This window comes from Lynx canadensis, chromosome C2 (genome assembly GCF_007474595.2).
Source record: "Lynx canadensis isolate LIC74 chromosome C2, mLynCan4.pri.v2, whole genome shotgun sequence".
Taxonomy (NCBI): domain Eukaryota; kingdom Metazoa; phylum Chordata; class Mammalia; order Carnivora; family Felidae; genus Lynx; species Lynx canadensis.
The window spans coordinates 81,801,768-81,873,856 of record NC_044311.2 but is presented as its reverse complement, the minus strand read 5'-3'; the positions used below and the strand labels follow the sequence as shown (position 1 = coordinate 81,873,856).

General features: G+C 36.6%; 1 protein-coding gene across 1 annotated transcript; it reads left to right on the top strand.

Moving 5' to 3' along the window:
• Window positions 1-29,943: 29,943 nt before the first annotated feature.
• On the top strand, window positions 29,944-38,096 carry GMNC (geminin coiled-coil domain containing). The gene is made up of 5 exons (XM_030329976.1): window positions 29,944-30,004; window positions 31,749-31,923; window positions 34,061-34,149; window positions 35,534-35,650; window positions 37,291-38,096. Exons 1-5 carry the CDS (start codon window positions 30,002-30,004, stop codon window positions 37,909-37,911), a joined length of 1,005 nt encoding a protein of 334 aa, XP_030185836.1. The 5' UTR covers window positions 29,944-30,001; the 3' UTR covers window positions 37,912-38,096.
• The last annotated feature ends 33,993 nt before the right edge of the window (window positions 38,097-72,089 follow it).

The following is a 72,089-nucleotide window of genomic DNA, read 5'->3' as shown; positions in this document are numbered from 1 at the left end:
CACAGCCCTGTTGCATTAAGAAATAATGAACCATGGAAGAACAGAAAATGGTGATTTAATGATGAGTGGGTGTTTTAACAAAAAACTGGCAGTGGTGAGCAGTGCAGATTGGAAGAAAACAAGAGGCTTGTTGAAGATGCTGTGCTCTATATTCGTGACAGGCCTTTGGGCAAGGACAGTGGAAATGGGTTTAGATGGAAAGAGACTGATATGAGATATATTATTAAAGACTAAATCAGATGGCTGCAACTAACAAAAGGAAAAATTCAAGATAATAATGTGAAATTGGCAAACGTGGGTAACAAAAACATGACAGTGGAAAAAAGTAAGGTGAAGACAAGGATAGTGGAAGTCAGTTTTTTGATGGAGGAAATACTGAGTTTAATTTTAGTCAAATTAAACTTGGGGAGTGATATGCACAATGGGAATACGTATCTGACATTCTGGGTTCTGATAAGTGGAAGGGGACCATTTCAGTCTGAGAGTTACTAATATGGTGAGGATTGCTAGACACCTGCAAATAGTGTGACCTTCAACGGAGTATGGAGTCAGTGGTACACAGAGAGGCAAGACTTTACAATGTATTATTTAGTAATTTATAACCATGCTTATTAGGTGAATGGGTCAATAATTCTCCTTTCTTATGCTGTTCTTATTCAGGTTTGGATATGAAGGTTATACTAGCTTGATAAAATGAATTGGGGTATGTTTTCTCTTTTTCTCTTCTCTGTAACTATTTGCAATAAATTAAGATCATCAGTTCTTTGAAAGTTGGATTAAAAATCCATTCTATAGGGACACCTTGGTGGCTCAGTGTTCGACTTTGGCTCAGGTCATGATCACGTGGTTCTTGTGTTCAAGACCCAAGGTTGGCTCTGTGCTGACAGCTCAGGGCCTGGAGCCTGCTTCAGATTCTGTGTGTGTGTGTCTCTCTCTCTGCCTCTACCCCGCTCATGCTCTGTTTCTCTCTCTCAAAAATAAACATTAAAAAAATTTAAAAGCCCACATATAAAACCATCTGAGTCCAGTGTATATGTTAGAAGAGGATTTTCAACTATGCATTTAGTTTCTTTAAAAGTTATTACAGTATTTAGAGGTTTTTATCTCTCTTGAGTCATTTTAATTCATATTTCTACAAGAGTGATCATTCCTTCCAAGTTTCCAAACATATGTGCATTAATAAATTCATAGTATGTTATAATTTTTTAAGACTCAATTATATCTAAAGTTATAGCTCCCTTATTTCTAATATTTAAATTTCTCTCTTCATAATCAGGGACCTATCATGTCTATTGGATTAGTTTCTTTCAAAAATTACTATTGAATTTGTTGATTAACTTGATATTTTTTCAGTTCTTTCTGTCATTAATCCTTTCTTTATAATTTTTCTTCTACTTTTTAAAATTCTACTTTATCTTACCTTTTTCAGATTAAAAAGTTACTTAGTACTTGATTTTTCTTGTTTCCTAGCATTTTCGTTTAAGCTTGTGAATCACCTTCTAAATCATTTCACACAAATATTTATGCAAAATTATTTTATTTTATGTAGTTCTTTTTTTTTAATGTTTATTTATATTTGAGAGAGAGAGAGACAGGGAGTGAGCAGGGAAGGGGCAGAGAGAGAGGGAGACAGAATCCAAAGCAGGCTCCAGGCTCTGAGCAGTCAGCACAGAGTCCGACGTGGGGCTCGAACTCACAGACCACAAGATCATGACCTGAGTTGAAGTCAGATGCTTAACCAAGTAGGCCACCCAGGTGCCCCTTATTTTATGTAGTTCTAAACATTTTATGATACTTGTGATTTTTTCTTTAGCTTATTTATTATTTAGACATGTAGACATGGGCTTTACTTGTTTCAGGTGTATTGGCTTCAGTTTACATTCTGATCTCTAATTTTATTGAAGGGCCATTCAATTACTATAGATTACTCACTAATATCTGAGTTCAGCAAGGCTAAAGAGTGATATTTATCATCTGAATTGTCCAAGACAAAAAAAAAAAAAAATGACAGAAGCTTGGACCATGGTGGTGGGGTGAGAATAGAAATAACTGGAGTATTAGGAAAGTCATTTAGGATTGAAACTTTTTTTTAATTTATTTTTTTAAATTTACATCCAAGTTAGCATATAATGCAACAATGATTTCAGGAGTAGATTCCTTGACTGACTGTAGAAAGTGAGGGTGAAGGAAGAGTTAAGTATGACTTCCTTGATAGATTCCGGCTTGAGCGACAGAATGGACGGTGTTACCATTTACTGAGATGGAGAAGGTTGAGAATGATAGCAAAGGTTGCATTCAGTTTTGGACAAATTGTGCCAGTGTTTCCAGTAAGATATCAAGTAGGAGATAGCAAGAATGTAATAAATATGTAGACCTTGAGATCAAAATAATAGTTCAGGCTAAATATATAAATTTTAAGTCATCAAGGTAAAGAAAATCATTGAAACTTTGGCTGTGGATCAGTTTGCTGAAAAAAGTTTGTATAAGAAGAAAAGGGACAAGACTGAAAGCTTGAGAAATTCCAGTGGTCTACTAGAAGAGGAGTTGGCAATGGAGACTCTGAAGTCACAGATAGATTGAAGAGGAGAACTTGTGATATCATGGTAGGCAAGAGAAGGAAGTATTTTTAGGAAAAGGAAATCATGAGCAAAGAGACGTAACTAACAATAAAATTAAGATGACTAAATTAAAACTATATTGATACTTAATATACATTATAGAAAATTGAATTGTAAACCTATGATTTTCAAAGTGAATACCCATTAGTATTATGACTAATAATACTAATAAGGATTTTAATAGTTCAGAAAGTCATATGAATTATACATATTTTATTGGCAGGATTAAGTGGCTCTGTCAGATCATTAACTCAAGTAGAAATTCTAATGCGGTAAGTGCATACCATGCTTCAACAAGAGTGAAAATCACTTTCTACAAAGCAACTTTGAAAAATTTGTAGTTTCTGCAGCACAAAATGATTTTAAACAAACAAATGCCTCCTTTAATAAAGGTAGTAAATCTCTCAATTTTGTTTTGTGATTTCTAGTTTGCCAAGAACTTTTCATATTATTTCATTTAATTGTCAATGTTGTTGAAGGGAAAAAAAAGAATCTCTCTTTTCTTCTCTTCGTATATCTGCTTTAACCCTATAGAAGGACACTTCTGTCAACAATTCTAACTTTTTTCTTCGGCCCCTTTCTGGTTTCTGCCCATAAAAAAGGGGTTGGTCATTGACTGCACTAAACATGGGTCAGTTCATGTTTTGCTGGTAGGCAAAGTTCCTTTTCTGTAATAAGTAGGCAAGTGCCTTGATTTTTCTTTTACTTCTTGAACTCAGGTGCCAAAATCTTTATGTTTCCTATTGCCATTTGAAAAACATACCTAGTCACATGCTGTTGGGGTCTAACTTCACATTTCAGTGACTCCTTTCACTCTTTCTCTTCTGTGCTACAAGGTGAAGTAGAGCAACTGTAAATAATCATGTGATTTGTTGAGTAAATTGAATTTGTTCCACAAATAGCCATTCTAGATTTAAAGAAATCTCACTTAGACATCCAAGCCTAAGTGCATTCTTCCATCATATTTTACCGGAAGAACCCTGTATTGGGGATTATCAAGTGAATACCCAAATTAACACACACACACACACACACACACACACACACAGTCTTTTTCTCATTGGAGGATTATTTTGGTATGTGCATATACTCCCTTGGCAAGTAAGTTCAGGAGAAGAAATAAATTGCTATTCATGTAATTACAAATTTAAAACTGAGGTCCCAAGGTCTTGCAATTTAACTAAGGTTAAGCAGTTAATAAAACCAGAACTAAGATTTAAATCCACATCTTTTCAGTTAGCTTTTAGTCTTATTATACCTAATTTATATTTTTTTGCACAGACGTTATGTAATTAGTTGAATTTGATTAATCAAAATATACATAGCATTGTTTGTATTCTTCTGTAAGATATTTGTCATGTGTATTCATCAATAACTCAAATATATCATTTATTTTACTAACACCCAGTAATATATGGACTTTGTGGGTTTCATCTAAAAAGTGCTCCAAGCTAGATGAACAACCTTTTGAAAATGGGAGCCAGAGTAAGAGAGAGGGGAGAACAAACATTAAATGTTGATATAATTTCCATACCTGAATAGGAAATGAAATATTATCTAATAACTCACTGTTTTGTCATCTTTACACAAGCATTAGCAAAACGTGAGGCTCTGGCTGAAGTTCGCACATCAAAACTTTTACAGATCAGAAAAAACAGAGAAAGAGAACAAATGCAGAGTCACACTTAATAAATGCAACAAAACTATAACTATCTCAACCTTGAAATATTATAGTCAGAAATGGCAGCTGATAGTCTCATGTGAATGATAATGAGTTCACAGTAAAAATCCATGCACCTTCTGCAGAGTAAAAACATTCTGGGAGATTAAAAAAATGGGATATCTGATTCTAGAGAATATAAAGCTAATAAAACAGAAAAAAATCACGAATATTTAAAACCTGGATATAAATATTCTTAGAATTATAAAGGAGGAGGTTGGAAAATAAGAAGCAAGAATCAGAGATACTGGTTGTCAAAAATATAATAGCTAAGGTAAAAAATGAAAGAATTAGGTAAGAGAATTATACAACCTAATAGAGATATGATATTAGAGACCTGCCAATACTTTCATAGTAAGAATACAGCAAATAAATGAAAATAATGTAAAGAAAGCAATAAATTAAAAGAATAACTGAGAATTACTCATATTGAAGCCATAAAATCTTAGACTGAAATGATTGGTAGAGTTTCAAGCCTTAAAGAGAAGAAAATCTCAACACCTTAAAGATACACTGATATATAAGAATATCAAAGATAAAATCTAACAGAATCCAAGAGAATAAGGAATTACTCTAAAAAAGCAGCAAATAACCAGATTACTGTTAGCTCTTCTTGATCTACAGATATGTTGGACTATTTCTTATTAAAAAATAATACAAATGCAATTAAGTTCTCATCTTAACCTATATTAACCATAGAAGGATGGATAGGTCTTTTCTTGTTGTTTACAAACTCCCCTAATCTGCTTTCTTTGGAAGTTAAAATTGAGCTCATAATATTTTAGTTTCAAATGAATCTTTATCAAATAGACTTTATTTTTTTTATAGCATGTTCTTCAAAAAATACACAGGGACAGGACATCATAACCTTCCTTTTACAATATCATCAAAAAAAGTATCTTAGTTGTGAATAATGGTTTTCAGAATCCTACTCTTATGATTGTACTTCTCTTCCATTGACTTCTAAAAGTGCTTCCTCATATGTTCATAAATTTAAAGATGAAGGATAGACAATTCTAGACCTGGTTGGTATTTAAAGAAAATTAAATAGTCTCATGCTAGCAAGTCATATTAATACAAAATGTTATATTTGCTGCAACAGTTTTTTTACATTTACATTAAAACAAAAAGTGGAATCACATTTCTCAATCAGCACGTGGACTGTCATTGAAAGACACAGAGCCCTTGCTTAAATCTGGTTGTATTACAAAAGTCTTCAGTAAGCCCCCTCTAGTGTCTGAAGGATGCAACAGCTTATTGTCAGAGGATTTGAGAGACCCAAAGACGTGAGAATTGTAGATCGTCGCCTCTAACTTGGCTCCAAGGAACCATGGAGATCATCAACCCCAGTACTCATTCTGTTTACAAATAGGAAAACTAAATGTCCAGGGAGAAAGTGCCTTGTCCAAGGTCACACTGAAAGTCAACAGTATTTATGAAGTAGTAGAACTCATGTCTCATGGCTCCCAGTTCACAGAAAATCTATTCTAGCCTGAGGACTTGAATTCAGGCCCAGCAGGCCCACAGTAGAATAAAAGTAAGGAATTTTAAGGATGTGAGTTGTTTTGTTTTGTTTTGTTTTGTTTTTTTAATGGAAAGGGAACAGAAATAAGGGAAGGGTCATTGGGGTAAAGGAGAAAAAGAGAAAGTTAGCAAAAAGGGTGAGGGAACTGTAGTTACTTTAAAGAATTCAGGGATAAGGGGGGGAAGGATAACAGGTTAAGATTTAACACACTTCAGAGTTTATTGATAGGTGATTGGAAATATTCTTAAAAGTGAGCATATGCAAAAATATGGATTTTATTTGTGGTTCTGAAAATAAGATCACTAATGAAATTTAGCTACCAATTTCCCACTTACTTAAAGTTGTCACCTGGGGACACCTGAGTGGCTCAGTCAGTTAAGTGCCTTACTCTTGGTTTGGGCTCAGGTCATGATCTCATGGTTTGTGAGTTCAAGCCCTGCATCTGGCCCCCTGCTGATAGTACAGAGTCTGCTTGGGGTTCTCTCTTTCCCTCTCTCTCTGCTCCTCCACGGCTTTCTCTCTCTCTCTCTCTCTCTCTCTCTCTCTCCCTCTCTCTCTCTACCTCTCTCAAAATAAAAATAAACATTTTTTAAAAAAAGTTGTCACCTAGTTGTCTCTTTTTCTTGTCACCTGTCTTAAAAGAGTTTATTGATAATGCAGAACATGAAAATGTCACAAGAAGGCAAGAAACCTTGATTTTCCACCCACTCCAATTCATGATAATGGACTGTCAGTGATGGTGCAAGCTAAACTAAAAACAGTCCTCTATCCTTGAAACAATGTGCAACTTTTGGTCTCCCCATTCTTCCCTCAAAATGTATGATGGGCAAGGCTTCTTTGGAAAATACTTCCAGAATTACCGCTAAAAATGTCAGTTTGAAACAGCCTAGATACTTTATCTTTGAGTGCGTGACTTTAGTATGCATACTATTGCTAGGGTTAGTCTGTGAAAAATATTCAACTGTTTCTTTTTAATGAGCATTAATGTGATAGTGTTCTGTAAGGGTAGAGATGTGCATCAGGGAGCTCATTGTCTCCTGGGGGAAAACACAAAAGTACAGAAGAGAAGATTGGGGACATATCGTGTCTAGTACCTTTTAATTCCCAGCCTTTTCTATGTCTTAGAAATTATGGAATGTTATGCTGGAGCATTCTGGACAAATATTCCCAAAGTAATATTGCCTGGCAATAAGGATACCTAACACATGAGTTCCTCTTCACCTATTATACTAGTGTAGAAGGTGAGTGAACAAAGAAGATACAGTTTGAATAGGGACCTAACAGTTAAAAATGCTTTACAGAAGAAGCTGCCACATGGAATAGACAGTATGGGCATTGAATTAAGAAAGTACCAGGTATGCCTGGGGCATAGCATGTAAGTGGATGAGAATTCCTCAGTCTCTATGATCTATTCCATGGGATGTAATTACAAAACTCCTTAAGTCTTACTTGTTTACTCATTAATTGAGCTTATCTGTGCCAGGCAAGAATGGTAGACTTGGAGATAAATGAACTCTATTGAATCTATTTACACCACTCTTAACATGTGGGTCAAACTGCTGAGAAGTCCCTTTTAAAAATAAAAGGACTTCATAGGAATTTCATTCTCTCCCTCATCTTCAATTTTCATCATCATTATCATAAATAAATTTGAATGTCAAGTAAGTCAAATATTGAGAACCAAACTTGTGCCATGCACTGGTCTGAGTACTTTTACATGCATTGTTTCATTTTACATTTATAGCAACTCACATCAGTGGACAGTCCTATTGGCCCACCAGTGTAAGACAGTCAAAGCATCACAGCATTCCCAGCAAAGCTGGACCATCATATCGTTCAGCAAGTTGCTATATTTAAGATAGTATATATTGTAGGATTCCTATATTTTTAAAGTGTGAAACATTTAAGTGAATCTCATAGATAGAGCTATATCTATGAAAAATTTATAAATCTAATGGAAATGCCATTAAAACTAAAATGGTATAAACATTTTCCAACCAGTGAATGACTCTACCCTGCTTCAAGAGAGGATACCTACTTGCACAGGACAAGGAAAGTATGATGGTGGAAGATGAGTTACACAGGAGATCTAAGGTCAAATTGTAATTTCACCCCTATGGCAAATAATATTTCCTTCAAGATTCCATTTTCCCACTTTTTAAAACACATCAGCTCTTCTCTAATTCACATTATAAAAGCTCTAATTACATCAAATATAGTTTATTGTTTTCACCCCCTGCCACAACTTCCCTTTCTTCCCCACATTTACCATCCTACCCGGGAGCACTCATTTAGTTATGAGAGGGACCCAAGTGCAGAAAATTACTCTACAAATGAGTATTCTGACGGGATGGCTAAAGTAAGTCCTATAGCTGTATTCAGGAGGAAGAGATCAAAATACATTTAAGTTGCTTTGGAACATCTTTCATACCTTCACTTTATCCCATTACCTGACAATAATCCACATCTTTCCAGTATTTTGCTCACTTATTCTTACCATGCTTGATCTCCTTCCATAAGGCATCTAGTTTCTTGACTGTTCTCCCCAGTTCTTTCAGTCGTCTTGAGAAATTTTTCCTTTATGGTCTAACATTTCTACTACTCCTTTACCCAAATCTCCAAATCTGTCACTGTATTGAAGTTCCTGTAAAACTTTTCAGCAAACCTTGAAATACAGATCAATCCAAACATCCTTTTTATCTGTCTCTATCCCTATGTTGCTGATCACATAATTTAGTTACTACACATCCATCATCTTTCTCTTTATCTGAACCCTTAGAGCTGAGTATTAGTTCTGTTTCTCTCACTTCTGTGGGAATTTTTAAATTTCATAGCTTTCCACAAGCCTGTATCTCTGTCTCTCAATGAATTTATTGTCTTCTTTGTAGAGAACATAGAGAGTATCAAGTAGATACTTTCTCAATCTTCTATCAAAGATTGTGTCACATCAATCTTCCACACCTTTTTTTTTAATCACTAATTAGTTCCTTTTCTTTTTGAAGTTCTAAACCCTATCCTTTTTCTAGATCTTGAATCCTATATGTTTCCTGTATCAAAAGATATTTATCTTATTAAAATTTTGCGTTTGGACACACTATTAGAACAATGTTATTAAGATAATAATTTTTCTAAAAATAATAAATAGGTTCAATATTATCCCAACCAAAACCCAACAGTCTTTGTTAGAAATTGACAAGCTGACATTGAAATGCAAATGGCCAAGAATAGCCCAGATATCTTTTGAGAAGAACAAAAGATAATATTTCAAGACAGTATAGAATTATAGTGATTAAGACAGTGCATTACTAGAGCAAAAAACAAACAAAAACCAAGATGAATTGAACAGAGTAGGAAATACAAGTTAAACTCAAATCTATGATCACTTGATTTATGATTTGTGAAAATGGTAACACAGAAGTGCAGTGGAGAAAAAGAACAATGTGTTAATAAATATACTGAATCAAGTGGATATCATTTTGGAGAAAGATGAATCTTGACCTCTACCTAACACAATAAAACATTATATCAGATAGACTTCAGACATAAATGTGCAAGGTAAGACAAAAAAAAAACTTTCAGAATAAAAGATAAGGGTGGCCAAATGTTTGGTGTTAGCCAAAGGTTTAAAAAATAGGACACAAAAAAATTAGCATAAAGGAAATATTGATCAATTAAACAATTTTAAAATTCAGAATTTCAGGACATCAAAAGATATCAATTGGAGTGCAAAGATAACACACAGAGTAGATGAAGACTTTGTTTTGTTTATAATGAAGCAAATACTCAACTAATCTTTGATGGGATTAATGTATGATAGATGGATTTTTGGGTTCTCATTAAATACTTGATTACTTTGGAAACTGTGCACTAAGTGCCTACTAAATTCCAGGAATGGTGTGCTGGAAACTTTACATACATTATCTCATTTATTCCTCATCACAACCATGCAAACTATGTGGTGATATATTTATAAAGAAAATAAGACTCGGAAGGATTTAGTTATTTGCTTGCAATCTCACTTGTAGTAGGAGATGAAGCGATGGTTTAAGCCACAGTCTGAATTCAAAGTCCAAATTCTCTATAATGTGTCTTGGTTGATTTAATTTGATCTAGATGTGTGCATATTTTCTGTGACCTATTCCACAGATATAGTATATCTTAAATTTTGAATAGAAAGTGATTTGGGTATCATTTTTATGCCATAAACCTCAGTGGATTCTTGAATTTGAATAATCTCATAGCTAAGTGGGTTTGAGACAATGCTGAAGTGAAAGCAGAAGAGGAAAGGGAAACTTCAGTGAAAGAAAAGAAAAGGGGATCCAGAAGAACCTTGATGTAAAAAGACATAGAAAAAAACAGGAAGACGTTATATAGCTTAGAAACAGAAAAGTAGTATTTTTGTATAGTGGAAAGACTGTACTAGACTAGAAATATGGAGACATGTAAACAAGAAAGAGCTGTGCTAAGGTCTCAAGTGTGAACCTGGCAAAGTCCTTTAATCTCTGTGCTACTTCCTTTGTTTACTAAATGAGAGAAATGGACCAAAGGTTTCTAAATGTTCTATGCATCTTTCGTATTAAATGAATTTCTGCTTGTCTACCAAATGCTACATGGAGGGCAAAGGTCATACAGAGCCATTGCAAAATGGCCCAAATTTGTCTACAAATGATGCTTTTCTCTCCCATTTATTTTCAAAATGATTGATTAGTCATATTTAAGTCAATGCTTTAAAGAATTGAATTTATTTAAATCACAATGCTTTTTTTTTTTTTGTCGCCATAACCCTCTACCAGGCATATGTTTTATATTAAATTGTAGTGAGTTCAGTACCAGGAGGACAATGGTGCTGATTTAGTACCCCCATGTGACTATGTTGGCTATTTTAATATATATGTCTTTCATATGTACACCTTATATATAAGTTTCTTTTATGTAAATAAATACCATTGTGCACCTCTCTGGGCCACATAAATACACACACACATGCATATATAAAACAGTGTGAATCAGCCAAAATCCCATAGAGGGCAGTATGGTTTTAGCTGACACAGTATTAATCCTATTTAATTGTAAAGAATGTAATAACTCTTTCTTTAAAGAAATAAAAGGGTGAGAGGCGGAGGACTTCTAATTATTAAGTTGCATATATTCATTGTAAAATCTTTGGAATATACCAAAATAAATATAATTTTTAAATAACCAGTAATTGATGTTTTATATATATATAGGATTTCAGCAATCCTAACAGATGAGCAAAGAAAGGTATTTATGCTTCATGGGTGAAAAAAATAGTTAACTTTACAGAGCAAGTAGATTTAAAAAATGTAAAAATAAAGACTAATTCTTCTGATTTCTTGGATCTTGGAAGATCGTTTATCAATATGAAAACCAAATAAACATCCCACAAAACATCGCAAAAATAGCAAATCACATACATAAATGCATAAAAAATGAAACAGACAAAATGTGTTAACAATTATTATTTAAATTTGAAATGCACTACAGTCTCCCATAAAAATACTTGTTTTTAAACTGGATTTTTAAAAAATCCAGCTTTATGCTATTTATAAGAATCAGCACTAAAAGTAATGAAAATCTTAAAGCAAGTGCAGCTGAGACAGAGAGAAGGAATAACAATGTCAGAAAATGGACTTTAGGCGCCACTTGGGTGGCTCAGTCTGTTAAGCGTCCAACTCTTGGTTTTGGCTCAGGTCATGATCTCACGGTTCATGAGTTCGAGCCCCACATCAGGCTCTGCACTGACATTGTGGAGCCTTCTTGGGATTCTCTCTCTCTGCCCCTGTCATGTCTCTCTCTCTCAAAATAATTAAATAAACTAAAAAAAAAAAAAAGGAAGTAGACTTTATGGTGAAAACCCTAACGAAGATATAAAGTGGACTGACATGTATTATTGACAAAAGACACATTTTGCGAGGAAGATATGCAGTCATTGACCTTTGTAGGACACACAGTACAATAGCTAAATATATGAAGAACTATATATTAGAATATGAGCAACTTGCAAATACAGTAAAAACCTTCGACATGTTTCTTTTGAAATTTGGGTAAATCTAAGTTCTTTTGGAACATTCACCCATTTAACCATCATCAAAATAACCTTGCAAAGTGGACACAATCAGAAACTCTATTTGCATTTGAGAAAAAAGACAAAAGATAAATCAAACTTTTATTTTTGTGAAGTCCAATAAAAAATGATAAATCCTTCATAAGCCTGATTAAGGACAAAAGAAAGGGAGTAAAATATGCAAAGTGAGAGATAAGACTTAACTGCAGAGGATGTTAAAAGAATAATAAAATATTATAATAGGTAATTCTATGGCAACATAATTGAGAACCTAAAGAAATGAATGACCCTCTGGCAAAGTGTGTAATTACCACAATTGAATAAAAAAATAAGTGGACATTTTTAAATGATTTTTTTTATTTTTTTTAATGTTTATTCATCTTTGAGAGACAGAGAGAGACAGAGCATGAGTGGGGAAGGGGTAGAGAGAGGGGGAGACACAGAATCTGAAGCAGGCTCCAGGCTCTGAGCTGTCAGGACAGAGCCTGATGCGGGGCTTGAACTCATGAACTGCGAGATCATGACCTGAGCCAAAGTTGGACGCTCAACCAATTGAGCCATCCAGGCGCCTCTTTAAATGATTATTAATAACTGAAAAAAATGGAAGGAGTGGATAGGTTTACAAGTGATTTGTATCAAACATTTAAATCACAGGTATTTCATATATATATTAAAGAAACACAGAAAACATCACAAAATCTATAGAGACATTGAAAATGAATTTGATAAAATTAAATGGTTATTCTAATAATAATAACAAAATCGGAATGAAAAGAAACTACTAGATTTAACACTTGACTATGCAAGTAAAATAGTACATATCATTATAAATAGCAAAGCTTTATATCATTTTATGTAAGGTCATAGGCTGGATAGGGAGGCCTGCTTTTGACATGACTGGAGGTATACTGAAAGCAATAGGGTAAGGAAACAAATTAGTATTAATATCGAAAAAGAGAGAGTTATACTTCTCTCTTATATGATTGTATTCATCCCAGGAGATTGTAGAAAATGTATCAAGATTAATATGAGAGTTTGTAAACACTCTGGATACAAGACATGCATTAAAAAAAAGTGATTTTCTCTTTAGCTCTGAAGCATGAGAAAAAAAAAACACGCATAGTTATAATGGCACAAATGCACACACAATTGAAAATACTTCACAATTAGTGGAGTATAGAATATATGTATTTGAAATATATCTGTATATAAAAACATATATGACATATAGCCATATATATACAAATTGTGAAGTACATAAATTATTCTGAACAAATGAAAGAAGGTGTATACCACTAATTGAAATGTAAAGTGTTATAGCCAATTCAAAATAAGCCATCTAGCAACATCTATTAAGATTATAAACCCTTTGACCCAGCCAATACTCCCCTTGCAATCTATCCCTAAGAAATAAATCACTACTGCATAAGGATATGCATATGGAAAAAGTTTGTCATGTAATTTTTATGGGAAAAATATGGAAGTAATCTGAATATCCATTGAGAGAAATTATTGAATATATCAAGTAAAATTATATAGCCAGTATAATATTTTAGCTATTATATTATTTTATAGCCAATAAAATAAATTAAAAATTTTTCTAGGTTATTCTATTTCTACAAGGTGTTAGTGAGTGAGAAAAGAAATATTATGTGGAAAAATCTATATAATATCTTTCTTTTGTTAAATGATGTTAACATGTAAATTATGTTAAAAATAGCCATACATAATATGTGTGCATGTATTATGTATAGATGTCTGTATACATTTAATTATGTGGGCATGGGTTAATTACTTAAGTGGAGGGGGTGTTGGTGGGGGACACTGTTTAGGACAGGGAGAGACAAGTGATCACTATAGCTGCATAACAAATAACCTTAAAGCATAGTGGCTTAAAGCATTGGTTCTCAACTGGGGGTGATTTTGCTCCCCCATCTGACACTTTTTTATTGTCATGACTTACAAGGGGGTTGGCTACAGGCAAGAGGCCAGGGATGCTGATGAACATCCTACAATGCACAGAACAGCCCTCCACAACAAAGAATTGTTCTGTCCAAAATATCAGTAGGACAAATTGAGAAATCCTCGCTTAAAGAAATGACAATATTTATTTTGCTCAGGAATCTGCAATTTGGGTGGGGCAGAGCTCAGGAGAATGGCCCACTTCTGCTCTACCTAGGGTCAGGCTAGAAGACTGGGCTGGGATCATGTGAAGGCTCTCTCACTCTGTGGTTTGGTTTTGATACTGACCATAGGTTGGGACCTGAGGCTGTCAATTGGAATGCCTGTCTCCTGTATCCTGGTCTTTCTCATAGCAGTGTGGCTGAGTTCCAAGGTTGAGTATTGAGAGGAAGAGAGAGATGGAGAAAGAAGTCATATCATCTTGTGATATTTATTTTGTTGAGGAAATCCCAAAGTCCCATGAAATTTCAAGATGGAGGGAAACATACTTCTTGAAGGAGAGGCAAGTTTCTTTTTTTTTATTATTATTTTATTTTATTTTTTTTAAAAATGAAATTTATTGTCAAATTGGTTTCCATACAACACCCAGTGCTCATCCCAAAAGGTGCCCTCCTCAATACCCATCACCCACCCTCCCCTCCCTCCCACCCCCCATCAACCCTCAGTTTGTTCTCAGTTTTTAACAGTCTCCTATGCTTTGGCTCTCTCCCACTCTAACCTCTTTTTTTTTTTTCCTTCCCCTCCCCCATGGGTTTCTGTTAAGTTTCTCAGGATCCACATAAGAGTGAAACCATATGGTATCTGTCTTTCTCTGTATGGCTTATTTCACTTAGCATCACACTCTCCAGTTCCATCCACGTTGTTACAAAAGGCCATATTTCATTTTTTCTCATTGCCACGTAGTATTCCATTGTGTATATAAACCACAATTTCTTTATCCATTCATCAATTGATGGCCATTTAGGCTCTTTCCATAATTTGGCTATTGTTGAGAGTGCTGCTATAAACATTGGGGTACAAGTGCCCCTATGCATCAGTGCTCCTGTATCCCTTGGACAAATTCCTAGCAGTGCTATTGCTGGGTCATAGGGTAGGTCTATTTTTAATTTTCTGAGGAACCTCCACACTGCTTTCCAGAGCGGCTGCACCAATTTGCATTCCCACCAACAGTGCAAGAGGGTTCCCGTTTCTCCACATCCTCTCCAGCATCTATAGTCTCCTGATTTGTTCATTTTGGCCACTCTGACTGGCGTGAGGTGATACCTGAGTGTGGTTTTGATTTGCATTTCCCTGATAAGGAGCGACGCTGAACATCTTTTCATGTGCCTGTTGGCCATCCGGATGTCTTCTTTAGACAAGTGTCTATTCATGATTTCTGCCCATTTCTTCACTGGGTTATTTGTTTTTCGGGTGTGGAGTTTGGTGAGCTCTTTATAGATTTTGGATACTAGCCCTTTGTCCGATATGTCATTTGCAAATATCTTTTCCCATTCCGTTGGTTGCCTTTTCGTTTTGTTGGTTGTTTCCTTTGCTGTGCAGAAGCTTTTTATCTTCATAAGGTCCCAGTAATTCACTTTTGCTTTTAATTCCCTTGCCTTTGGGGATGTGTCGAGTAAGAAATTGCTATGGCTGAGGTCAGAGAGGTCTTTTCCTGCTTTATCCTCTAGGGTTTTGATGGTTTCCTGTCTCACATTCAGGTCCTCTATCCATTTTGAGTTTATTTTTGTGAATGGTGTGAGAAAGTGGTCTAGTTTCAACCTTCTGCATGTTGCTGTCCAGTTGGGAGAGGCAAGTTTCTAAAAGCACATGTGGGAATGGAAATATTGCTGTGTCCATGTTTGGAAAATATAATCTGTCACACAAGCAACAAAGAAAGATAGCTATTTTTAAAATTACTTCTGTAAAATTCTCTATAAATGTGTGTGTGGACATTTTAGAATTCCTGGTAAGGCTAACGATTTTACACGTCAGTAACCATGTGTTATTTTCTTCCATTAATATTCATATCTTCTGCATATTTTTTCTATTGTAATTTTAGAGTTTCCTTGTTTATTTTCACATATACTTTTATTGTGAATTTTCTTCCATCTCTTCCAGAAAATATTTAAACTTCTTAAAGGGATAGAAAAATATAAGAAGTTAGAATAGGAAAAAATAGGAGAGACAGAAGAGATTAAAGAAACGCACAGGCATCAAACGAGACCAGAATGAGGATAAAATTTAGTGCCATAAAAACTTTTACCTTCCTATAGGCTCTATACTTACACAGCCAATGGAAGGAGAAAAACCTGGACCAAATTCTCAATGTACATATTTATTTTGATATAAAGAACAGAATTGTCCAGGGGGTGGTTAGGGGACCATGAGAAAAGAATACAATATTTAATGAAATACAATAATTTCAATGAAATTACAAGCTTCACAAGTGCTCTTAATATAGAATAAGAAACCAAACCTTTGCAATATCGCATGCCTTTCTCTTTGTTCATGATATTATTTATGGAATACTACTCAGCCATAAAAAGGAGGAAATCTTGCCATGAATGGACCTTGAGGGCACTATGCTAAGTGAAATAAGTCAGAAAGAGAAAGTGAAATACTGTATGATTTCACTTATATGAGAAATCTAAAAAGAAACAAAAAAACCCAAACTCATAGGTACAGAGAACAGATCGGTGGTTGCCAGAGGTGGGGGTTGAAGGGTTTGAGGGACGTGGACAAATGTTTAAAGATGATCAAAAGGTACAAACTTATGCTTAAGATAAGTTTATGTTTACTTATGTTATAAGATAAGTAAGTCATGGAGATATAATGTTTATCATGGTGACTATAGTTAATAATACTGTATTGTATGTTCAAAAGTTGATAAGAGAGTAGATCTAAAAAAGGGAAAAAATGTATTTATGCTTAGAAAGTCCTCCTTCAGCCAGAGTTCAGATAAATATGAAGAATACTGGAGCACCTGGGTGGCTCAGTAAGTTAAGCATCTGACTTTGGCTCTCAGGTCATGATCTCATGGCTCATGAGTTTAAGCCCTCCCATCAGGCTCTGCAGTGACAGTGAGCTTGCTTGGGATTCTCTCTCTCTCTCTCTCTCTCTCTCTCTCTCTCTCCCCCTCTCTCTCAGCCCCTCCCCCACTTGTGCTTTCTCTCTCTCTCAAAATAAATAAATAAACTTAAAAATTAGAATATAGTGCTTTTTGTATTACACATATCTTAGCCTGAATAATGAAGCTTAAATGAGCGGCACAATATGGCTAATATAACTGCAATTTAATTTTAAGATGTTATGTAAGTTTTTCTCATGTTATTTAGAATATTCATTAGAATAAATTTTTGACAGTTCAAAATTATTAAAAAATAAAAACACAATAGCCCAATACTTTGTATTTAAAATATGATTACCCAGGGGCTCATGGGTGGCTCAGTCAGTTAAGCCTCTGACTTCGGCTCAGGTCATGATCTCACGGGTTTTGATTGAGCCCTGTATCGGGCTCTGTGCTGACAGCTCAGAGCCTGGAGCCTACTTCAGGTTCTGTGTCTTCCTCTCTCTCTCTGCCCCTTCCTTGCTTGCACTCTGTCTTCCTATCTTTCTAAAAATAAATAAATATTTAAAAAAATAAAAAAAATAAAACGTGATTGCCTAATAAGCACTGCAGAATTATTACAATCGCTGATCATTCATAAAATAATAACATTGATTAATAGCAAGATTGGGTGGGCGTTTGGAGATCCAGGTTCTGGTTCTAGCTTTGCATTTCACCATAGGTATACTACTTTGGGCAACTGGTAAAACTCTTGGGTGTGTCTTAGGTGATGGGAGATCAGACGAGGAGATGTCTAAAGCTCCTTTCTTTCCTAAAAATTATGAAATCTACATATCTCAAACCTTGGGAATAACACAGGAAAAATGAAAAAGGATATTTCTGTTTTGTTTTTAAATGAGAGCTAGTTCTGCACAAGAGTATGGGGGCCTGTGTTGTCTAAGGTATAACCGGTTGGAGGAGGCACCTCAATTTTGCAGACTCTCAAATTTGCAGTCAAATGCTCTTCCCCTGTGTAGACTCTCAAATTTGGAAGGCCATTCTTTCATCCAGTATTTGGAGATTTGGAAACAGTTCTGACACTGCACTCCTTCGTTAAAACTCCTCAATAATTTCCCACTGCTGTTAGGATAGAGCACGATGCCTACGTGACCCAGTCTCAACCTCCCTCTCCAGTTCCCTTCCCCAGCATTTCTGTTTCTGGTATGTGTTTCAGGACTTTGCAGGTGCTGTTTAGGCTTCCTGGTTGCATATTTGCCTCTCCTCCACCTGTTCAACTCCTACTCTTCCCTCAAGTTTTTACTAAAATATCATTTCTTCAGGAAAATGTACCTAGACACCTCAGTCTACTGCCAGCTTTTCTCCCTCAGGACAAATGGGTTAGGAACACAATCCAACACTCCCATGGCACTTTATAATTCCTCCTTTATCATACTTATCACAGTTTCAGTTTATGTAAATATGCGTGCAATATTTCCTCCTAAGGTATAAACATCATTAAGACAGAGACTATGTTCTGTTTAGTACTTTCTCCCCAGTACTTGTATCATATAGCATAAAATGGAAGAGGAGCTCACTTTCTTGAGTGAACTCTTTCTTGCATTCACTAAATAAGCTCCCTGCTTTCTGACCTTTGAAGGAATAATCGCTTCAGGGATGGAGAACCCACCACTGCCTAAAACAAAACAAAACAAAACAAAACAAAACAAATGAACAAACAAAAACCTGTTTCTTTTTAGAAAACTCTATTAGAAGGAGTTTTAAGTGTTGAACATAAGGCTGTATCCCTATAAATTCTCCTTCATGTTTCTGTTTTTACCCCTGTGTTTACATATAAAAAGTGCTTCTTGAGAGTCACCAAATATGTAGGACTTTCTCTGTTCCTTACATACGTTTTCAGCTGGAAGGTAGTCGTCTTTCCAATGCAAAAGAAATAGTGTGAGCTGATGCCTCCAGGGAAATGGCTAATTAAAGAAGAGCAAAAGATGAGACAAAACATTGTTCAGCAAAGAGCAAAAGCAAAACACTTGGCTTATAGTTTATTAGCCTCGATAAGACAAAAGATTCAGTGAACCAGTGTTCACATTCTCCTTCTCTTCTGACTGGCTACATTTTGGCCATTTTCTCCTTAAATTCTTTTTATTTATTTATCTTGCAAGATTTGTCATCTACTTTAATTGTCCATTTAAAAAAATTTTCTGGAAATCCTAGTCTTCTTACAATTCAAAGTTCCCACAGGCATCAATGTAGGAGGAAGCTCAATTTGGTGACCATAAACTGTCACTCACTTGAACCCTAATAAGTTATGAGTTAGTGTAACATGATGCATGAATGTTCTGCACTAGAAATTCTCTCTCTCTCTCTCTCTCTCTCTCTCTCTCTCTCTCTCTCTTTTTCCCCCTAAGGGCTTAAGCCCTTAAGGCCTGGGCTGAAATCAGTATATCCATCCTTCCACTAAGTTTTCTCCTCAAACTTACCAGGACTAGTTCTAAGGACCTAAGTGACCCTGAGAATGGAGAAAAAAGATGCTCTAGGAATGAGGGTTAACAGTGATCCTGCTTTACTGCCAACATTTGCACTCCCTGCTGCCCCTTCCTGCCTTCCAAATCACCCCTCATCCTCATGAAATTCCTACTAAATCTCAGCAAAACTGTCCCTATATAAGAAAGGGCAAGGGATTCTTTGTCCCTTTAAAGATATGTGTGGAAAATCAATTACAAAGATAGACTTCTAATCTCAAAATCGTGTTGGATTTTGAATGCTTATTATTGGAAATAATTTGAAGGAGCACATCCTCTTGCTATCACCGGCCTGTGAATGAAATGGGAAACATCAGAGATTACTGGTAATCCAGCCTCCTTGTGAGTTTTGCTAGTGAACGAGAGCTCACTGCTCACAGAGTATCAAGTTCTATCTTTAGAGAGTACTCAGTGTTCAAAATCCCTTTCTTTTTCAAACTAGTAACTGCCAATTTGTTGATTCTACCTATTGGCACTAGTTCTATTTAATCTCTTTACTACTTTTGTTTTCCTTTGAAGATTATGATCAGACCTATTTAAATTTTCTCCTCTATATGTTAAAAAAAAAGGACCCAATTCTTCTTGTATTTTATTGTATTTTAATCTTGGTGTCAAAGCCCCACTACATCTTTGTAGTTTCATGTGCTTTGGAACAATGCAGTATTTAAATGAAGTGGCCATTTTGGGGGCGCCTGGGTGGTTCAGTCGGTTAAGCCTCAGACTTTGGCTCAGGTCAGGATCTCCTGGTTGTGAGTTCATGATCTCGAGGTTTATGAGTTCAAGCCCTGCATTAGGCTCTGTGCTGACAGCGCAGAGCCTGGAACCTGCTTTGGATTCTGTGTCTCCCTCTCTCTCTGCCCCTCCCCCCGCTCATGCTCTGTCTCTTTCTGTCTCAAAAATAAATACTAAAAATAAATAAATAAATAATAAATAAATAAATAAATAAATAAAGCGGCTATTTTGTGGTAATTTTTCTCCTTTCTGTAGAATTGTACAATTTTTTAAATGGTTTTGAGTTTGTAGGGAGGAAATAAAGTATTTTTCTACAACCACTTCACCTCTCACTGCAAATATGGGTAAAGGTAGAAACATGGAATATTTGTTTTAATTAATATACGTACAGACATTATCTATCACTATTCTTCAGGTTGCTTTAGTTTTAAATGTGATATTATCCACAAAAACACATCACTAATGATCATCTGTATGATTTCACATACATTTGGATAACTTTTTTCTGATTATGACAGCAAAACATATTTCTTGTAAAATTATAGAAATATGTAGGAAGGTAAAAATAGAATCATCATTACACTTTCCTTAACAAAACAAGTATCATTAACATGTTAGTATATTCTCATTTTTTCATTCATATAAATGCGCTGTATGCATTTTAATATAGTTCATATAATATTGTTTGCCCATGTCTAACTTTTTCCAAAAACATTTCCTATAGGTACACACCCCATGCTATGGACATACTATAATTTTTGTTTTAATGTTTTTATTCATTTTTGAGAGAGAGAGAGACAGAGCATGAGTGGGGTAGGGACAGAGAGGGGGAGACACAGAATCTGAAGCAGGCTCCAGGCTCTGAGCTGTCAGCACAGAGCCTGACTCAGGGCTCGAACTCACGAACCACGAGATCATGACCTGAGCCCAAGTCAAACACTTAACTGATTGAGCCCTCAAATGCCCTGAACATACTATAATTTAATGAAAGAGTTTCTTGTTATTGGACATTTAGAAAGTTTTTACAAATGTTATACTGATATGATGAACAAATTTGTACATGATTTTTGTTCAAATTTATTACTTTTATAATTTTTTGTGCTTGCTGATAAAGAAATAAGGACATTTTAAAGTTCTCAAAATATATTTGCATATGGCTGAATTTCATATATATTTTTCTCCTAACTACTTATATTTTATTATAAAGGATACAATTATTTCTTCATATATTTCTTCACATACAAGAATACTCCTTTCTATCCCTTCTATGTTAAGAAACAAATAAGCAACAGACAGAAAAGATAGGTACATGGAAATAAAAGTTACCTTTATGACTTAAAAAAATAAAAGAAGTTTGAGGGGTGGCTCAGTTGGTTAAGTATCTGACTTCGGCTTAGGTCATGATGTCACACTTCATGAGTTCGGGCCCCGTGTTGGGCTCTGTGCTGACAGCTCAGAGCCTGGAGCCTGCTTTGGATTCTCTGTCTCCCTGTCTCTCTGCCCTCTCCTGTTCATGCTCTGTTTCTCTCTGTCTCTCAAAAAGAAATAAACGTTAAAAAATTAAAAAAAAAAAGAAGTTTGCTTGTCAAACATGACTTACATTTGTAGTTGTTTTTTTTAAATTTTTTTTAACGTTTATTTATTTTTGAGACAGAGAGACACAGCGCATGAACCGGGGAGGGTCAGAGAGAGAGGGAGACACAGAATCTGAAACAGGCTCCAGGCTCTGAGCCATCAGCACAGAGCCTGACGTGGGGCTTGAACTCACGAACCGCGAGATCATGACTTGAGCCGAAGTCAGACACTTAACCGACTGAGCCACCCAGGCACCCCTACATTTGTAGTTCTAATAGCTTTCCTAATAAGCATTTCTGAATAATATAGATTTAATTGCCAGCCACAATGGCCAGCCACACACAGGTGACACTGTCTAACTAGAACAGAGCCTTCCCTGAAAGGTTTCTTCAAGGGAATCAGAGAAAGTACGTGTCATACAGATGCTGACATTAATGTGGGAAACACATTTCCTTTTCCTTTTCCAAATTCATCTATCAAATACATCTGTTTTCATGGGAATTGCTGCCTCTTTATAGAAAAGTGAGGAGTGGAGAAGGAGCCTTTGTTCCCCAATATCTTTACACTCCCATTTGTAAGGATTTCAAAACAGTGGGCTTCATGGATTCTTCCAGATACATGCATGTGTATATATGCAAATATAAACATTTATACACTTCTAGATAGATAGAGAGACTAAAGAATATGGACAGAATAATTGCTGGTAAAAATTTTTAAAAGATGTAAGTTCTACAACATGCAACTTGAGTTTTTACCAATTGTATTCTGGGACAATAAACCATTTTTTAAAGAGTCTAGTCAATTTTCCTGCTTATCTTTTAGTACCCTTTCACCTGTAAATGAAGCTATTAGAATTCATTTGTATGTTTAAGATTGGCTATGATTTGGTCATGCAGTGCTAATGCTCCTGTTCCAGAGGTGACAGCCAATAAGGCTTCTGGTTGACTGAAGCAAAAACAGATGATCTGCACTGTGTTCACCGTTGCCTTCTAAGGATTTGGGAGCTTTACTTACTGCTAGCATGGTACTTTACTCATATTCTAATGTTTCTGCTTATTCATTCTAATGGCATTAAGCATTATTAATTTCATAACAATTACAATTCTTAGTATTTTCTTAGATTTTTCTTTATTTTTTTTTCCAACGTTTTTATTTATTTTTGGGACAGAGAGAGACAGAGCATGAACGGGGGAGGGGCAGAGAGAGGGAGACACAGAATCGGAAACAGGCTCCAGGCTCTGAGCCATCAGCCCAGAGCCCGACGCGGGGCTCGAACTCACGGACCGCGAGATCGTGACCTGGCTGAAGTCGGACGCTTAACCGACTGCGCCACGCAGGCGCCCCGGATTTTTCTTTATTTAAAAAATTGTTTAATATTTATTTATTTTTGAGAGAGAGAGACAGAGACAGAGACAGAGCGAGAGCAGGGGAGGGCAGAGAGAAGGAGACACAGAATCGAAAGCAGGCTCCAGGCTCTGAGCTATCAGCACAGAGCCTGACATGAGGCTGGAACCAAGGAACTGTGAGATCATGATCTGAACCAACGTCAGGGGTTAACCCACTGAGCCACCCAGGTGCCCCAGATTGGTTTTGGATGTATAAATGCTTCCACTGACTAGAGGTTGGCATTTTGCTTTCATTTTGTGAAAAAGAAATGTGCAAAACCGAGTTTGGCTAGAAACACCAAATTTCATTACCACTAACTTCAAGTTTCTTGATTTGATTACAAATAAAGTGATTCTGCTACAAAATTGGGCTAGTAAGAAATCAGTTAACATTTTATAGATTATAGATTTTAAAAATATGGAATTATAAAATTACTGTAGCTTAACATTTTATATTAAACATATTTGCTTGTTTTATTTTCATGAAGGGATGTCACATTATTTCAGATTCTCTGATAATTCCAGGGCTAGAAGGAATCCAGTTCCAATTGTCCTGTTTTCCTGTTACACTCTGAACTAAGGTTTTTGAAGAAGCCAGCCAGGGACATCCTTATTTCTATTATCTTCAGGATAAAACAGGATGCCATGGTCAGTGCCAATTCACCTTTCTGGGTTTTAATGCCTCAATCAGCAATCCATCCACTAACCATTAGATCATAAATCCTTAAGAGGGATTTCAGGATCAATAAAGGCACTGAAGCCTAGTTTATGAAAATACTAGTGCTCCTGAGCAGAAGTTCCTTTCATTTTAAATCATAGCCAGATTAACATATCTCTGATATATAGTAATTATAATAAGTCAATATTTTCACTTTTTCTAATGTGGCTGGAGTAATGAGGAGTGGAGTTGTATCTGATTTTTTTGTTTGTTTGTTTGGGATTCCACATCTCTAACCTTTGTGGTAATGCAAAACTAATTTCACTGTTTTGCATGTATTCTTATAGTAGTACTGAGATTATTTTATTCCGGTTTGGCCAGATTGGTTATCACAGAGCAGACCTTCCTTACCAGTGCACCAAGGCACGATGAGTTAAAGCCCTGAGAAATACTGATGCACCTGTCCTCAAGGTGGCCTGATAGGGTCTCAGAGAAATCGAAAACCTCAAGTCTGACAACTGTCAGGATAAGCCTCAACTGTTTATTCCAGCATGTCCACAAGTATTATTTCTAAGTGTCATTTTATGAGAAAGGCCAGAAGACAATGCTACAGAGTGCAGAAAAGTCTTGCCTTCCTTTGTACAATGAATATAGATCTGCAAACATTTGCTAGTTATCCCTCAAATATGAAGTAGACACTTAATATTTGATAGTATATTTGAGATATACCCTTAGGCTTGAGAATCTTCAAATCTGTGAATATTATCATAGTGTATGATGTGCCTTAACATAATACAATCAAATACAACTGAAAAATTAAGCAACCACTTAATGAGTCATAAATGGAGGGTTAAAGCTGGTTATAGAGCTATTGAAATAAATTCAGACTGGAACATCCAATAAAATGGTATCATAAATCTTCATCTCCTCGTCCTCCCTTAGTTCTATATGGCACAGATCTAGTCAGGCCCCAATTCAACATTTCCCTCTATAATTTGTCCAGGGCCTTTCTCTTTTCTGGCTGATTACCTGATATAATTTTTCAAACTTATATTTTTGTTCATTTGTGTTACCAGAATCAACAGTTGACTTTCTTTTGTATAAATACCTTTGGGGTACCTGGGTGGCTCAGTCAATTAAGCTTCTGACTTCAGCTCAGGTCATAATCTCACCATTTATGAGTTTGAGCTCTCCATCAGGCTCTCTGCTGTCAGAGTGGGGCCTGCTTTGGATTTTCTATCTCTGTCTCTCCCTGCCCCTCCCCTGCTCACTCCCTCTCTCAAAATGAAATAAATAAAAATTTAAATATATTTGGTTCATGTAGACACAGTTTTTACCATGGCATAAGTTACTGCATATGTGTGGTTACTAGGAACTCTGCTGACATGTGGGAGGTAGGTAGTAGGCAAGACTGCACATATCAGCATGACTGATTTCCATATAGTATTCTGGAAGGGTGAAACTCAAATCTATGCCTCCACAAATAAAACGTGTCATAGTTCTCCAGACATGCTAAAACAAAATATGCAAGTGTTAAGTTTCCCAATGTAAATCATCTGCCCAACCGAATTTTCTCTAAGGGTTATGCTTTTCTTTCCCTCCATGTGAAAGCAGAAATACAATCTTTTTTTTTATTGCCTAGAGATTCAGCTGTTGACGCCATAGGAAGAGGCTATGTTTGTAAAGAGAATTTTTAAACTGTTCTTTTATTATACATGCTACCGAGTTCACTAACGAGGTAATCAAATAAAGTGTCCTCCAGGGGAGAAATGAAAGAACATTCCATATGCCAATCTGTTTATTTCCTTGGCCCACTACTGGTCACACACTACCCTTTGCTGTCTGCAGACATGGTTTGTGTGCAGGTCAAATTACCTTCTATTTTATTATTTCTTTGCCCTGGCAGGAGGTAGTACCCCAATTCAGCAACTGGGCTGTTATTAGCTACCACCTTTTTAACACCATCTCTTCAGCCACAGTACACGAGACAGGTTTTAACCGATCTTATTGTTTATAGTAGAAAAAGCAATCACCAGAGAAGTTGCACCTCTTTCTTTCAAAATGTGAATAAAAAATGGTCAAAGGATTTCAGATTATTGCTTACTTTACACATTTTTAAACATTTTTTATGTTTATTTATTTATTTTTGAGAGAGAGCACACACACACACACGTAGGGAAAGGGCAGAAAAAGAGAGAAAGAATCCCAAGCAGGCTCCGTGCTGTCAGTGCAGAGGCCAACATGGGGCTCAATCTCATGAACCGTGAGATCCTGACCTGAGCCGAAATCCAGAGTCAGACGCTTAACCAACTGATCCACCTGGGTGCCTCTTGACTCATTTTTCAAAAACAAAAACAAAAACAACAGCAAAAACAAAAATCTGCAAACAAACGAAAAAATAAGGCTTATCCCCAAGCAGTAGATCTTAAATAAAAAGATATGCTTAAATCAGACCTTAAGGGTTTGGAAAATTTTCCATCATTTATGATGTCAGGTAAGCTGTATCTTGAGACTTCTGTTCACTTATCCATAGCTCTTCATGGCTTAACTTTAGGGATCCTCTGCCACCAAATACACTCCCATTCCCACTAAGCTAAAGTAGCTAATGATTTATGAAACATCTGTGTGCTAAAGTCCATCAAAGACTTAAAAAATATATCTAGCCCTCAGAAAATCTGCTTAATAAATGTAGCTTTTATTTTCAGTTCTTTTTTACCAGGCAATGCACAGCAGTGTATACGTTCAAAGGGTCCTCTACATATAACAATAATAGCTGCTATTCATGACATAGGCAGTGAATTTGGAATTTTCAAGCACTATTGGTCAGCTTTTTAATAAGCTTCTCAGGTAGGTATTTCTTTCTTAATTTATCAGAGGAGCTGAGAATTTGGAGACCATGATAATACAGCCCTAGTTTTTTCTGCCTCAAAGAGTTGAACAAGAACTGGGATGTAGGTATATTTGGATCCAAAGCCTACGCCCTTTTGTTTCAACCCGGTTTTGTTTCATTTGCCCATTTTAGGTCATTTTTAGAGTCAGGAAATTGGATCTTCCAGAGGTTCACATATCCAATTTAGGAGTTTCCAAAAACAAAACAACTCCATCCTCCTTTTTCTTCCTTTGGTGCTCATCACAAAAATGGATTAGGATTTTCTTTGCCCTGAACAAGATCATCAATTCTCATAACCTAAATGGGTTTTGATCTGTTTCTCCCATCATCTCAGGGGAGGGTATATTGCCAGGGTATCCCTGCCTCTTATGCCGTGAGAGCAATCTCACTGCAATGAGTCATGTCCTGTAACCCAGGCAGTATCTTCCAGGCAATGATCCCAAACCTGGTATCATTCACTTAAACATGTTTGTGAACAAACTGTATGGAACAGGAGAAAGGGTTATCTACCAAGTCTGATGCCTTCCTCCTCTTCCTCTTCCATACCTTCCTTAATGTCGAACACAGAACACGTAAGGAGCATTTGCTGTGTGTTAGCCATTGCTCAGTGCTGTGGATGATGGGCACAATCCAACCCAGAATAAATAAAGGTCAGAACTGGTTTAGAGAAAGGACGATGCAGGCCAGAATCCAAAGTTTTCTCGATCCCTACACCATGCCCACATTTGTTCACTAGGGCTTCAATAACAAGAACTACAGATGAGATGGCTTATGCAGAAAATTTATTTTCTCACATTTCTGGAGGCTGGAAGTCCAAGGCCAAGGTATCAGCAGGATGAACGATTTCTCCTGAGATCTCTCTCCTTGATTTGCAAATGGCCACCTTCTGGACTTGTCTTCACATGGCCTTTACTCTGTGCATACCATCTCTGGTGTCTCTTCCTCTTCTTATAACCACCAGTCTTATTAAATGAGGGCACCACCCTTATGACCTCTTAACCTTGATTCTCTCTTTAGAGGCCCTGCCTCTGAATACATCACATTCAGAGTTGGAGATTCAACATAAATCCTGAGGTAACATAATTCAATCCACAAAAATGGCCATTGCATAAATAGCTATCATGTGCAGTGGAAAGAAGTCTAAGAGAGTAAAAAACCATACTTGTGATAGGAGCATGGATGCTGGAACCAGAGTTTGCCACTTCCCAATCGTGTAAACATTGGTCAAGTTTCTTAACTTCAGTACTTCATTTGTCATCCTCCAAAGCAGGGACAAGAAAAGCACCCATACCCTGGGTGCCTGGGTGGCTCTGTCAGTTAAGCCTGGGGCTTTGGCTCAGGTTACAACCTCAAGGTTGGTGAGTTCAAGCCCTGCATCAGGCGCTGCACTGACTGTGTGGAGCCTGCTTGGGATGACCTCCCTGTCCCTCTGCTCCCCCACTACTTACGCTCTCTCCTCTCCTTCTCTCAAAATAAATAAATAAACTTAAAAAATAGAGTAACCACCCCTTAGATTATTGCCATTTGACATAAGAGTTGGCTACTAGTGGTAGATAATTTTTTTTAATGTTTATTTATTTTTGAGAGAGACTAAGTGGGGGAGGGGTTGAGAGAGAGGGAGACAGAAGCTCCCACGCAGGGCTGGAACCCACAAACCTGGGAATCATGACCTGAGCCAAAGTCCCATTATTAACTGACAGAGCCGTCCAGGTGCCCCAAGTAGATGAATGGTTTTAAAGATGATATTACTCCTTTTTCTCCTCTGGACGTAACATCACAGAAATCATGAGAATAAAATTCAAGAGAAAAGATGGGGGAAATAAAGTACCTTAACTGAGAAGTATTTTTTTTTTTTTTTGTAATCGTAATAATTTATTCTATATAATAGTAATTGTGAAGCTAGGGCTAACACAGAGACAGACACTTTAGGTTCTTGAATTTGTATTTTATATTTAATTTTTTTAAATGTTTATTTATTTTTAAGAGAGAGAGAGAGACAGAGTGTGTGAGCAGGGGAGGGGCAGAGAGAGACATAGAATCCGAAGCAGTCTCCAGGCTCTGAGCTTTGAGCACAGAGCCCAAGGCAGGGCTCTGGGGCTCCAACTCATGAACCCTGAGATCATGACCTGAAAGTCGGATGCTCAGTCGAGCCACCCAGGCGCCCTCTTAAATTTGTATTTTAATTCTTTTTATTAAAAAAAAATATATATTAATGTTTACTTTGTTTTGAGGAGAGAGACAGAGCATGAGCCGGGGAGGAGTAGAGGGGAGAGAGAGAGAGAGAGAGAGAGAGAGAGAGAGAGAGAGAGAGACAGGCAGACAGAATTCTAAGCAGGCTCCAGGCTCTGAGCGGTCAGCACAGAGCCCCACACAGGGCTCGGGGCTTGGGGCTCAAACTCCCTTGAACTCACGCACTGCAAGATCATGACCTGAGCTGAAGTCAGAAGCTTAACGGCTGAGCCCCCCAGCCCCAGCCCCCCCCCCCCCCCCGTATTTTAATTCTCTATTGAGCACCCATGATAGGTTAGAGATTGTTCCAGGCACTTTGGAAACAGCAGTGAACACAATGGACGGGAACAGCTATTCTCCCCAAACTTAAATTCTAGAATGGATATAGATCATCTTCCCGTTTCACACGCCCCTCAGGAGTTGGGGAAAATGAGATATATCAAAAAGAGGGGGGAAAGCCAGTCCGTTCACCAGGTCCTGCATTAGGTTGGCATTGATCACGTGGCCAGGAACTACACAGGGGCAGTGTTAAGTCCGGGTGCTGCGTCGGCTCCCCAAGGGCTGCTCCATCCCAGAGACGCCGCGTTGGGCTTTTCCCTAGTTCCGGCAGCAGAGCCGACGAGTCCGCCCCGCCCTGCAGGGGGAGCCGGGTTCGCCCCGTCGGGCCCGGCCGGCAGCGCGGTCCCGCCACCGCCGACTCTCGGCCGACCGCGGACGGCGAGCGGGCCGCCGGCAGGCACCGCGCGGGTTTCGGGTTTCGAAGCCGCGCAGCGCACCCGGGCGCTCGGCGGCAGGTGGCGGCAGGTCTCGGGTCCCCGCGCGGCGGTCGCCTCGAGTGCCAGAGACTTTGGCTTGACGTCTCCTCACCTACGTCACCAGTTTGACAGCCTCGCACCAAATCAGAGGGCGGCGCTCGCCGGGAGTCCCCGGCGTCACCGGGAGCTCCCGCAGATTAGAACTCGCCTCTCCTAGCTCCTCCCCTCAGTCCCATTTAAAGCTCCTACAGGCTTTACCGAAAAATTGAGGGCTCAGTTTCTGCAGCGCCTTCTTCCACTGCAAGATGGTAAGTGAGGGCCTGGGGTTTAGGTAATACGCTGGGGAAACCTGGGGGCTCTGAGAGCTAGTAGGCTTTGCATTTAGAATTTCTTCCACCTTGGATGCAAGATTTCTCTGCTACCTGCCCATTAAAAGGGGTGTTCTCTGCTGCCCCATCTGCTTCTCCCCTATCTTCTTCCCTCTCTCTGCTCCCTCAGTCTCTCATTCCCCATCTCTCTCATCCTTTTACCTTCTTGTGTTATTTCTACTCTCTGTACTTTCTCCCAACTTTCTGCCCCCCGCCCCGCACCTGCACTCACTTTTCATTCTACCTCTTCCTCTAGATTATGCACATATTTGCAGACATTCGGATTTGAGCTAGTCCAAGGTATTTGAGGTTTGTTTTCTTCTCAGGTGTCAATTGCATAATAGTTCAGCTCTGATTCCAATAATAACCTCAGGGAAAGAGCCTACAAACATGCTTTTAAAATAAAAGAAAATAGTGCTTGATAAACTTTTGGCTGAATTTCTTTGGTCTGCACTGCCCAAGCTGGATTTGCCCAAAAGATTGGACTTTTTCAAAACTTAACTTACTGAGGATATTAACAAATTGTGATTTAATTAGCTTAATTCCCTCTCTCTCTCTCTCTCTCTCTCTCTCTCTCTCTCTCTCCTTTTCCTTCTTCTTATTTGTTTTCTCGCTGTTTATGTTATGCCCAAAAAGTCCTCAAGTCAACAAAAGACTTGTAGTGGTCAAAAAGAGTTTGTCCAAAGCTGGACTCTGCTGAAATGAATGGCTTTTACCTGATTAAACATTGACAAATAATTAAGAATGAGCTGTTGTACAAATTAACCCAGGAAGGCTGCATACCTGCCCCTGCTTGGACATTTGGAAAGACTGTGTGTTTGAAGTTTGAGGAGTCGGGGGCAGGAGGGTGTTCGCTGGCTCAGAACACAGTGGAGAATACATGCCAGGCAGTTAGTAGTGGCAAGATAACTTTGGAAGGGCACTGAGACCTAGTGCTGGAGAGATCTAGAGCCTGCTGCCTCTGCTGACTAACGTATTTCAGCTTTAATGATATGTTTACTTGGAGTGACTGTAGGTACCGGTGCTTGGAGTTAGGAGCAAAATGTATGTGGTTATCTCTGGAATGTATCTATATGTCTATACAACCATCTCAAACAGTTTAGACCACTATAGGATCCAGCAGCATTTAAAGCCAGGGAAAGGAAGAAGGAAGGGATGGAGCAGGTGTGTAATTCAGAAACTAAGAAGCAAAGATAAGGAGGTTTCCTTATATGTCATGTTCAGTCCTTTTCAGCCTTAGCATTCTGGGCTCTTTGTCTTTTAACGTTGTTAGAAATATAATTAAGGTATTGCTAGAAAGAGCCAAATAGTCCGTATATCTTTCAATCATTAAGTAGAATTCCTTTTACTTAGATCCTGGATAGCCTGTTAGATGACTGAGTCATGGCAACAGAAAATACTCTTGGATATTTACAAATTTGGTCCATCCAATACTAGCCTGTTCTTTGCTGAGAGAGCCTAAGGAAACTACTGGGTAAACCCAAGGAGCTGATTCCCTGTTAGTAATTATATTTTGACCACTTGAATTAATCTGGGATCTATGCTTAACACCTGTACTGTTTTTGATTCATTGCATGTAATTTGTGCCTCTTTCTCCCACCCTTATCCCCCTCCAAATCCCAATCATTCCATCTCCTGGGACCCTCCCCACCCCCACCCTGATCCCTCATACTGAATTTCACAGAACACTGTTCTGCCTTGCCAAGACCAGTACTTTGTAGGAGGCCAGAGCTATAATTGCCCGTATTCCACTACAACGTCAGAATCTAGTGTTGACGTTTCCACGGAGACTTGGGTCTCTTTCTGGGCTGCTGGTCTCCTGGACAACAGAGAGCCCCAACAAGCACCACAGGCGCAGGGTAAGTTCTGCTCTTCTGCTTTCCCGGTAGGTCTGAAGCCCTTTTCCAGCACCCATAGTTGCAAAGCATCATGGGCTAGAACTCTGTAGAAGAAGAAATGGTATGGGAAGTTGAGGAAAGCACAAAGACTTCTGCATTTTACACCCTAAATGACCTGATTTTCTGTACTGTCATATATTGAAAATGAGATTCTTCCCCTTGCCCACTGGACAAGATATATTTCTCCCCACACTTTATAGTTTTTGGAGATTTCCAACCCACTGAGGGAATTTGGTTTTGGGTCAAAGATTTATAAACAATATTAGTGAGATGCTTCTGTAGTCAAGATACCAGTTGGAGCATTTCTTTTGGAATTCAGGAAAGTTTCCCTGGGTATAAGAGAGAGATGAGAAAAAATACTAATATACCCTTTTATTTCATAAGGAAGTCCTATGAACATTGTCTTTTTTTTTTTGCATCCATACCATTTTTATTTTTAAAAAGTTTATTTAGAAAGGAAAGCCAAATCAGAACAACAGTTATCTTTCAAAATGATTTATCTCGGTACCTTTTCCTCTTTCTCTAAAATGAATAGCTATTCTTTTTCTTTCTTTTTTTTTTTTTTACAAAGCTCTTGACCAAATTTATTTATTTTTTGGTTCGTTTTTCTTTTTAACTGGGTCATGGTTTTGTTTCTTGTTTGTTTTTTTTTCAAATTTTTACTTAAATTCTATTTAATTAACATATAGTGTAATATTGTTTTCAAGAGTAGAATTTAGTGATTCATCACTTACATATAACACCCAGTGCTCCCAGCAAGTGCCCTCCTATTCAGGAGGCCCATCACCCATTTAGCCCATCCCCCACCCACCTCCCTCCATCAACCTTCAGTTTGTTCTCTATGTGTTCTCTTAGAGTTGAATAGTATCTTGTAAGTGGGGGGAAAATGATTCCTTTTTGCTCAAAGAAGACTTCAATTTTGGAGGGAATGATGGAAAATCATGTATTAATTTTCACTGGGGGCTGAGTAAATAGTTCTTATAAATATTAAAGGAATTTCTATATTAGCAATCTGGTTTCTAGAAAAACTTGTAGACACTTCACCATTAAATATATGTACTCCTGCTTCTGTCATATTATTTTTTTTTGAATTTCAGAAAAAAAACAAACAAAACCCCCCCAACATAATGAAACACACTTATATTTCAGGAAGGGAGTTGTTCAGTGTTGTCTTTCTACCACAAGCAACAGAGAAGACAGAATGCCCAAGAATATAAAACCAAACTGTATACAATTTTATTCCTGTCTCCTTACTCATCATTTTACTTTAGTTGAAAATATTTCAGGAATATTTCAGTTTCTGTAGAGATGAGCAAGAGTCAAAACTGTACTAGATGAGGAAAATAAAACAAAAGTAAACCTATAGCATGCATAAGCATAGTTTTTACTGGTAGGTATAGTTTGCTATCAAATATGAAAAAAAACTTTACAAAAGCATAAGAAACATACGAATGATGACATTTGAAATACATGAATTCAGGGTACAGTTTTGAGATTTCCATCAAGGTCTTCAGAGAAGCAAGATCCAAATTATTTTCAAGTAGAAAGTGATACCACATATAATTCTGAATATGTACTCTCCATCAGCTTTAATGGATAAGCAAACAGGCCAAGATTTTCATGGTTGGGGAAAAATGACACCATCAAAAGTAGGAGTTGATTTTAGAGGCAAACACTATGTTATCAAACGCTAAACCTTAGAAAATAAGATCGAAACTTGGAAAACATAGTGGAATTGCAATGTTATGCCTAGCAGGGGAAGGATCAATAAATATTTGAGTGAATTCATAATGCAGATGGGATGGTTTTTATAAGCTTAGCCAGCAGGAGTTTATATATTAGGAAGAAATGTAACCTCTTAGCTCTTCAAAATTCATCCCTTTAGCCATTTTGGCATGTAGTCTATAAATATGTGTCTTTCATAGCATGTTTATCCCTTCTGGAAGCTTTAAATGTTTTGTTTCCTATAAGGAGGCAATAGCTATTTTTAGAAAGGTAATTGGATCCATTAAACTGTCTGAAATCCCTCCATGAGCTCTGTATTACACAAAAACCCCAAGTGTGTTTTCTCAGTTATCCATTTGGTATTTTCACATAGAATCATCCAGTGACTCCAATTTCCCTGTTCCTAACTCATGTTCGTGGGAAGAGGCTCAGCTTTCCTCTCAGCTCTACAGAAACAAGCAGGTATGTATAACCAGGCAGACATGATCCATGCAAATGCAGTCCATTCTTTTTTTTTTTTTTTTTTACTTTTATTTTATTCTTAAACTTATTTGAGTATAGTTGACTCTCAATGTTACATTAGTTTCAGGTGTACAACATAGTGATTTGACTTCTCTATACATTATGCTGTGTTCACCACAAGGGTGACTACCATCTGTCACCATACAGATATACTGCTGTCACACTACTACAGTGTCATTAACTGTATTCCCTATGTTGTGCCGTTTATCCCCATGACTAATGCATGCCATAACTAGAAACCTTTATCTGCCTCTACTCTTCACCCATGTTGCCCCTCCCCCATCCCCTTCTCTCTGACAGAGAATACAGTTTATGCTCTGTATTTATAGGATTCTGCCTTCTATTTGCTTATTCATTTTGCTTTTTAGATTCCACAGATGAGTGAATTAATATGGTATTTGTATTTCTCAGTCTGACTCATTTCACTTAGCATGTAGTTTGTTCTTAACATCACCCCTTAATGTTACTTTGCTTCTTTTCCGTTGTTAAATTCATATGTTGACTTGCAATTTAGAACCACAGTGGGTAAATGTCCACAGAGGTGGACAGGAAGATAGGTGATCAATGTCACAGGGAAGAAAACAAAAACAACAAATTCAACAACAACAATCCAAACCCTCTAGGGGGCCCTATAGTCAGGACCTGACTGCATACATTTTAGTCCTATGACCCCTTGAATCCTCTTTTTCCATACCTATGGAATTGAAATATTTATATTGCCTTCCTCAGATGGCTGCTTGAAAGACCAAATGGTATATTGAGTGTGATAGTATTTTTAAAGCACACACATAGCTCATCACTTGGAGAGGGATGATGATTACAAAGTTTTTGCAAAGATTGCTTCATTTATCACGTTTTATTTGTTGTTGTTCCTGAGAGAATAATTTGATCTAGTGGATATACAAACAGACCAATCTGAGGATGAAGGAAGCCAGCCCCCCTTGTTTTTCTTCTTTTCTTAATGTGCAAGGAAGGAGTCCAGCGAAACCTTTCTAAATCCTTTTTTCTATATTTAAACAGTTGCACGCAGCTCATTTTCCTACATACCTTCCCGATTCCCTTGTGGTTGCAATCTTAAAAGTCATATAATCTCTTCAAACACTTTGCAATGAATAAGAAGTTCAGAGCACAAAACTGAACAATCAGGTGGTAGGTGGGTGTAGATTGAATTTAGGCGTTAGAGGACAAGGGCTCCCGGAGGTTGAGTTTGTAAAACAAATAGAATAATGATCAAGTTTAAGCAGGTTAAGGATCAGTGGCATTATTATAAGGTTACAAAGTCAATATAGTAGAGCAGCCTTCACCATTGTATGCTTTTTTGCAGCTCCAAGATACTCTGGTGCAGAAGGAAGAAGAACTTGCTAGGTTACACGAAGAGAATAATCACCTTAGACAATACCTGAATTCTGCTTTGGTTAAATGTCTTGAGGAAAAGGCCAAGGTATGTAACTATCCCTTTTATAAAAACACAGCAGTGATTTGAGAATGGAGGTAATTTGGGTGAAACTGCTTAATTAATTGTAGAAGGTGTACTGAACAGCATGGCTTCAAAGGCATTTCTAGGTTAGATGGAGTTTTCTGAAAGGAAATATAGCACTTTCACAAGAATTTTTATGTATCATTTCTTAGAAGTATCTAGACTGCAGATGTTAGCCATGTATTGCAGCAAAAGTTGCTTAAGAATCAAGCCAGTCAAGGGAATTGCTAAGACAACAGAGGTTAATCAAAAGACAGAGAGCTAAATGGATGGAACTCTGCAGTGGGAATCAGATCCGAAAGACACTCAGTTCTTCTTATCATCAGATTGACTTTCGGTAAATCGCTCTCTCACTTAGCCTCAGTTATGTTCATCTGGATATACATGGCCTAAAAGATCGTTGAAAATCTCCTCAGCTCTAAACTGTTATGAATATGGCTGGAGCCCAGATTTCTTGAGTGGCAGTTATAGATCACCAATTATGTTATCTTTTAATGAATCGTTTTTCTCATACTCTTAAATGAGTTAGACTATTTCTAACTCAAGGACTTATAGCTTGTCCATAGTCTCTTCCTGTTCTTCTTCCTTTCTCTGGGTTTTATATTTCTGTTATCTTTTTGTCATTTTGTTACAATTATTGATGATGCTTCTGTCATCAATCTTTTCCTTGCTTCTAGACAAGCTACGTTATTTGATATTATTTAATTTAAATTGATTATGTTTCTTGCCATTTTTACTGAACATAAAAGTTCAGAGAAGAAAAGATACCATATCTGACTCCTTTACAGTCCAGTTAGCTTTGTTAAAAAAGGGAGCACATCTCACAGTTATTAGCTTGGGCTCCTCAGTCCAGCCACCATTTTGTAAAACAAAGGACATTTATTAAATTAGTAAATGATATAGATTAGGCAGGTTTTTTTCTCTCTGTTTTCCAATTGTCCAAGATGTAGAATAATACATATCACACGAAAGTGTTATGAAAGTTAATGGAACAAGAAGAAGCAGTGTTAGTTACTGTTTTCAATCAGTTGCTCTGTCTAGAATCACATGGCTTCGATTTAATCTAGGCCACATGATCCTTAGCAAGTCACTAATATGCCTGTGCCTCAGTTTCCTCGCTAAGGAAGATTTTAACAGTACCCATATAAAATGACATTATGCATGTAGCCAGTGTTCAATACATGATAGTTGCTATTATTGTCATTATTATAATAATTACTTTCCTGAATTGAAAATTTAAAGACATTATTTTTTCTTTCAACTTTTAAATGATTAGTAAAAAACATGAATTGTAGTTTCCAGGTAGTAACTTGTCATTATAGATTTTAAGTTGGAAACAGAAGTTAATTCAATCACTTGTGTGTGTGTGTGTGTGTGTGTGTGTGTGTGAGAGAGAGAGAGAGAGAGACAGAGACAGAGAGACAGAGACAGAGAGAGAGAGACAGAGACAGAGACAAAGACAGAGACAGAATAGAATTTTAATCACGTTTTCTAAGGAGTTAAAGTGACTAGTTAATATTTGAAGGAGTTTTAATTAGACAACAGTAAAGAAAATGATCTTGGTTGACTATCTGACTATATATTTTAAAATGCTACTTTCCTAGAAATTACTGTCATCAGATGAGTTTTCCAAAGCATGTGGAAAATTCAGAAAGGGAAAGAGGAAACCCAAAGAGCAAAGATATTTTCCTCCTGAGATACCCCATCACAAAAATGCCAAGAGAAACCTCTCCGGTGAATTTGCTAACTGTGAAGAACAACCTGGGCCCCCTGTGGATCCCTGGGTTCTTCAAACACTTGGATTAAAAGACCTCAATACCATTGATGACACTTTATCAGCTAACTACAGTGCCCTCTCCTCTCATCCCAGAAGAATTGCCAGCACATTTCCCCAGTTTCCGGATGATGCAGTCAATTATGAAAATATCCCCAGGGAGGATCTGCCAATTGACTATGGAGGTGACCAAACAACCCCCTCACATAGCACTGCCAGGCACGGGGAAGATTTTCACTTACTTTCTCAACTTTCAAACGTGCCAGGAGGGCTGCAAACTCCTCCTTACTATACTTCTGATGTGTCTCCCAATAAGACAGAGATGGCCTTTTCCACATCCCTGAGCCCTCACTGTAATGTGAAAACTCATTCCTTCCACCAGGGACAAGCCTTTGTTTGTCGAGATGAGGAGGGAGGCTGGAAGTTCACTTGGGTCCCTAAGCAGTCTTAGTGACCCCTGCTCTAACACAAAAGACTGCCATCAACTCTGTTTACGAAGACCTCTCTTGCACTTGAACCAGACTATTTGGAATACGGAAGCTATTGCCCAGACTGTCTCCTGCCACTTTAAATGTCAATCTCAATTATCCACTTAAATCTGCAAAGAACAGCTTCCAAGAATCCACGATGAAACATGCCTACTCTTTTTTCACCTAAATTTGACTTGTTTACATAGCAACACCTGCTGTTGACTTCCTCCCTTTGCCCTGTACTTGAAAAGGTATTTTCCAATTGCCTGAATACTTCTTTGAGGCCTGCATATGCTCTTTCACTTATAACAAGTCTAACAGCTTTTCTCCCTTCATCAAGCAGTTTAAATGTTCATAGCCTCCACCCTCTCACTTTCATCCCTCTCCTGCTCTTTATTTCTGAAAACTGCCTCTAGAGTGAATGCTATCATTGCTCCAAGTGCCTGTTACTGAGTGTTCAGTTAGCTGGGGTAGGGTAGAAAGAAGTGTCTTCGCCCATCATCATTCCCGAAGACATAATGTAGATGTGAGCAGTGTTATATGTAGTACAGTTCAGTAAGTTGAGTGTCCTGTGCTAGAGTTGATAAAGAGGCTCTTCAAAGAGCTATAACTCTACTGAATAGGAAATACCACTGATAAGTTAAAAGATTTAGGAGAATTAAAATTACTTCAAAATGTGCCACGGTACATCAGCTTCTAGAGGCACCTGGCATTGCCTCTTTAACCAACCATCCTAATTGCCTAGATGCTGTCAAACTTCTATTCTTGGAAGTATTTTCATTTATCATTTTTTCACTCATTGGTCCATTCAAAATGATTGTAGAATACCTACCATGTACCAGGCACTGTGCTATGCGTGGTGATAGAATGTGAGCAAGTTAGACCTTGTGGCCACCCTCATGAGACTTACAGCCACTTTTCTGCTGTGACCTTGAGAAACTTACTTCCCAAGTGTGATGATTCAGTTTTCCTGGCTGCATAATACAGAAGCTGGATGAGATAATCACTAACATTCTCTAAATCGAGGCTGGGTCCATCAGTTTTACACCAACACGGCCATCCTAACTCACTATGCTGTTCAATTTTGATAGACACTATACATATATTGGATGAGCCTTACATACAATTTTTTAAAATGTGAATCATTTGTAGTTCATACAAGAAACCATTGCTCTGATCACAGTATTCCTTTTCTGGTATGAGCCCATTTTGCAGGTTAATTCAGTCTCTGTGAGAGTAACTTGCTCTAACAAATAGAAACATTATTTTTTTTAAATAAGTGTGCATAAATTTAATGTAAACTTTGATGTCAAAGATTTCTCTCTTTCTGAATAAAAAAAATAAATTCTTAGTGCTAATGCTAGTTCTCCTCAAGCTCTCTATCCTTCCCAGAATAATTTACAATCAGAGATGCGCACCTATGTTTTTTGGAGAAAACTACAGTTAGTGATAAAATTCACCACCTTGAACCTCTTTCCTGTTTTTCTGTTTTCCACCTCTCAGTGCGTGAGAACATGAGTGTGCCCTTTGGAATTCTTTGTAACTGAGACATGACTTTTGTTGTTGTTTGGTTTTTGGTGTGTTTTTGTGGTTGTGAGCAAGTAATCTATTTTATTAAGTTTTGTTACCACATTGTATTCTTTATAATCCATGAAGGAGAATCTAAGATGCTAACTGATGTTATTCTCCAGAGTATTTTCATGACTTAGGAAGAGATAGAACACATTCTATTTTCTAAACACAAAACAAAATAAAACAAAACAAAAACAAAGAAGTGCCTTACATTGCAGTATCGGTGCCCCTGGTGGGTAAAATTTATCTTTTTAAAATAACAAATTTAATAATTAAAATTAAAGAATTAAAATTGATTATAGTTTGATACACTAGGAATCAAGAAAGCAACATAACTATTTTAAAAGCCTAAGTGATCAAGCTGTAAAACAAAATTGATCAGTCAACAAGTATTCATTTTGCACTTTTGTGTGCCGTATCATGGTCATGTACCATGAGTAAACACCCAGGCTTAAAAGGATGCGTTTGAACGGTAAAACAGAGCCTCATAAAATGTAATAGTTTAAAATGAAACTTGGTCCTTGCCTGGTTTAAAGATATTACAGCACTCTTGTGATAAATTATGGTAACTTTCTCTGGCTTATTCCATGGATGAAAGAAAGTTACCACATCTTGTGACCATACCTATAGACATTTGATATTTAATTGCATTATGTATAAAAAAATATTTTGTTGATGTTTGAGAAACTGGAAATTTCTCTCACCTGAGTATATGTTCTAACTTTTAAAGTTTTACCATAGTACTTCAGTAAACCACAGTTAAAATTTTATTAATGTAAAGTGAGAAATAAAAATTAAATACTTTTGTGATTGTGATAAATATCTTTATATTGTGTAGAACATTTTCTAGTAATGGATTTTCTTCTCCTAGGTTTTAACCATAATCCTATTTATTGATTTGTACCTCTTTTATATGATGTATATGGCCAGACCAATCTTCAGCATTTAGGGTTTAACCGTTCTTTTCCTTATCCAGGATACATTAATAAGGCTTTCAGATGTTAAGTGGCCTTGAGTCAAGTGCTTTGTAGGCACAGCAACATAACCTCCCATAAATACTAGCTAGCATCCAGCATCAATTTTAAAATTTTGATGGCATTTCCTATGTTCTCTGATCATCTGAAAATAAATCCTACCTAAATCTCACTAATATCTGGAAAATAAGGGCATTTGGAAAGCTTCAGTTATGCAGGTGACATATAATGAATGAGATTAATTTAAAAGACTGCAGTGATGATAAACTATAATCTTGAAAAAATGGCAAAAAAACTGTGAATCAATGTAAAAAAGTTGCTGTATTTTCTCTATTGCAAAAAAACAAATATTTTTCAATGTGACAGATGAATTCAATAACCAGCCTACATCACAGGTTCAAAGGAAAAAGTATAGAATTTAGACATCTGGTGATGATTTTTTGTAAGTTTACGTCTTGTCTATAAAGTCAGAATACACAATTTTACATTTGTTTCAGTTAACCAAAAGATTCGTGTGGGCAAATATTAGATGCATCATTTTTTCTTTATTTTTCACAAAACCAAATAAAATTGGTTTACAACGTACACATGCACAGTGTAAGTATATTTCTTAACATATTTGTATTTTTATCTATATTTTTTTGTTACATGAACATCATCAGACATCCAGTTATAATTCTTATGTTGGATAGTCTATAAATGTAAAATATAATTTAACAATTAATATTTTAAATGACTTTGATTTGTTTGTGATTGAAAATATTTCTAATTATATGTGAGTCAATTTTGTAATGAATTCATGTCTAATAAATAAATAAATGGCAAAAGCTTAATCCTACTTTTGTCCCTTATTTTAAAAATGTGCTTCAATGAATTGAGCAATAGACTAAGAAAAAGTTTTCAGGTCTCATTTCTGCAATAAATATTATGGTATAGAAAGGATATGTATATTAATTTTCAAAAAGTGTTAAGATTAATAATTAAGGTACTTATTCAATACATAATAGCCTGTGTCCAGCTCTATAGAAGATAAAGGATTGAAATATGTGCTCCAAGTAACTTGCCTATAAATGAGAGAAACATAAATATGCTTATTCAAATAAGCAAATAATTAGCTCTCATAATTGAAAAGTTTGTGTTTCAGCGATAGCTGGATCTAGGTGCCCAAGGAATATTGTCAGGAATATGGTTTGGAATCTAAAAGAGGACCGATGACTAGGAATGGATTCTATAAGGGTATTGAGACAGTACCTTGCCACACAAAACCATGACCGAAACCAGGATGGGATAGGCAATGTAAATTTAAAAAGCAGCAAGCTATATCCCATAATTTGTTCTCTAGTTTTGTGACATTCTCCTTGTCCTTCACATTGTAATTCCCCAAAATAAATAAAGCTTCAGTTCGATGTTCTAGTTACAGAGTCTACATTTGAAAACCATGGCCAGATTTTCCCTAACTAGATAGGGCCTATATCCCTAAGGGGAAGATTAATATCAAGAGAAAACGGTTTGAGACTTGCATAGCAGGGCAAGAACCCATTGCTACAGGGAGATTCTATTACCAGTCATGGATAACCTGGATTTTATTTAGTTTACTTACAGGGATATTTGATTTATTTTTCATTGGAGAAAACTATACCTAAAGCTCACTCACTTTTGTTTTTAATGTATTAATTTAAATTCAAGTTGGTTAACATACAGTGTAGTCTTAGCTTCAGAAGTAGAACCCAGTGATTCATTACTTACGTGTAACATCCAGTGCTCATTGTAACAAGTGCCCTCCTTAATGCCCATCACCCATTTAGCCCATCTCCCACCCACCTCCCTCCAGAAACCCTCAGTTTCTTGTCTGTAAGAGTCTCTTATGGTTTCCCTCTCTCTCTGTTTTTATCTCGTTTTTCCTTCCCTTCCCCTATGTTCATCTGTTGTGTTTCTTAAATTCCACATAAGAATGAAATCATGACATTTGTCTTTCTTTGACTGACTTATTTCACTTAGCATAATACTCTAGTTCCATCCACATTGTTACAAGTGGCAAGATTTCATTCTTTTTGATTACCAAGTAATATTCCATTATATATATATATATACACACACACACACACACACACACTGGAATATATATGTGTGTATATATGTATGTATATACACATACAACATCTTCTTTATGTATTCATTGGTCGATAGACATTTGAGTTCTTTCTATTCCTTGGCTATTGTTGATAGTGCTGCTATAAACACTGGGGTGCATATGCCCCTTCAAATCATCAATTTTGTATCCTTTGGATAAATACCTAGTATTTACTAGTAGAAGTAGTATAACTTCTGGTTGTAGGGTAGCTCTACTTTTAGTTTTTTGAGGAACCTCCATACTGTTTTCTAGAGTGGCTGTATCAGTTTACATTCCTACCAACAGTGCAAAAATGTTCCCCTTTCTCTGCATCCTCACCAACATCCGTCGTTTTCTGAGTTGTTAATGTTAGCCATTCTGACAGGTGTAAGGTGGTATCTAATCGTGGTTTTGATTTGTATTTCCCTGATGATGAGTGATGTTGAGAATCTTTTCATGTGCCTGTTAGCCATCTGGATGTCTTCTTTGGAAAAGTAACTATTCATGTCTTCTACCCATTTCTTCACTGGATTACTTGTTTTTTGGGTGTTGAGTTTGAGAAGTTCTTTATAGATTTTGGATACTAACCCTTTATCTGATATGTCGTTTGCAAATATCTTCTCCCATTCCATCAGTTACCTTTTAGTTTTGTTGATTGTTTCCTTTGCTGTGCAGAAGTTTTTTTTTTTTTTTTTTTTTTTTTTTTTTTTTTTTTTTTTTTTTTTTTTTTTAATGTGTGTGAGGTCCCAATAGTTCATTTTTGCTTTTATTTCCCTTGCCTCTGGACACATGTCTAGTAAGAAGTTGCTGTGGCTGAGGAAGTTGCTGCCTGTTTTCTCTAATAGGATTTTTATGGTTTCCTGTCTCACATTTAGGTCTTTCATCCATTTTGAAATTGTTTTTGTGTATGGTTCATTCTTATGTGTGTCACCGTCTAGTTTTTCCAGCACCGTTTGCTGAAAAGACTGTCTTTTTTTCTGTTGGATTCTCTTTCCTGCGTTGTTGAAGATTAGTTGGCCATACATTTGTGGGTCCGTTTCTGGGTTCTCTATGCTGTTCCATTGATCTATGTATCTGTTTTTGTGCCAGTACCATTCTGCCTTGATGATTACAGCTTTGTAATATAGCTTGAAGTCTGGAATTGTGATGTCTCCAGCTTTGTTTTCTTTTTCAGGATTGCTTTGGCTATTTTGGGTCTTTTCTGGTTCCATACAAATTTTAGTTTGTTCTAGCTCAGTGAAGAATGCTGGTGTTATTTTAATAGGGATTGCCTTGAATGTGTAGATTGCTTTGGGTAGTATCAACATTTTAACAATATTTATCATTCCAATCCATGAGCATGGAATATTTTTTCCATTTCTTTGTGTCTTCTTCAATTTCTTTCATAAGCCTTCTATAGTTTTTAGCATACAGAACTTTCCCCTCCTTGGTTAGGTTTATTTCTAGGTATCTTAAGGTTTTTGGTGCAATTGTAAATGGGATCGCTTCTTTGGTTTCTCTTTGTGTTGCTTCATTATTGGTGTATAGAAATGCAACCAATTTCTGTACATTGGTTTTATATCCTAAGACTTTGCTGAATTCATATATCAGTTCTAGCAATTTTTTGTGGAGTCTTTTTGGGTTTTCTATGTCAAGTATCATGTCATCTGTGAAGAGTGAAAGTTTGACTTCTTTGCCAATTTGTATGCATTTTATTTCTTTTTGTTGTCTGATTGCTGAGGCTAGGACTTCCAGTACTATGTTGAACAACAGTGGTGAAAGTGGACACCCCTGTCACGTTCCTGACCTTAGGGGGAAACCACTCAGTTTTTCCTCACTGAGGATGATACTAGATGTGGGCTTTTCATATATGACTTTAATGATGTTGAGGTATGTTCCTTCTACCTCTGCTTTCTTAAGGGTTTTTACCAAGAAAGGATACTGAATTTTGCCATATTCTTTGTCTGCAACTATTGAAAGGATCACATGGTTCTTATCCTTTCTTTTATTAATGTGGTGTATTATAAACCTCACTCACTTTAAATGAGCCTTGAATGTCATCAGGACAGGTTATTGGAAATATCTTATCAGAAAGAGGTAGGTATCTTGATTCCCATTTTACAAATGAGAAAACTGAGTCTAAGTTTTTGGATAGATCACATTACAATAAGTAGATGAGTAGATGAGATGTACTCATACAATGAGTAGATGCCAAAATAAACCCTGTCACTGACTTTACTCTTTCTACTATATCACACAATGAAGATGTTTGGGACCAGTCGATGTGCTTGCAGTACAAAGTATTGTATATCTCAGAGCTAGAGGCCTGGAAGCATGGAGAGGCTGTGACATCTTTGCTTACATTCATTACCTGGGTCCAGGTCTCTTAATCCTATTACTGCTAAAAGAGATTGTTCACAAAAGACCTAATTCATCCACTATCATTTCAAAAGAGAGAAGGGAATAAATTGAAAAAGGACTGTAGAAATTTAGATAAAAAGAGTAGGATGGAGGGGCTCATGAGTGGCTCAGTCTATTGAGTTCCAAGTCTTGATTTTGGCTCAGGTCATGACCTCAGGTTAGTGAGATAGAGTCCCATGTTGGGCTTAAGTTTCTCTCTCCATGTAACCCTCTACCCACCCCCCCACTTGTGCTATCTCTCTCTCTTTCTCAAAAAAAAAAAAAAAGAGTAGGATAGAAAAGGTAGCCTACTCATGGTAAAAAGTATGAATATGCTTCTTAAATGAAAAAAAGTTGGATAAATGAAAAGAAATAAATATCTGTTCCAATTGTTCCTGCTAATATAAAGGCTTAATGTAACACTTCATAAACAATGCTCATGCAGTTGCTCTCTTCTCTCTTTGTATGGGAAATGGATTTTATACTTGTTTGAGTTATGGCCTTTCTCCCTTTCCTGGTAATCCTTTTAAGTATAATTCTCAGGGACAGAAAAATAATTGAAAAAGCATATTTACAATGCTTATCCTACTCCTAACACACAGGGATCATTCAAGCCGCTCATTTTGGAAATTAGGGGTTAAATAATACATTTCCGGGGACACAGCAGGTGTTTTTTTTTCTCATCTCTCTTAAAAGCTTCTAATCTGAAATAATAAGGCATAAAAAGGGTGTTTCAAGGTGATTTCTTAATACTCAGTGGCTGTTCCCTCTGGGATAAGACCCAGGATTTCATATCAATAACCAAGAGCTTTCTAAAGGTAATGTTTCCTCAGGGTCCCCCAATTGCTCTGAAACTGAGAGCAGGAGAAGCCCTCTAATAAGTATGCAGTGAAAAGTCAGAAGCCCTTGTTATAGTCAGGCAAAAGGCCAAAAACCACCCCTCTTTCATTTGGTCTCCTGAGATTTGCCACCTTACAGTGGCCACAGAGCCATTCTTCTTCCATCCCTGGCCCACAGGGGATTTGTCATGGTGGAACTTGGAAGTGGCATCTGCGTGGTGCAGCCCATGGCTGCATCCATTGTTAAGCTGTATATGCAGCCAGGAATCTCAGCCTTCTTCAGCAAGGGAGCACCATATTGCCCGAGCCTTGCCCTTTCTTTCTCTTGATTTTAAGGATCGTAAATAGTTCACCTAGCCTATCCTATTGTCCTCACTCTACATTTCTACAATAGTTTTAATTAATATGCTGCCTTCTTTTGGAACGATAGAAGATGGATGGGGCTTCTTGTGAACCATCCTATTAGCAACAATGGAGGAGAAAGTGCTGGAGACCTCTGACAAAGGCAAATCGTATCCTTTCAATGACTCTGGAATGAGCTTTTAGGAAATTGTTTAATATCTATGATAATTGTTAGAATTTATTCATGTCAGTAGATCAGAATACAGACAAAGATTCACACTCTCCTTCTAACAGTGCAATGATATATGGACAAATAAAGAACTCCAGTCAACAAAATGGATTCCTTCACTTACAGCTGTGTGACCTCAGAAATCAACTTAATCTTCCTTGTCCTCTGTGTATGCTTGATTTTTGAACAACATGGGTTTGAACTGCGCAAGTCCACTTATACACAGATTTTTAAAAATGTTTTCTTAAATTATTATTTTGTTTTTGAGAGAGACAGAATGCAAATAGGGGAAGGACAGAGAGAGAGGAAGACATGGAATCTGAAGCAGGCTCCAGGCTCTGAGCTGTCAGAACAGAGCCCGGCAGGTCTCGAGCTCATGAACTGCAAGATCATGACCTGAGCTGAAGTTGGATGTTTAACTGAGTGAGCCACCCAGACACTCCACGCAGATTTTTTTTTTATGAATATAGTACAGTACTATAAGTGTGTTTTTTCTTTCTTATGATTTTCTTAATAACATTTTCTTTTCTTTAGCTATTTCATTGTAGTAATACAGTATATAATGTATATACAAACTATCTATTAATCAATTGTTTATGTTACTGGTAAAGCTTCAGGTCAATACTAAGCAATTAGTGAAGGTTTGAGGATTCAAAGTTATACACAGATTTTCAACTGTGCAGGGGTTAGTTCCCCTAGGCTCCAAGTCATTCAAAGGTCAAACTGTATATCACCATGGAGATAATGTTTGCCCCAACTCATAAGTTTTTGAGATAATCTTGTAATATTAAAGGATCGTATGTAAGTTAAGATTCATTCATTTATCACAAACTTCACATAGAATAAAAGTCCATTTTCATTTAATTTTTGAGTGAAAAACTTCATACTTCATAAAATGTAACACTTTAAAAATCAGTTATACATATTTCTAAGGATTCAATTCAGTAAGTACCATTTTCCCACTATGTTCAAAGTACAATTTTATGGTCTAGAGACCATGACCCAGTCTTAAAAGAATTTACAAGCTGGTAAGTGGAGGGAAACTAGGAAGGAGTCATTGAACACTTGTGATCAGAGACATACACTGGGTATAATGTTAGAATTGCATCAGTAGAGGTAAGAGGGAAAAAAGGAGAAGAAAATCTCAACAGGCAAATTATGAAGAATATTCAGGAAATGATGAGTAGCCCAGGTGACTACAAGGTAGATTTTTATAAAATAAAATATCTCTTTTGGAATCAAACAAAAATTTCTGAACAGTGAAACACACTGCATCCTCTAAGAATATTCTATTAATAATAAAAGTAAGATAACACCTACAAAATCCAAAAGAGTAAAGACAATAACTTAGGTATATTATTTGCATCCTCAAAATCAATTCAGTCATCACATTGAATGCTTATTTACATTGGTATTGATATTGGTATAGTAACCAGTACGTGTCAGCTTTTCTAGGTTTCTTTTAAAATGCTCTCAATTCTTTTGTTGTTGTTGTCATTTATTTATTTTGAGAGAGAGAGAGAGAGAGAGAGAGAGAGAGAAAGAGAAAGAGTGGGTAGGAGGAAGAGAGAAAGGGAGGGAGACAATCCCAAGCAGGCTCCATGCTCAGGGCAGAGCCTGAGGCAAGGCTCCGTGTGGGGCTTGATCCCAAGACCATGAGATCATGACCTGACCCTCACAGACAAAGGTATGGGGATATAGGTAGTAAAAATTACCACTTGTACCTGATTTATATCCACCAGTTTGTTTTCAAAATCCTGTTTTTCATTTGCTTGTCTGTCTGTTTATTTGTTTAACATGCTACTTTAATATTTCCTTGAAGATCTTAAGTGCACTGCACATATAACATGAGGACTAGGGAGAATATATAGTAATAGTCATTCTATTTTTGGAACGTTCACTGATAAGAATGCCTACCACAAGCACTTTCCCATTTGGATAAGGGTAAGGGAATTTCCTCCTTGGAGCTAATGAAGGTATGCAAGAGAATCGTGTAAAGCTTAAAAGACACAGTGAGTTGGGGCGCCTGGGTGGCTCGGTTGGTTAAGCGTCCGACCGGCTCAGGTCATGATCTCACAGTTTGTGGGTTCGAGCCCTGCAATGGGCTCTGTGCTGACAGCTCAGAGCCTGGAGCCTGCTTCTGATTCTGTGTCTCTCTGTCTCTTTGCCCCTCGCCTGCTCACGCTCTGTCTCTGTCTCTCAAAAATAAGTAAATGTGAAAAAAAAAAGACACAGTGAGAAAAAGAATGTGAAAAAGATACAACTGGCTGCAGCAGGATGATTGTGCAGACAGGGAAATGAAAGAGGAGGCAGCAGAGCAACGTGGACTCCCAATGTTGCTCATGGGAAAGGGATTTCTGTGGTTGATCAACATGGCAGAAGCTGCTGTGTTTGGGATGTCCATCTCCGAGGCAATGGATATAAGAAGCAAGACTCTAGGGCTGATATCTGGTGGTATGTATGAGCTGAGGTTAAGGGAAGAGGGTATTTTTAGAAGGGATTAAGCGAAAGCTGTGTAGAAGTTCTTCTCCCCTAGGAAGTCCACACAAATATATCCCACAAGGAGCATGATCATGCAATTTGCTGTCCAAGCTGTGACTTCTTTAGACTGTCATTTTAGAGTGAATACTAACCTGGAAGGAATATTGGCACAATAGATATAACCTTAATCTATTGCAGTCAAAACAGACATATGTCCATAATGTATAGAAAAATCAACGTTTGCATGTCTGCCATATAGAAGACAACAGCCAGTCATATTATCCAGGAAAGCAGCAACTATGAATAATAATAGGCTAAGCCTCATCTGGTTATGCACATATGTACCCAAATTAAAAGAGGGAAGCAGGAACAACTCTCCCTATTCTAAGAGGCCTTGAAGTTTAACCTCCATTAAGAGAAGGAATCAGGGGGGCCTGGGTGGCTGAGTTGATTAAGCGCCCAACCTAGGCTCAGGTCATGATCTCAGGGTTCCTGGGTTTGAGCCCACATCGGGCTCTGTGTTGTCAGCTCAGGGCCTGGAGCCTGCTTTGGATTCTATGCCTCCCTCTCTCTCTGCCCCTCCCCCACTCATTCTGCATCTCTCTCTATCTCTCAAAAATAAATTAATGTCAAAAAAATTTTAATAAAAAAAAAGGAGGAATCAGTTACAAGATTAAAGTTGAAAGTTCACCTGGACTTATTTTCATGAACAAAAATCTAAAACTGAAGAGATCCACCCCCCAAATGGAAAAGGTAATTCAGCACAAGGCTTCAGCAAAAGGGAAAAATAAAGCTAGTTTACCTTAATACTTCAATGAGTTCGTGTTTCCCAATAAACCATTTGCAAGTAGTAGTTGTGGGGAGTGAAAGGTAAGTTGAACAGAGAAATACTATAGGATTTTTTGAAATGAACTGGGGCTCACTTATAACAGATAATCAAAATGTATAGTAAAATGAATTTAAGCTAAAATACATCTTTCTTTGGCAGTGATTAGGTGCTTCTAAGCAAGTTATAAATTACCAAATAAACATATAAAGACCAAAGAAGAAAAAAAATAAATTGCCTCGAATTACTTCACCTCACATATTTGTATATACATTTATACATTTGGATTAAAAACATGCATTGAAAAATATGTAAGAAAGTGTTATGTATATATACACACTAAATGACATGTGTATTATGTATATGCAATGTTATAAACTTTGTTATGAAATACTAACATTTTTTCTGGTTATTAAATTTTTTGTACAACACAATTTTCAGTTAGTATTTAGTATGGCTATTGTGTGACTATATACTAAAACATATTTAACTAATTACTCTAATTACTTAGTCTTAGACATGAAGATTGTTTTCAATTTTCTTTATTATATATGATGTAACTATGTACACTCTTGTAGATACATATTTTCCCTGTTTATTTCTTAGAATTGTAGTTACCTTGTGAAAAAATATTTACACTTTTAAGGTTTTTTAAATGTTTATTTATTTTTGAGAGGGAGAGATGGAGAGTGAGCAAGTGAGGGGCAGAGTGAGAGGGAGACAGAATCCCAAGCAAGCTCTGCACCACCAGTGTAGAGACTGACGTGGGGCTTCAACTCATGAACTATGAGATCATGCTCTGGTCCAAAATTATGACTCCAGTGTTTAGCCCACTGAACCATCCAGGAGCCCCTGCTTTTAAGGATTTGAATATAAATAGCAAAAAATCTGTAGGCTTTATATTGGAATCCAAGTGACTAAAAAAAGCTCCCATTTATGCCTAGTTTTGAAGGACCAGAGAGAAATTCTTTGGAATCCTGCCCATGAAGAAGTTGTTGTCTTACGAGGCAATGTCTTGTGTCTAATATTAAACATTTGTGTATCTGCATTTGCTATGGGTCTCATATATTGAAAGGACACTCAAAAAAATTCTGATGGACATGAAAATTTCAGGTATCATTTGGAAGTTTAATTTAATAAAATAACTTCAATCAATAGAACTAACATCTAATTATTATTCTTTTTTTATTTATTTAATTTTTTTTTTTTTTTGCTGAAAATTGTGATTGAGACCTTTAAACCTCAGGGCACCTGGGTGGCACAGTCAGCTAAGCGTTTGAGTTCGGCTCAGGTCATGATCTCGAGGTTCGTGGGTCTTGGTTCCTGAGTTCGAGCCCCTCGTTGGGCTCTGTGCTGACAACTCAGAGCCTGAAGCCTGCTTCACATTCTGTGTCTCCGTCTCTATCCCTCCCCCACTCATGCTCTCTCTCTCTCTCTCTCAAAAAATTAAATAAACATTAAAAAAAATACCCTTAAACCCTCTAGATGATTCTGTCAATTGAGAAGTTTCAAAATTTTGAGTTCTGAAGGGTTAGTTATGGAAATAAGCGACATTGTTTTGATTCTAGATGCTACCCATGCCCTTCTTTCTGGCCCAATTTTTGTATCCTCACTCCAAATTCTCCTCGTTCACTCCTCCCCAAACTACCATTTGCACTTACATTTCCATTTGGAGAATTTAGGCTTTCCTTTTACTGCAGCATCATATAACCTCATCTGTGGCTCATTCTTACACGCTTGTTTTAGGAACGGAGAGATTTACTCTCCTTCTGACAATAATCAAAGTAGTCTCAGGCTTAAACAAGAGTTGTTAATTTTGAAAAAAATTTATTTTATGTTTATAGATGCAATCCATGCTCACTTTCTTCAAGGACCATATTTGATGAAATAATTTACTATCAAACAAAGAAAAGAATCTCGTATATATTGTAGATAACAAAGTAAATTAATTCATCAACCCCTCTTTCTCTTCTTTTCCCTCCAAAATATTAGAAAGTGTAAAGAGTAGTGATTTTTGTTATTTTAAGTGTATTCAACGTCACCTTATATATGTGAATATTTTAGTTTCCCTTTGTGTTTTCTCTATTTGCTGAAAACATTAGAAAATTATGGCCCATCTAAAAATCTAGGCAAAGTCAATTTGTTTTTTCTCCAAGGCTTTACTATCATCACTTGCAGATTGTTATTTTTTTTATCTTGAGAAATACAGAGTGTCAAAATTGTTTCTATGCAAAATATTGATAAATATTTTTTCTGGTACTAGTAATTAAGCATCCTCAAATTATAGTTTTTATGGAAGTTCCCCTAGTAATATTGCATTTTTATATAAGCACATGCATTTACAAACTTTACATTATGCTTTTTATACAAGGGAAATGAGTCATGAAATATATACTAAATGATAAAAGCATAAATATAATTGTAACTTCATTACATGAAACAATTTAACAAAAATGTATACATACAAAGCAAGAAACAGAAATGAGATCAACAATAAAAAGTGTTTTGGGTGGGGAGCAGTGGAGGAAAGAACTTGGATGACATTTTTTTTTCTAATTTATATTTCTGTTACTATCCAAACCAAAACAATTTGCAGAAAAGCTAAAAAGAGATAATAACCAAAAATAATGAATAGAGATCATAGTGGCAAACATGTGATGAATTTCCATCCTTGCAAAGAAATGAATCAAGTATGTGCCATGGAAAGTTTAAAAAAAAAGAAAAAGTTATGCGATGGAGTTAGACATTCACGCAACAAATTATTTTAGATTTTTAATTAATTAAATCATTCTATCAGCTATCAAATCATGTATTCTTAGTTCATTGTAATTTTTAATAAAACAATACCACTCTAAAGCTAATATCATTAATTTACTAAATTTCATTTACAATTATTATTTATTAATTTTTAAATAGTACTTACATTAATTTATTAAAGTAAAATAGTCAGTGCCTTTACATACAACAATCAAAGCCTCGTGTGTGTGTGTGTGTGTGTGTGTGTGTGTATGTGTGTATAAATGCACTAAGAAACAATTTTTTGAAGGAAAAGGAATCAAGTCTATATTGTTGTGTGGGAGGGGCCCTGGGACTCAATTTCCTTCCAGAATCTCAAAGGGACAGTAAGGCAGAAACCTTCATCATTTATGTCATTGCTATTTATCTGGATCTTTTAATACGGTTTTTCTAAGAGAGGAGACTATAACAAATATCTGGCCACCTGCTTTCCCTCTCCTTTCCCCTGCTCTTTTGTCTTCCAACTTGTCTATTATCAAGTCCTAAAAATGCTTCCAAGGAAATAATTTTTCTCCCTGGAGTTTGGCTGTCAATCTTATTATCTTTGTGCAATATTATTCTCAAAGTCAAAGCTAAATTTCAACACTTTTTATTACTATCATGACCATTCTGACCCTCTACCAAGCCAGAGACAGATGGTTCAGTGTGTCTAGAGACATCATGTGCATAAAATATGAAATAAAACAGCACATTACTCTCCATAAAATATTAACTTTTCTTAAATGTAAAAGAACTAAGAAAGTGCTCAGTGCATCTTTACTGTACCATAGATTTTTGTAATCCAACCAATAGGCTTTGGGATCTATTATAACAAACATTGAGAAATATTGATGTATTGGATGACTTTTTTGAACATTGAGTCTTCAATTCTACAAAGGCCAGTTCAAGCAATCTTCATATCATGTCTAGAGTTGATTAAAGCTTAAGACTATCAGTTGATAAGTTCCAAAAAAAGGCAGATTTCTTCACAATTTAGTATGGATCATCACTTTCTTCTTAATAGTTGTGTGGCACACAACTTAAATTTTTTAGGACTTTGGCTCATTTGTAATATTGGCAATAAAATAGCTCCTAACTCAGCTTTTGTGGCAAATATTAAATGAATTAAATTGAAATATTTAAAATCGCTTCTAACACATAGTAAACAGAGATGTTAATTATTATCATTATAAGTCTCATGACCATCTATAAAGTAAAGCACCAGCAAAGACTATGAAAGCTTGGAAGTACAAATTATGAGAACTGGAAGAGATTTTCAAAACCCTCTAAACAACTATATATAGCTCCTATTTTAAGTACAAACAGAAAGTTGGTAGTTTGGAAAGGGACAAAGGCTCTGTGAGTAGGAAGGCTGGTCAATCAAATTGCTTTGGCTCATTCTAAGGGTAAGCCCTTGGGTTGGTCTTTTTACTTTGTTGTCATTTCTGCTACCAATATATATTAGATCCATAAGGGATGTTACTTACTTAAATCTATAATCATTAACAAGGCTCTTGCCTCACCTTAGCATTATGAGAACAAGTTAATGATTTATTTTTGTCAAAACTTTGTATTATTTTTTATTTTATTTATTTATTTTATTATTATTTTTGTTTACTTTTTAAACATTTATTTATTTTTGAGGGATAGATCATGAGCAGGGAAAGGCAGAGAGAGAAGGAGACACAGAATCCAAAGCAGACTCCAGGCTCTGAGTTGTCAGTACAGAGCTTGACATGGGGCTCGAACTCACAAACCTTTGAGATCATGACCTGAGCCGAAGTCAGACACTTAACCCACTGAGACAACCAGGCGTCTATAAATTTGTATTATTTCTTAAATCACACATTCTTACCAGATAAATAACAGAAAACAAAGATAAAAAGAACAAGCACAACTCTGAAATCACAATGCACATTTCTGTATACTTCTCATCTTTTCTTCTATACACAGATGTGTATATTTTCCAAAAAAAAAAAAAACCAAACTACTGTGTTTCTTTTCTTTTTTATTATGTAATATTTTATACTGAAAGAATAAGTAGAAATCTTTGTTCCTATATAGGGAAGTTCATATATAAAGGAGTTTTGGATTAGATGGTTCTCATGTTTTCTTCATCCAGAGGTTTCTATGATTAATATTTTACAAAGATGTTTATTAAGGTAAAATTACCTGAAGACTTTAGTGAATGCATATAGAATGATTATAGTTGGCTATTGCATACCTTTGACAATAACTTTTGAATATGTATTTATTGGTATGGAGAAGCAATAATTGTCTTGTTGTAGCCAAGATGTAGAAATATACAACAATGTTCTTAATCCTATTGCTCTGACCAAGGTGCTGAAATTGGTCCCTGAAATTGCATCCCACTGTCAACAAGCATAAGAAAGTGGTAATTGTTCTCCATTTGATTTCTAATCACATCCAAATGAAGTATTTGGCAAGGTACTAATTAATTCTCAGCATCAACCTCCCCCAACCCCTGCAAAGAAAAGCAGGCTACTATAACCAAAGTTATAGCTGAAGATTAAGATCAAAGCCATGTTATAGCCCATTTCAAAATCTTGATGTTTGGAAAACAAGAAATTTATCTGACACATTTAAGAGACCATAACACAAACATATATATACAAGAGAAGTTACAAATAGATATTTCCAATACATACATTAGAATTACTCTAATCTTAATGTCATTACTAAATTAGGCAGTGAATTTATGAAAAAATATATTGTGTTGTATTTTCTCACTCTTATCACTGAATTTAGTATCAAATTTAGGCAAGAAGTAAGGTCCACTTCTGTGCCAAAGTCTTTGCTCTCTCAGGACTCTCCCTTCTTTCAGGTTCTATTGAAACCTTTTCTATTTCTAAAGTCTTCTCTCATTATTTACATGTATTACCATCTACGTGTCATTAAGTACATTCAACATATAAATCTTAAGGGAGACGACTCAGTTTCATGGCTGGCCATTCAGCTGTTATGTTGTCAACATCCATCTGTACCTTATTCACTCAGTAAAAATTACTTAGCACCACACACCAGACTGTGTATTGAGGAAAAAAAAGACAAATGCAAAAATGTTTAATACACACATTTAAAAATAGTAAAATTTCATAACAAAAAAATAATGACTTGGAAGCTAAATATAAAAAAAAAAGATTACTTCTACCTTGGGAGAGGTAGTTATTGGAAAAATATGAATAAGGACTGAGGAAATGGCATTTCACTTGGGCCCTGAAGACTGTTAAAGTTTTGACTAATGGAGTTTGGGAGAGCATGTGAGAGGAAAAGAAATAGTGGGAATAATATCATGCAGAAAGAAAATCAGGGTGCATGAATAAAGTGATGGTAAACAAAACTGGAAAATTAGGTGGTAATAAAGTTTAGAAAGGCTTCGATTCAACTAGAAATTTTTTACTGGGTTTAAGACTTATCCTTTAGAAAACAGGGATTTATGCAGGCTTTTAAGAAAGAGAATTATTCACTCATAATTATATTTTAGGAAGATAAAGACAGCAATAAACATAGCCATCAATGAAAAGGAATTGGAAAAATAGGCATTTATGTGCATACCCGTGTATTGGTAGCAATAATAGAGAGGACAGTCAGAAAGGGTGTCATGCATTCTTAACTCCTCTACTATACTGCAATTCCCATAAAGAAAATACTTGAATGTTAACTCATTATGATCATAACTTTCAAATGAACTGTAAAATATTTATCTATCATAAGATTTTTCAAAAGTTTTTCATTGAACAAATACAATGTTAATTGGGTGTTTAATATAAGATACTAAATTGGCTCAATTTAGGAAATAAATTTGTCCTTAAGAAGCTTATATTCTAGTTCGGGATGCAATGTACAAATATATAACTTATATATCACTATATAGTAGCATAGATTAAAGGAACATATTGAGAGGATTTAGCAATATGATGTAGAGAAAATAATACTGCAGCGAGAGTCTAGAAGTCTGAGTTTAAATTCCGGTTGTCACATATAGTCTTTGTGACCTTCTGTTGTAAGTCAGATTCTTCAGGAAACAGATTCTGTACAGAGGTTTGCATTCAGGAAATTTTCATAAGCATGTTCTCAGGAGCAATACATCTAAGGAAAATATGTATAAGTTTTGGAAAAGAGATAAAAATGAATGGTATTGTGGTCAAAAAACCCTCAGCCAAATAACCCTTTAGAATTGAAGCAAGAAGCTGAATTTTTGTAACCTGACCTTAAAAATAAGATTAGCCTTGGGTGGGATGGCTTCCTTCAACTGAAGTCAATTTCTGGAGGACTCAGGAAAGGATGACATGATCCTGAAAGAGATTTTGGGTGGTGCATCACCTACAACATTTCTAACAACTGCTCAGATCTACTTGTCTCAATAGTAAATTAATCTCATCTGGGAACATGTCCTGCGGTATTCTAGCTGATATTTTCCTGGAGAAATTTAGAAGAATTTAAAAACTACAATGGCCATATAGAAGCTTATCTTGGGACTGCAACTGATACTCATCATATCTGCTATTTATTATCCATTCTATATGTACCTAAACTTCTACTAGCACCTCTTCTCATCTAGGTGACTCACCTTATACTGATCCAGAATGTCATCCCAGTGTGGTATGAGGTCCTGATGACCATGATCTTCTCACCATGGTCAACTATGGCTGATACACTTGTCCATATACCATCGAATTGGGCAAGAGAGTACCAAGAGTTGCTACAGTGAGTCAGAGAGATGTCAAGCATTTTCTTCTTCTCGGTACTGTGTAACAGTAGCCTGCTCTTCTCCTGATGACCTGGATAAACTACCCATGCCAGTGTTGTGTTTCTTTTCCTTATCTCTTAGTCTTTTTGCATAAAGAGCCTAAATGGGCACTAATAATAGCTTAAAGTCTTATAGTACTAGTACTGTACTATTGTTGGAAGTGTTCCTCCCCTAAGAAGAGGATATCTAGGAAAGAGAGACTTAGGCATAAATTCTCCAAGTGAGTCAATGAGAGTAAGGGTAAGTGGGCCAGTCTTACCTCCTTTCCTTTGATCTGGCACACATATATTCTATCTACCCTAACCCTAACCCTAACTCCAACCACATCTTGGAGGACAGCATAACATCCTTGTGGGTTATCTTCCAAGTTGGTGACTCATCTGCATCTACTCTATCAAGCTGGCAGATTCTGGGTGGGATGGTGTGTGATGAGTCATATGCCCACTTCCATACCTCCTTTGGTAGTCTCCTTTTTCTGAGGTGATACTGTGCAGTATTCTGAGTGGTGGGTCAAAACTTTATAGGCCCTGAGATAGTGGTGCTGGCCAAAGCCCTGAGAACTAGAAGGCAGGCCTATAACTTCCATGTGTATCTACCTCAGGCCAAATAAATTGGTTACTTTTTTTGATGAAAGTGGTTCAGTGTAGTCATCTCAAAACCAAATAACCAATTGGTCTCTTTGAGGGATAAAGTAGGAGCTCCATATTGGTCTCTGTTGATGGCAGGTTTACATTAAGCAACAAGTAGAACTAAATCAGATGTGAGTAGCTGAAGACTACTTTGGTGGGTCTATGTATGCATAGCCTCCATCTCCACCAGCAACGCTGCTGTATTTGGAAGCCCATTGTGTTGCACTGCAAGCCAAGGGGACCTCTCCCATGGTAAATAGTCTTGGGAGGGTGATAACTTGTAGTAAAAAGATATTTACAGTTCATGTCCATGACAATAGGGAATTTTTGGTGTATTATCTTTTCTAAGACTAGGGATGGGGACAGGGCCAGAGGTTTCCATTTTACCTTCCCTACTTCAATATCTCTGATCCTACAAGCCAATAAACCAATATGGGGTTCTTCTGAGAACCAAATATGTCCATTCCAATTATTCATTCAAGAACCAGAGAAATAATTTCTGAGATACTATGAGCCCAAAAGACTTAATGTCAACTAAACCTGGGCCAGAACTCCATTTATATCAGGTCCACAGATGCACCCACCTTAACAGCAGGACCATGATAATAATTCAGGCTTTCAAGTGTTAACATCAGCTTGGACTCTATATTCCACAGTTCTCAAAATGTCAGGGCATTCACATTTTAGCTGTGTATGGTTATCTGATTAAACAACCACAAGTCCTTTGGGAGATTGGGGGAAGTTATAATTGTATACACATGCCATAATGTTCAAAATCATTCCTCATGGGGACTCAGCCTCTCCATTAATCAATGGATTAATTAATGGGGTTTGAGAACTGGTTTAGATCTGGAAACTGGGCAAGGGATATGAATATTTTATTAGAGTGATTGCTTGTACCCTTGTTGTCTAACTATATTTCCCATAAAAACACTGTGTCATTTGAATTGTCTACATAATTCTTAGGCTGCACACTGGCATGGGCACTCATTACCATAATGACTTCAAACTTGCTGTCATCTGACCTCTCTAAATATGAGTATCTTATCCTCATTGCTTTCACTGAGCCAAAATCTTAGTATCTCTTACCATTTATCCTGGATGTGAGAGGATGGCCATCACTGAGGTTTTTTTTTTTTTTTTTTTAATGTACTACATCCACTCTCAGTGCATTGCTAATCACTTTGGTAAACAGAGTCATGGGGCTCTTTTTAATATAATCAGCTATTATGTTTTCTGGTCTCAGTAAATCCACTATAGCATGCCCACCTCTCTGATCATCACCATCTGCCTTAGTATTTCTGGCATTTCTACTTCACTTCAGTGCAGGTTATCATTTCTTTCCAAGTTCCAACAGCCATTTTAACAGTGTATTGTATCACGATTCATGTTTCTTCCTAAAGTGTAAATCTTGTATCACTTATCTTTATCAACTTTCTGCTCTTCTTGACCCAACACATTTAGGATCCATTTCACTATATGTACCCAAGATATCTTTATGCATACCTTAAAAGAAGAGTCAAGATATTGAAGACACAGGAAGAGGGTTTATAAATGATAATTACCTGTTGAGACTTAATGTATACCTACTGGCACTCTAGGTGAACTTGATTCCATTTACATATATATTATGCTTACGGAATGTGAGGACAAGAAACATAAAACTTGGCACCATTTTTCAATAGATCACCACTTGCAATGTGCACAAGGTCACACACACACACACACACACATATACATCCACACACACACACATACACACACACACACACACACACATGCATACACATTCTCCATCATGGTAAAACAAGGAATAACAGCAGGTTTAATCTAAGTCAAAGGATGAGAGGGAGAGGAGCTCCAATCCTTTAATGTTTAAGTGCCCCCAGTTATGCATGATTGAAAAGAATGAATTCAACTTGCCAAATAGGTCAGCAGACAGTACTATGAAAGATCAGAACAGTCTGGTCATGGATCACCTTTTCCAGCACTGGTCCATTACCTTCCATTTTAGTCAGTGAACATTACCCATTATATCAAGCCTGAGTCATCTAAGATGAAGTAGTCCATGATGCCAGAAATAAGGTGGGTGGAGGAAGGCAGAGATATTGTTAATTCAAGATTGGAACTCTTCCAAACCTAACTTACCAAGGCCAAGTTAGAGCACCATGAAATCATATAGTCACAAGAGAAAAACAATTATTGCAAAGAGGACATATATTGCCAATTTCAAAATAGCTTTTAGATATGAAATTAGCAAAACTGATCGTGGTTAAGTGTTTAAAAACAAATACCAAAACAGCTACTACTAATTGATCATCTCTTCTGAGAAACTAAGCTTATTTTTTAATGATTATCAGAGTTTTGCAGGTTCATTTTACTGCTGACACCATGGCCAAAATACTGGATCTTAAATGAAATCTAAGTATTCGAGTATGTCCTTGGCTTTCATAATTTGGCCTTTTATCGATCATATTTAATCATTTAGGGTATTGTCTTCTCCCTACGTCGTTCCTTGTCTCTACATTTTAAGGAAACAAATGTTAACCTCTTCAGTATAAATCTCCATCCAAAAATTTTTTTGGCATGTTTCGGTTGGAAGAATTAGTCCTTAAAGAGGTTTGATAAGAATACTTGAAAATAGAAGAACACTGATTTCATTAAATGAATAAAAGGAAAGGACGCTTCTTAAACCTGTTTAATTAATTTCATTTTAAGTGGCTCCATTAGGAATAAAATGTTTTTATGAAAGATAGGAGAAGGCTGGCATAACTAAGTTTACCTTCATCAGCATGACCACGTAAGAAGTCAAAATTTCCATCTCTATAGAACAAATACAGCTTAATATTGGCAATGTCATCTAATTTAATCTACCTAAATAGGCACTTGTAATGTATTTTAATGAAAAATATCTGAATATGCTTATGTAAACAAAGTACATAGCCAAACAGCTAGAAGTGGCTACTTAACATTTGGTACCATATCATTGAAATTAATTTTATTTTATGTGAATTCTTGCCTTAATTGTAAAATACTACTATTTAATTTCAAAACTGACAGCTAATTCAGCTCATTTGTAAGCATTAAATATACTTGAGAATTGAGTCCAAATGTAAGGCTAATAATCATTACAAAATGCCAATCTAGCCCACAATTTGATTTTTACTTGAAAATTCTGTCTCAGATTTTATTGAACCAAAAGGATTTCCTGTACATACAAAAGTGAATGTCTTCACATGAAAACTTTCAACAGACTTTTTAGTATTCCAAATGTGTTAGATGGGGAAGTTGTAGTCATTTATAGTCCTGAGTACTAAAGCAAAGCCTCTAACTCAGATAGCCCTCCTATTTTTGTGAATCACTGCTGACATTTTTGGAACAATACTTTAGAGGAATATAAATGCTTGCTGCTTATCTTGAAGCTACTCCATTGAAAAAACTGTCATTTACAGGTGTATTTAACTAGCCAGGTCACTGCACACCCATGTACAGTGACCTACTTTTATGCCAATGGTATACAGCAGTGGAATAAGAAAACACTTCTGAAACCAATAGCTAAGTGACTTAAGTGACTAAAATCCAGTGTCTGAAATTTCTAATGTCCTTCTGTGCTGCAGCAAATTATAAAAGTAATTGTGCCAGAACTATTGCCTTGCAAAAGATTGTTTTCTAGATCCAAGTGCCAATATATGACAAAGAAATATATGCCAGTGGTATCTCCAGATTTAGATAGCAAAGTAGCTTCCCATATTTCCCTCATATGTAGGACAGTTATGGAAACATTTTACAGGTATTCAGAAAGGATTTGTTGAAAGAACCAAAGAACAAATAATTAATTAGTGGACTCTTTCGTGATCAAGTAGTACCTCATGTGTATGCAACACATTACCATTTATCAAACATTCTCAAATATATACAATATAATTGGCTCTTCAGAGGATGTAGGATATACTGAAATGCACATAAAATTTGGCAGGAGAGCATTAAGGTTTGAATTCTGTTTTGGTGTGTTTTTCTGCTAAGACAGCTTTGAATAAATAAACATGCTGAGTTTTAATTTGTACATCTGCTAATAGGATTGAAAAAACCTCTACCACAAGTGTTGCAGCAAGAATCCAAAGGTTGCATAGAAAAAAGAATTATAGAACTAACTCAAGTGTTAGAAGGTCTAATTAGAGATGAACAAACTTCACCTCTGTAAGTTAAATTACTTGACCCAAGTCCACAGCTACAAATCCAGTTTCCCAGATGTGGGTTACAACAATATCCATTTTTGTCATTTTTACGAACCCCTGATCACATATAGTGTGCTTACATGGGTAAGTCCATTATCCCCTGGAGAGGAAAGTATTTTATTACAAACATCATATTTCAACATTTCATTCAAGGCCTCAATTTTCCCTCTTTTAATACTCACTATAGGTTTTTGTAAACGGTTTGTGTTCATCAGAGGAACAAGAACCAGATGCTAAGACTTTTCTTCACTGACTAGAGAGTGCAGCATTAGTACAGGCAAATGAATGGTCAGACTTAGGAATTAGTTCCCCCAGAAAACTTCCTTTCCAAACCTTATCATCAATCGACAGATCATTCCTTTTCCCTCTGTTTTTCTTATCCTAGCATACTTCTGTTCCTACTTTTAATTTACATTCCTAGCTTTGTGCAAGCCTTTCTAACGGGTTTTCACATTCAGATATTTGTTTTTGTGGAATTCTATGCTAACAGCAGTGAGGAATACCAGGAAGGATTAGATTTTGGAACAAAACTGTGGCCTCTGGAGATTTGAGAATAGGTAGCATTTTTTGGTAATTTAATAAACAGCAAGAAGTGCCTCTCATCCTTGAGAAGATGAAGTGCTCAACACCATTAAACTACTTCATCTTTTTAGTTAAGTTTGTTTGAAAACAAAAGGTGTTATCATTGATGAACTTATTAATAATTCCACATGGCAGTTTCAGTTTTTAGATCTTATATTTTTCTACTGATTGCAACCAGATTCAGCCTTTCCCTTAGAGAAACCTTTTCTTGTGCCTTTCAAATTAAACTAGATTCTCCTGATTTTCTCCCCCACAGGACCATGAATACTTTCTTTATGGCAATTCTGAGAGTTTGTAATGATTCATTTATGTAATGTCTATTTTCCTTTTAGAGTGTGAGTCTCTGAGGGCAGGCAAGTTCCTAACGTTATTCATCTTCTTTTGGCTCAGGGCCTAGGACAGTAAGTGGGATACAGTGTTGTTCAACAAGTGTGCCCAATGGCTGTGTGAACCATCCAGAATGTTTGTCTCAATGATTTCCCCTTCCATTAACATTCCTTACATCAATCTGCAAAGAAGGGCTTTAAGGAAGATCTGGTATTTTAACCAAGAAAATGAAAACTCCACCTTGTGCTCATCAGAGTTAGATATAAAACAGGGAAATTAGTTTAATGCATACCAATTTCTCACAAAAGCCATGAGGGAAAACTTAAAGCCTTTGAAGCTAAACAAATTCCACCTTTCCTTGCATATTTTTATACCATGTAGAAATTGTTGCCATCTGATTCATCCCAAGTCCAAGCTATAACTAAGCCTACTCATACATATGACATGCCGGTTTCTCTTTTGGTGTTGCTGGTAGAAACTTCAAAGATCTCAGAGATTGGTCCCATTGGGAGGACATGTGTGATTTTTCTTGCGAGGATAAAGTCTGATGGGGACAGCTGAGAATGACATTGCAAAATATGGCACTAGAATCAGGATGATCAGGGGTTCCAGGATAGAAGTCACCCTGGGTTTCAATGTAGGGAAGATAAATATGGAAGTCTGGTGGCCTAGGGGATTAATCTCTCCTCTAAGTGATTCTGCATTCTTTCTTTTTTGTTTTACTTTCTTTTTTTACTTTTCTTCTGAGCCGCTGTGGATCTCTTTGGAATGTGCTGTTCATTTCAGCATGGATGCACTCAGCAGTTTGTGGCCCGCTGGGCTGTTTTACTTCACTGCCGGGTCATGCTTGCCAGCTTTTGTTGAGAAATAACAGGAGGTCATACATGGTGTCAAGAAAATGTTGGCATAGTTAGAGAAACAGGTATTGTATTAGTTGCAATGAATTCAGACCTACTGATGGTAGGATTAATGAAATCCGTGTCTGGCACTCTCTGTTGCTTGATGGAGCTTACAATGAGCATAGCCTGGACACCAGAGTCGAGTCTCAGCAAGCTCTGGCCTGTGGCTTGCTCCTCAAGCCAGATTGGCCCAAGGTATTTGGAAAGTAAGTGCAGGCCTCCTGACACATCTACCTAGACAAGCAGGAGCAGACAGAGGTGAAGAAAAGGAAGATGGAAGGAAGGAAGGAAGGAAGGAAGGAAGGAAGGAAGGAAGGAAAGAAAAAGAAAGAAAGAAAGAAAGAAAGAAAGAAAGAAAGAAAGAGAGAGGAGAAAAAAGGAGAAAATCAGACAGAATTACATGAAATATATACCTTTGGCAATTCCAAAATGAATTAAAATAAACTATATTAAAACGTATTAAGAGTAGCAGCACTTTATGAACTGCTTTATTCCAGATTAGTCACTAGTCCAAAAGCTTTACGTTAATGAATGTATTAATGAATGCATGTCACAACCACACAGTGATGTAGATACTACTTATATCCTCCTTTTACAGATGAGAAAGTGGGGCACAGAGAGACAAAGTAAATTTCCCAAGAGTTCACATCTAGGAAAGGGTTGATCCAGGAGTTGAACTCAGAAAATCTGACTGCAGAACCTGTGTTCTTTAAATTTTTTTAATGTTTGTTTATTTTTGAGAGACAGAGCAAGAGCAGGGGAGGGGCAGAGAGAGAGGGAGACAAAGACTCTGAAGCAGGCTCCAGGCTCTGAGCTGTCAGCACAGAGCCCAACATGGGGCTTGAACTTATGAACCATGAGATTATTACCTGAGCTGAAGTCAGAAGCTTAACCGACTGAGCCACCCAGGCGCCCCCAGAATCTGTGTTCTTATACACCAGGCATAACCGCTTCTCCCTATAGGCTGTCACCCAGACTCTGTTGGTAACCCTCAAACACAGCCTGGTGGACAGGGTGAGAGAATATGTGGAAAACAACCTTCAAAATATGGAATATTACAACTGTAGTAGACCTCAAAAACAGGTGCTTTTAGAGGAGTACTGGAGGAGAGGAATTTACATGTCTCATGCTTTCATATGAGCAATTGATTTTTTTTTCTAACTTTTATGTGTCATGCCAGGAAGGCACAACTTCAAGCCATCCTTCTGCTCAATACAAACTATCTGCCCTTTACTCATTCTTTTTCCTTATAGAATCTGCACATTAAACTGCCTTTAGATATCATCTGCTAAAATTTCTGAATCAATGGGTAGGGCAGGTCAAAGAGAGGAAAGACCCAGTTATATAGAAAGACAGTGGAGATTAGAGAGTGCAAGTCTCCTAAAATTTTAGGTGAGTGTTCTGTATATTTCACACACACGGAGACTTAAGATATAGCAGTTTATATTCAAATCATGAAGAAAGGGAGAGACCAATATGGAAAAAAGCTCCAAAAGAGATGAACAGAGATTCTTTCCCTTTCATTGGGCCATAAAAATAGCTATAAAACTCTTTCTGTCACTTTATTTCATGTTTACTTTACCAGCACACAGTAGCCATGCCTAACATCTTCCTCCCTCTTTTAGTGTTTCCAGAACATCAGGAGCATTCATGTAACATCAATATGTGCAAACATCTAGTCCTGTTACATTTAAGTTTACATGTGTAAGTTCTCGGTATGGCTACAGTGCTCTCTCGCCCCCTTATCTGAGGTTTCTTTTTCTATGGTGTCAGTTACCCATAATCAACCATGGTCAGGAAGCAGATGATCCATCCTTTGTCTGATGTATCCTCAGAAAGTCAACAATTAGCCTAATGCTACATCACAAAGTCAATGCCATTCACTTCACTTCATCTCACCACGTAGGCACTGAATCATCTCACATCATCACATGCAGGGTGAGTATAGAACCATAAGATATTTTGAGAGAGAATGAGATCACATTCTCTTAACTTTCATCACAGTATAATGTTAGGATTGTTCTATTTTATTATTAGTTGTTGTTAATCTCTTACTGTGGTAGTTTAAATGAAACTTAACCCAGGTGTGTACAAATAGGAAAACGCTAGTATATTTAGAGTCCAGTAGCATCTACAGTTTCAGGCATGCACTGGGGGTCTTGAAATGTATCCCTCGCAGATAAGGGAAGACTCCTGTACTTCTCTTGTCTCTCTTGCATGACTCTCAGATTGAAACTTGAATGCCTCCTAGCTGTCTTACTAACCTCCAAAGTTGTCCCTGAAGATCATTTAAGGGAGAAAATAGATAAAGACAAACCCTTGAACACACTCGTATTAATATGCTAGTCCTTACCCTCTGACTGGGGCCAGGGGAATTCAGACACAGAATTGAATGCAACTAATTAAAGGTTCCATTTATTTTTCCCAAACTTACCTGCTAAACATTATGGTGAAAACATGGAAAAAAATCATTCAATTTCTGAGTTGCACCTTGGACAATGTTGTTTTTGTAGAAAAAAAATTTAACGTCAAATGATTGTATTCTTCACTACAGAAAACTGCTGTTAAAGTATGAATACAGAATAAATGAAAAATGTGATATTGAAACATCCTTATAAAGTTATATTAAGTAATATATACAAAGCTCTGTATGAGTTTTGTACACATTATGTATAAAATGTAAAATTACTTGCAAATTTTGGGGACTAGAAGACTTTACTCAAAAGTTTAAAAAGTGATGATCATATCTCTTTTCCAGATTATCTAGCTCATTGTTCTCAAGATAATGCCATCATGCAGTAGCTTTAAAATTTATTTGCTGAATGGGGCGCCTGGGTGGCGCAGTCGGTTAAGTGTCCGACTTCAGCCAGGTCACGATCTTGCGGTCCGTGAGTTCGAGCCCCGCGTCGGGCTCTGGGCTGACGGCTCGGAGCCTGGAGCCTGTTTCCGATTCTGTGTCTCCCTCTCTGTCTGCCCCTCCCCCGTTCATGCTCTGTCTCTCTGTCCCAAAAATAAATAAACGTTGAAAAAAAAAATTTAAAAAAAAATTTATTTGCTGAGTTATGAGAGACCATCTTCTGTATATAAAAGGAAGCTTGGGATATTACTATAAAATAATTCATAGTATATTTGAATAAATATTTGCATGAAAATTAAATGTACAAAAACTAAAAATTACCATAAATCACTTTTGCTAAAGTCTTTCCTGAATAATACAGCACTTATTCAGTACTTTGTACTTCTTCTTTTTCATATATTTATATGTACCCTTTCTAATTTTTTCCATGTATTTCTACAGATCGAGGCTTTCCCTTGGTATAGTTTTGCTTCATTCCGAAGGATTTCTTTTAGTTTTTTGTGTGAGTTTTTGAAGCAGAATATTCTCTAAGCTTTGTATGAAATGTGTTTATGCCTTTCATACTTGAAAAACATTTTTGCTGAAAAATATTTTGCTTTTTTTCTTTCATCTTTTTAAATTTTTTTTCAACGTTTTTATTTATTTTTGGGACAGAGAGAGACAGAGCATGAATGGGGGAGGGGCAGAGAGAGAGGGAGACACAGAATCGGAAACAGGCTCCAGGCTCTGAGCCATCAGCCCAGAGCCTGACGCGGGGCTCGAACTCACGGACCGCGAGATCGTGACCTGGCTGAAGTCGGACGCTTAACCGACTGCGCCACCCAAGCGCCCCTCTTTCGTCTTTTTAAAGACTGTCCATTATCTTCTGACTTCTATTGTTTCTGATGAGAATTTCTCATTCTCATGTTCCATTATGTGAATGTCTTCTTTTTCTCTAGATGCTTTTAAATGTTATTTTTGTATTTGGTTTTAGGTTCTTTGCCTTTGGAATGCTGAAGGTTAGCTGTTTGTTATAATGTACTCAGTGTCCTTGGAGTTTCTGGAGCTTCCTGGATCTGAATATTGCTTGTTTGATTACATTTAAAACTGTTACCCATTACTTCTTCAAATATTGCTCTATCCCAAGTTCTCTATCCTCTCCTTATAGCATTCAATTTATATATGCTTACTAATTTATAGTTTCTCAGAGGTTATTGAGACTTTGTCCATTTTCTTCTATATTTTATTTCTCTATGTACTTCAGATTGGATGATTTCTATTGATTCATCTTCAAGTTCACTGAGATTTCTTCCATTGTGTCCAATCTGCTTTTAATCATATTCAATGATTTAAAAAAATTATAAATACTGTATTCATCATTTCCAGGTTTCCCATTTGTTTCTTCTTTACTATTTTCAAGTGTTTCCTGAAATGTCCAATTTTTCACTCATCTATCTTTTCCTATAGATTCTTTAATATACTTATCATGGCTATTTCAAAGTTCTTGTGTGATAATTCCAACATATGCATTATCTGTTGTTCTCTTTTAATTTACTGATATTCTCTTGTTGTGAGTCATATTCTCTTGTTTATTCACAAGTTTTGTGATTTCTTGCTGATATTGTGTGCAAAAGAAAAGACAGACATAGAATATATATACATATACCAAAAGGTAATGCAATTTCCTCTTTTAGGTAGACTAAGGGACAGATCAGTTTATTATTTCAAGCAGGAGTTGAACTGTGTATGGAGGTGTTGTGACTTTAATCCCTCTACCAGGATTTGGGATTAGAGCTCCAGAAATTTAGAAAGTTCTCTCTTTTCAGTCCAGCACTCACCTACTTAGGTCACAGAAAGGCCAAGATTTCTATGTTATTAGAAGTTTCATTCGTTGCAACTTTAGTTCGATTCATTTCAACTCTGTGCTTCAATTTTTTGACAGCTTGCTTTTTTCTGTTGTGTACAATCTGGTTTTGGTCATATTCAATTAATTATTTGAAAGTTTTCTCAGGACTGTGAATAAATACTGCAAGACGGTAAGACCTCAAAAATGAAAGACCTTGAGATTATGAAACTATAATAAGGCAAGAGCTTCAGGATAAAATACCTCGATGAACCTTTGGAAACTGCAAGAGAGCAGCACTGTGAAAGCACAAATGTGAAAATCCTTCACTCTCACTGAAAGAGTATGAAATTTCCAGATAAACAAAAGAAACAAAAATTTTTCTTTAAATTCATTGAAAAGCTATGGACTCAAATATTTTTAAAATGTAAAAATAAACTCAAGAAAGATGATCTCAAGAGACAGAGGGTGCTTTTATACCTGGAGTCAGGCTGGAGGCAGCACTTTGGCCAAAGAAGCTAACCTGCCAGAGAAGGACAGTCTTCTAGATGAAGGGAGAAGAGACAAACTTTTGATTAACTTGCCCTCTGGTATGCCAGAATTTATTCTGTAAGAGCCCCCAGAGCAAAGATAACCCTCAAGTTATCTCTTACATAGTTATTACATAGTTATATATAGTTATACTATAACTATTAGAGACTATTAGTCTCTTAGAGACTATTACATAGAGACTATTACATAGTCTCTTACATAGTTATAGTTATCTCCTAAGTTATTCTCTTACATAGGAAATTTGCCAAGTAAGCAGAGGCTAGAGGTGGCACTGGAAAGCAGAAAGCATATTGCAATCTTTCAATTATGGAGTTGGAAAATCCTGAGATCTGGAAGACTTGCAATCTCAGAACCCTGTGGTTCCTTTAGTCTCCTGTCTCCATTTCCTGGTCTCACAGACTTGGGTCTTGAGGTCTTACAGTCTTAAGGTTTAGAAATATTAAGGTCTAAAATTCTCAAAGTCTTACAATTTTGCGATCTTGCAGTTTTGCAGTGTTTCACCATAGACTTTAGTGAGAGAAGAGTCCCAAACTCACCTCAAGCAGTTTTATTTCATTGCATAGAGAATGAAACCCTCCAAATTTCTGATATGATAAGTTATTGAGTTATGCCTTGTGACCTAGCATCTAACTTTTCAAAAAGTATATCTATCATACACATACACACAAATACAATACGTCTGCTTAAGGTTAAAATTTAATATAGCTCTTAATTCAATGTTCGTAACTGTACCTCTATATCCTAATTCACATATTCTCTAGTGTAGATCATTGTACACATTCTCCATTGTGATACAATCCACTCCCATGTTTTTAATCATCAAACATATATCTTTAACTCAAATACCTTTCTTAAGCATCATACTTACTTATTTACTTGATCTCTCTACTTGAGTGTCACACATGCTTCTAACATTAAATGTTCAAAACTTAATTCTTCATCTACTCTCTTCTTACTCCACCTCCAAATGGCCCTTTTCTCTCTCTCTCATCACAGAGAATGGCATCATCCAGAGTCCCAGGTCTGAATCTCGGATATACACATGATTGATTTTTCCTCCCTTATCCTTATATCCATATAATTATAGAAAACTACTCTTTAAACATATTTTGAAGCCATTTACTTCTCATTAATCCTTTTATCACTAATAAGTCTCAATGGACATTAGACTTGACAATTGACATTAGACTTGACAAGGCTAGACAATTAGCCTTGACAGAGGCTAATTGTTTGATGTGCCTCCAGGCAGGCATTCTTTATTTACCTGTTCAATAATTATTTGGAAAGGGGGAGAGTAGAGAAATACGACTACTGGAGCTAGGGTTATGTCTTTCTTTTATTTTCCTGAACTATCATCTCTGACCTCAAACCTGCATCCAGGTCAGCAAAAGAAAGTCTTAGCAGATAACAAGACTTACCATCCTAAAATGGCATGGTACTTTTTAATCTGTGGTCACTTGAGTCTGCTGCTTGAGGATTTCTGTCATCGTCCTAAGCTGTTTATTAAAGTATTCTTCTCCAAAATGTACGGCATTCTTCTAGGAAGGAGATTTGATAATTGTAAGTGTCTATATTTTCTTACATTTCCAGCTGTATTTTGTTACCCTGGTGACATTTTATATTTGCCCTTGTAGGTTGGCACCCCCCCTCCCCCATAGAGCTTTCTTCCTGACCTAGCTATTTTTCCGGGTGTGCCCATGGCAGCAGCTACAGCATTTCACATGGAGTGTTGCAACAGCTCCCAAACTGGTGTCTCTTCCAATATGGCACCATGCTCCTTTCTACCACACCTACACCAAACACAATTTAGCTTCCATACTTCAGCCAGAATGACTGAAAAATACAAATCCAATCACATCACTCGCATGCATGAATTTTTAAATGATTTTTCTTTTCTCTTAGACAAAATGTCAAGGCCTACCAGCACCTAAATTTCTGACCTTATCTTTTGACATTCCCCATTGCAAATACTATTTTCCTGGCAAAATGAACATTTTTTTTAAGTTACTCCTACACTCTGTGCTGTATTTTCTGACCCTTGGTCATTTTCAAATGTGGTTCTCTTTTCCTGGAATATTCTTGATAGATAGCAATTTTTTACTCATCACTCAGACACACAATTAGACTTCATGTTTTTTGGGATGTTTCTCCTGACTCCTAATACCATCTCCATAGCACCTGATCCTCCCACTGTTGTATACCTACCACACCTTATTTTAATTGCTTAATGGCCTTATTTCCTGTTCTAGATCATAAGCTCTGTGACCAAGAGCCTAACAGGTACTAAATAAATATATTTTGAAAAGGATGGTTGAACATGTGTATAGAAAATTCTATCCCTAGGCCATGGTATGATTCACTGATCAATTATTTCAAAACATTAAATAGGCATTTATTAAGCAAAGCCAAGGGTTAAGAATGTTGAGACAAAACAAATAGAGTCCTTTGAGCTATCACTCCTGTCAGAGGTAATTTCAAGAAAAATATGAGGTAGATCTGGTCCTTAAATAATAGAAATACAGGTTTTCTAAACATGAAGAACAGAATGGAGGAATGGGGAAGAATGAGAGAAGAAAGTTATCATATTGAGAAATAACTGGACAATTATTTAGCATTTCAAGAGCTAGGTTGATGTCAACAGTGTGTAAACATTCTCCTGTATTTGTGAACATCTCGTCCATAGTATATCTATTTGACTTGACTCACCAGCACTATTCTAATAGATAAAAGTTGAATAGGAGTTGTTTCAAATGCCTTATTTAAATGTTAACTTAAATTTTTGTACCCCTTTTTCTGTATCACACAGGTGTTGTGTTTTTTTTTTTTTTCCCTGCATCACCTATTCAACGTTTTGCCCTCAGACAATATTTATCTCAATCACCTTTTCCCCCCTTCATCTCCCAAGCAGGACGTTTGCTAATGCACATCGCCATCTGCTGGCGATAATTTGGAACAAAC

What these genes read in the sequence shown, in the direction of transcription:
- GMNC (XM_030329976.1), top strand. An exon ending in ACAAGCACCACAGGCGCAGG is followed by an intron (nt 31,924 to 34,060) that starts GTAAGTTCTGCT and finishes ATTTTCACATAG; the next exon opens with AATCATCCAGTGACTCCAAT. An exon ending in AGCTCTACAGAAACAAGCAG is followed by an intron (nt 34,150 to 35,533) that starts GTATGTATAACC and finishes GCTTTTTTGCAG; the next exon opens with CTCCAAGATACTCTGGTGCA.